A 72,089-nucleotide genomic window follows, 5' to 3' on the forward strand; every position below is an offset into this window, starting at 1 on the left:
GGTGCCACAAGGTCAGGGAACTTGTGCAATGAGAAACAAGCCTATTGGGGCTGCAGCTAATGGAGAGAATTCCCATGATCACCTTGAAGGCAGGACGCAGGTCAGCATGAGTGGTGAGAGGGTGCCCAGTCTACAGGCTCCATCCAATAGGAAGGTGCTGAGCAGGACAGACACTACTCTGAGGTGTGTGCAGTGGGAATCGTGCAGACAGTTGGGCACTGAGGAGGAAGAGCTGGACCTGAAGTGAAGGCTGAGGATGCCAGGAGAAGAGCAGGACACAGAGAAGTCGCATCTGGAGTTAGGTAGAATTGCTACCCTGACCACAATACCATACCTGACGCCCTGCACTGCTGTGACAGTCACAATAACACTCAAGCCTCCCTGTTCCCTCCCTGTCCTCCCCTGTTTTGTTTCCTCACACCTGAGATACAGCAGCTTAGGGGAGCATCAATTTCTCTTATGCTTTTGCACACAAATCCAGAATCTGTTTGTTCTCACAAAGCAGATCCATCTGCCATGCACTTGGAACATTTTGCCCAAGAACATGTCAACTCCTAGGCTCTTTGCTGTAATTTGGAAGACAGTATCCTTCATCAACTCACCCTCACTGGGGTGCCACACTGGACACCCTCATTGAAGAAAGACCCCCCCCCAGGAACAGAAAATAGAGGGCTGTGTTAGCAACATGTTTCCCGCAGGTGAGAAAGAAAGGGTATGAACCTGCAAGGAGCTACCTGTCAGAGATTCTGGGGCTACAGTGTTCTGAGCTGGAGCTTCCCCAGGGGATGCAGGTATGCTGAGGTCAGACATGCCTTAGCTCAGTGAGTGACATCAGCTCTGAGAAAGGAAATAAGACACTGACTTTGAGCAGACAAATGGACATGATTAAATAATGCAAAGGGAAATCGTTCAATTGAAAAGTACACAAAGTGAAATTAGTAATTCTATAGAAGGCATCAATGGTAGAATAGATCAGACAGAAGAAGCAATTAGTGAGCCTATTTGAAAACACATATTTGGGATTGAGCTTTCATATAAACTGCTAAGCTGCTGGTTGGGTGGTCCATCCCATACCAGAGTGCTTGGGTTCACTGTCATCTCCAGCTCCTACTTCCAGCTTCCTACTAATGCACACCCAGGGAGGCAGCAGTAATGTCTCACATAGTTCAGCCCTTGCCACCCATGTGGGGAATCAGGATAAGTGTCCTGATCCTGATTTCAGCTCAGCTCAGTCTTGGACATTGCAGGCCATTAGGAAGTAAACCAGCAGATGGAAGCTCTGTCTGCAGATGTGTGTCTATCTGTCTCTCTGTCTCTGATTCTGTCTCTCTACTTCTCCAAAAAAAAAAAAAGTACACCGAGGAGGCAAGATGGCGGAATAGGAAGGGAGCACACTGATAGTCCGGGGAGAGATAGTTTAATAAAAGTGGAGATACTGCAGGTTCAAGGAAGAGTAGGGGAGGAAACAGCAGAAGAAACTCTTCTGGAACGCGTGATTCACAGCGGACCTGCGTGGAGAGCGTGGGAGCCCACAGTTCGGGACACCAGCGGCAGACTCAACACACCAGCGCTGGAACGCGAGGTGAGCCGAACCTCAATAGCCCGAGACACCGGCAGGCAAGCGGAGTGAGGAGACTAGAGGGAACGACCCCCCGGGGGGGGGGTGGAAGTTCACCAGGCTAACTGGAAGAGAGAGAGAGAGAGAAAAAAAAAAGGTGACTGGTATGGACACGGGTTTCTCTCTCTCCGCTCACCTCTCAAGGGTGAGCAAGACAAAGAGCAGGCGCCATCTTGGACATACGTCATAAGCAGAGCGACCTCAGGTCTGCACCGGCCCTGAGCCTAGCAGAAAAACCTGACTCTGGGCGGGGCGAATTAACAGGAGATTAGGACCTAGTAAATTTGTGGTGCTACTGAACTGAGACTGTGAAAAAAGAGACGGTGGGGGAGAGAACCCACGGAATTCACGTGAGCACTCTCCAGAGACGCTACAATTCCGTAACTTTGGCAACCCAGTGGGAGACTGAAGGAGAATTTGAGCCCACTCTGAGGGCAGAACAGATTCCCTGTGTGGTCCTTGGGAAAGAGCTTCTGATCTCTGGCTCCTGTGGGTATATCATTTGCCTGCTAACTACCTCCAACTTCGCTCATCTGTGCAGAATTACTTCCCTTTTGAATCAAAAAAAAAGAAAGAGAGACAGATTTACCACGCCTAACCTGGGAGTGTCACCTTTGGCACACCAAACAGAGCTCTCAGGCCACACCCATCTCAAGCCCTAAGGCTCCATCAAAAACAGATAGTCGACTTAATCTAGAGTCATAGTATAACAAGAAAAAGCACCACAGTGAAGAAACCAAATATCTCCAATATGCCAAATAACAAACGCAAAAACCGAGGTAATAAAAACAAGGAAGTCAACATGACGCCCTCAAATGAAAAAGACACCCCAAGTATATTTCACTTTGTGTTTCTATGGGGGTGCAAACGATTGAAATCTTTACTTAATGTACACTAAACTGATCTTCTGTAAAAAAAAAAAAAAAAGAAATTATCAATTCCCAACTTGACTCTCACTGGGATTAAACATGACAATAGGTCTGATCTGATTTCATCATCATTTAAAAAAATCATCTATTATTTTTCACTTTATGTTTCTGTGTGGGAGCAAACTGTTGAAATACTTACTTAAGGTATACTAAGCTGATCTTCTGTATATTAAGATAATCAAAAATGAATCTTGATGTGAATGGAAGGGGAGAGGGAGTGGGAAAGGGGAGGGTTGTGGGTGGGAGGGACGGTATGGGGGGGGAAGCCATTGTAACACATGAGTCGTACTTTGGAAATTTATATTCATTAAATAAAAGATAAAAAAAAAGATTATGAAGATGATGACATAGAAGAAATGCAAGAAGCAGATCTCAAAAAATTGATAAGAACATTAAGAAGTTCTCAAAAACAAATTCTTGAACTACAGAAATCCTTAATGGACAAGATAGAAAATCTCTCTCGTGAAAATGAAATATTAAGGAGGAATCAAAATGAAACGAAACAACTAGTACAACAGGAAACTGGGATAGTGACTGAAGTGAAGAATTCAATAGATCAAATGAAAAACACAATAGAGAGCCTTACAAACAGAATGGGTGAAGCAGAAGAGAGAATATCGGACTTAGAAGACAGAGAACAGGAAAGGATACAGTCAGACCAAAGAAAAGAAGAGGAAATTAGAAATTTAAAAAATATTGTCGGGAATCTTCAGGATACTATTAAAAAACCCAACATTCGGGTTCTAGGAGTTCCTGAAGGCATGGAGAGGGAGAAAGGATTAGAAGGCCTTTTTAGTGAGATATTAGCAGAAAATTTCCCAGGTTTGGAGAAGGACAGAGAAATCCTAGTACAGGAAGCTCACAGAACCCCTAATAAACACGACCAAAAGAGATCCTCACCATGACACATTGTAATTAAACTCTCCACAGTGAAACATAAAGAAAAGATCCTAAAATGTGCAAGAGAGAAACGTCAGATTACTCTCAGAGGATCTCCAATCAGACTCACAGCTGACTTCTCATCAGAAACCCTACAAGCTAGGAGGGAATGGCGAGATATAGCCCAGGTACTAAGATAGAAAAACTGCCAGCCCAGAATATTATATCCTGCAAAGCTATCATTTGTGAATGAAGGTGAAATAAAGACTTTCCATAGCAAACAGAAATTGAAAGAATTTGTTGCCACTCGTCCAGCCCTGCAAAAGATGCTTAAAGATGTGTTACACACAGAAACACAGAAACACGGTCATCAATATGAAAGAAGGTAAAGGAAGGAAACCAAGGAAGGAAACCTCACAGCAAAAGATCACAGGGAATTCAAAGCATATATTAGAACTTATCTTTGGCAAATGGCAGGGCAAAGTTACCACTTTTCATTAGTCACATTGAACGTGAATGTCCTGAACTGTCCAGTTAAAAGACACCGATTGGCTGATTGGGTTTAGGAACAAAACCCATCTATTTGCTGCTTACAAGAAACACATCTTTCCAACAAAGATCCATACAGACTGAAAGTGAAAGGCTGGAAAAAGATATACCATGCCAACAGAAATGAAAAAAGAGCGGGTGTAGCCATCTTAATATCGGACAACATAAACTTTACCACAAAAACTGTTAAGAGAGACAAAGAGGGACACTATATAATGATTAAGGGATCAATTCAACAGGAAGATACTACGATTATCAATGTATATGCACCTAACTACAGGGCACCAGTTTATCTAAAAGATTTATTAACGGACTTAAAGGGAGACTTAGACCCCAATACAATAGTACTGGGGGACTTCAATACTCCACTCTCAGAAATAGACAGATCAATAGGACAGAAGATCAACAAGGATACAGTAGATTTAAACGACACTATAGCCCAAATGGATCTAACAGATATATACAGAACTTTCAATCCTACAGCTAAAGATTTTACATTCTTCTCAGCAGTACATGGAATCTTCTCTAGGATTGACCACATACTAGGCCATAAAGCAAGTCTCAGCAAATTCAAAAGAATTAGAATCATACCATGCAGCTTCTCAGACCATAAAGGAATGAAGTTGGAAATTAGCAACTCAGGAATCCCTAGAGCATACGCAAACACATGGAGATTGAACAACATGCTCCTGAATGAACAATGGGTCATAGAAGAAATCAAAAGAGAAATCAAAAACTTTCTGGAAGTAAATGAGGATAACAGCACAACATACCAAAACTTATGGGACACAGCAAAAGCAGTGTTAAGAGGAAAGTTTATATCAATAGGTGCCTACATCAAGAAATTGGAAAGGCACCAAATAGATGAGCTTTCAATTCACCTCAAGGATCTAGAAAACCTACAGCAAACCAGACCCAAATCTAGTAGGAGAAGAGAAATAATTAAAATCAGAGAAGAAATCAACAGGATTGAATCCAAAAAAACATTCCAAAAAATCAGCCAAACGAGGAGCTGGTTTTTTGAAAAAATAAACAAAATTGACACCCCATTGGCCCAACTAACTAAAAAAAGAAGAGAAAAGACCCAAATCAATAAAATCAGAGATGAAAAAGGAAACGTAACAACAGACACCACAGAAATAAAATGAATCATCAGAAATTACTACAAGGACTTGTATGCCAGCAAACAGGGAAATCTATCAGAAATGGATAGATTCCTGGACACATGCAACCTGCCTAAATTGAACCAGGAAGACATCGAAAACCTAAACAGACCCATAACTGAGACAGAAATTGAAACAGTAATAAAGGCCCTCCCAACAAAGAAAAGCCCAGGACCAGATGGATTCACTGCTGAATTCTACCAGACATTTAAAGAAGAACTGACTCCAATTCTTCTCAAACTATTCAGAACAATTGAAGAAGAGGGAATCCTCCCAAATTCTTTCTATGAAGCCAGCATCACCTTAATTCCTAAGCCGGAAAAAGATGCAGTACTGAAAGAGAATTACAGACCAATATCCCTGATGAACATAGATGCAAAAATCCTCAATAAAATTCTCGCCAATAGAATGCAACAACACATCAGAAAGATCATCCACCCAGACCAAGTGGGATTTATCCCTGGTATGCAGGGATGGTTTAATGTGCGCAAGACAATCAATGTGATACACCACATTAATAGACTGCAGAAGAAAAACCATGTGATTATCTCAATAGGTGCCGAGAAAGCATTTGATAAAATACAACACCCGTTCATGATGAAAACTCTAAGCAAACTGGGTTTGGAAGGAACATTCCTCAATACAATCAAAGCAATCTATGAAAAACCCACAGCCAACATCCTATTGAATGGGGAAAAGTTGGAAGCATTTCCACTGAGATCTGGTACCAGACAGGGATGTCCACTCTCACCACTGCTATTCAATATAGTTCTGGAGGTTCTAGCCAGAGCTATTAGGCAAGAAAAAGAAATTAAAGGGATACAAATTGGGAAGGAAGAACTCAAACTATCCCTCTTTGCAGATGACATGATTCTTTATTTAGGGGACCCAAAGAACTCTACTAAGAGACTATTGGAACTCATAGAAGAGTTTGGCAAAGTAGCAGGGTATAAAATCAATGCACAAAAATCAACAGCCTTTGTATACACAGACAATGCCATGGCTGAGGAAGAACTTCTAAGATCAATCCCATTCACAATAGCTACAAAAACAATCAAATACCTTGGAATAAACTTAACCAAGGACATTAAAGATCTCTACGATGAAAATTACAAAACCTTAAAGAAAGAAATAGAAGAGGATACCAAGAAATGGAAAAATCTTCCATGCTCATGGATTGGAAGAATCAATATCATCAAAATGTCCATTCTCCCAAAAGCAATTTATAGATTCAATGCAATACCAATCAAGATACCGAAGACCTTCTTCTCAGATCTGGAAAAAATGGTGCTGAAATTTATATGGAGACACAAGAGACCTCGAATAGCTAAAGCAATCTTGTACAACAAAAACAAAGCCGGAGGCATCACAATACCAGATTTCAGGACATACTACAGGGCAGTTGTAATCAAAACAGCATGGTACTGGTACAGAAACAGATGGATAGACCAATGGAACAGAATTGAAACACCAGAAATCAACCCAAACATCTACAGCCAACTTATATTTGATCAAGGATCTAAAACTAATTCCTGGAGCAAGGACAGTCTATTCAATAAATGGTGCTGGGAAAATTGGATTTCCACGTGCAGAATCATGAAGCAAGACCCCTACCTTACACCTTACACAAAAATCCACTCGACATGGATTAAAGACCTAAATCTACGACCTGACACCATCAAGTTACTAGAGAACATTGGAGAAACCCTTCAAGATATTGGCACAGGCAAAGAATTTCTGGAAAAGACCCGGGAGGCACAGACAGTCAAAGCCAAAATCAACTATTGGGATTGCATCAAATTGAGAAGTTTCTGTACTGCAAAAGAAACAGTCAGGAGAGTGAAGAGACAACCGACAGAATGGGAAAAAATATTTGCAAACTATGCAACAGATAAAGGGTTAATAACCAGAATCTACAAAGAGATCAAGAAACTCCACAAAAACAAAACCAACAACCCACTTAAGAGATGGGCCAAGGACCTCAATAGACATTTTTCAAAAGAGGAAATCCAAATGGCCAACAGGCACATGAAAAAATGTTCAAGGTCATTAGCAATCAGGGAAATGCAAATCAAAACCACAATGAGGTTTCACCTCACCCCGGTTAGAATGGCTCACATGCAGAAATCTACCAACAACAGATGCTGGCGAGGATGTGGGGAAAAAGGGACACTAACCCACTGTTGGTGGGAATGCAAACTGGTCAAGCCACTATGGAAGTCAGTCTGGAGATTCCTCAGAAACCTGAAGATAACCCTACCGTTCGACCCAGCCATCCCACTCCTTGGAATTTACCCAAAGGAATTTAAATTGGCAAACAAAAAAGCGGTCTGCACCCTAATGTTTATTGCAGCTCAGTTCACAATAGCTAAGACCTGGAACCAACCTAAATGCCCATCAACGGTAGACTGGATAAAGAAATTATGGGATATGTACTCTTTAGAATACTATACCTCAGTAAGAAACAACGAAATCCAGTCATTTGCAACAAAATGGAGGAATCTGGAACACATCATGCTGAGTGAAATAAGCCAGTCCCAAAGGGACAAATACCATATGTTCTCCCTGATCGGTGACGACTGACTGAACACCAAGAGGGAAACCTGTTGAAGTGAAATGGACACTATGGGAAACTGTGACTTGATCAGCATAGCCCTGACTGTTAATGAACAACTTAATACATTATCCCTCTTAGTAGTTTTTTTTTTATCTGTTCTACTTAATATGACTGGTTTAATTCTGTAATTATCACACAGTTATTCTTAAGTGTTGAAAATTAACTGAAATGTAATCCCTGTTAAACATAAGAGTGGGAATAAGAGAGGGAAGAGATGTATAATTTGGAACATGCTCAAGCTGACTTGCCCCAAATGGTAGAGTTGGAAACATACCAGGGGATTCCAATTCAATCCCATCAAGGTGGCATGTACCAATGCCATCTCACTATTCCAAGTGATCAATTTCAGTTCACAATTGATCATAATGAAAGGACTAAGAGTCAAAGGGAGCACATAAACAAGTCTAATACCTGCTAACACTAACCGATAGAATAAATAAAGGGGAGAGTGATCCAACATGGGAAGTGAGATACTCAGCAGACTCATAGAATGGCAGATGTCCTAAATAGCACTCTGGCCTCAGAATCAGCCCTAAAGGCATTCAGATCTGGCTGAAAAGCCCATGAGATTATTTCAGGCATGGAAAGCCAAGACACTCTGGCAAAAGATCTCTGTGAGTGAGATCCCAGTGGAAAGAACAGGTCTTCAAAGAAGGAGGTACCTTTCTCTGAAGGGAGGAGAGAACCTCCACTTTGACTATGACCTTGTCTAAACAAGATAAGAGTCGGAGAACTCAGGGGGATTCCATAGCCTTGGAAACTCATGACTGGAGCATAGGGAGATTACTGATGCCATAGACAGGAGTGTCAATTGGTAAAGTCAACAACAGGAGTCACTGTGCACTTACTCCTCATGTAGGATCTCTGTCCTTAATGTGCTGTGCATTGAGATTTAATGCTATAACGAGTACTCAAACAATATAATTCACTTTGTGTTTCTATGGGGGTGCAAACTGTTGAAATCTTTACTTAATGTATACTAAACTGATCCTCTGTAAAAAAAAAAAAAAAAAGAAATTATCAATTCCCAACTTGACTCTCACTGGGATTAAACATGACAATAGGTCTGCTCTGATTTCATCATCATTTAAAAAAATCATCTATTATTTTTCACTTTATGTTTCTGTGTGGGAGCAAACTGTTGAAATGCTTACTTAATGTATACTAAGCTGATCTTCTGTATATTAAGATAATCAAAAATGAATCTTGATGTGAATGGAAGGGGAGAGGGAGTGGGAAAGGGGAGGGTTGTGGGTGGGAGGGACGGTATGGGGGGGGAAGCCATTGTAATCCATAAGTCGTACTTTGGAAATTTATATTCATTAAATAAAAGTTTTTTTTTTTTTTAAAAAAAGTACACCGCACAGTGGGAGGCAAAAAAAAAAAAAAAAAAGACAAGGAATCAAGATTAAAGAACTTTGAGATGGTGTGAAAGGAGCAAACATTCGAGATATTGGGGATTGGATTGGACTAGCGAATACTAAGATAGTTACAGAAAACTTTAGTGATCTTGAGGAAGATGCAACTATCTAGGGAAAGGAAGGTCAAAGGTCATCAGTGAGAGTGAATTCAACCAACTCCACCCTGACACTTAGATTCCCCATGATTAAAGATAAATGAGAGCTCTCAAAGCTACAAGAGAAAAGAAAGAGATAACACGTAAACTGACTCCAGTGTGCTAGACTTACAGACCCCTCAGCAGAAACATCAACAGCCAGGAGGGTGTGGGATGAGATTTTTACAGTACTGAAGGGAAAAATTGCCAGCCAAGAATACTGTACCCAGCAGAGCTATCCTTCAGATATGAGGGTGAGTATGGTCTCTCTGATCTGTGGTAACTAATAGAGTTCTCAAAATCTAATCTACAGGAACAAAATTAACACTTTTAGATGCCCAATCATGTATTTACTGATAACAATATCTGCATTATTTGTAAGTAATTTAAATAATTTGTCTACCATTTAAAATAATGGAAACAATTTTTATAGAGCTGCTTTCTCATGTCAGCTTAACTTTAAATTTATTTTTTGGGAGATCACTGTATGCTTTTAGTAAGTAGGGAAATGTAAAATGAACTAAGCTCATAAAATGTTTGATATTATTGTGTACAATTATATAATGCAATATTAGGCTGTAGAGAATGCTGCATGAGCGTTTCTCAGACAGCACACTGTTCTACAATTAGGGGTATGGCTGCAGCCAAAACAGGCTGGGGATGGGCACACCTGCCCCCAAAAGAATGTGATAGCTGGAGCAGCAGGTGGCTAATGGAAATTAATTTGTACCTGGTGATATTTTCGGGAATTTGTAAATTTGCATGAGCATCTAAGTGGGCCTGTCTCTGAAGATTTATATCTCAGCTCTAGTCCCTATCTTAGACCACGAGACCGAATTCCTTTTCCCAAATCCTTAACTTAGTGTATAACCTTGCCTACGTGCCTGTTGGCTTATAAAATTGTTGGTACCTTCTAAATAAAAGTGGGAGTGCAAGGCTATCTAGTGACGCACTCTTAGAATGGATGCTCCCGTGTCCTGTTTCCTCATTTGAAAAACCCCAACATTAGGCTATCACTTTATCTTACCTGAAAATTTGACAAGTCTCTTAACAATTTAGTAGGAAGAGAAGTATTTGTGTAATTAAAGTATATAATATTGTACACACATACCATGCCATGGTCTATTTGAGGTTTTCCAGAGTCAGGAATCATTCACTATGAGGTAATACACACTTCTATATAACTGGGGCCTTGGAACACGGCACTTAAACAACCATGGCTATAACACCTTGAATTTGTAAATTCTGGTCCTGGTACTTGACCTTGACTAAGTTCAATCACCTTCTCTCCTTCTGGTGTCTTCAACAAAAGTGGGGAAATTGTATCTGATCTTTCTAGCCACTTCTGTAGTCAGGTGTGCCATATGACATATATCTAACCATTGTGTTCCCTAAGGTGGTTCTTGGTTTCTTGGAAACAGTTGATATGCTCTCCTTCCCTGTTATCCCTGCAGCTCCTTGCCATCAGGAGACAAGCTAACACACTCAAGACTGTGAAGTACAAGAAAGAGGGAGCCTGTGGCTTCAGTAACCCTGAATCACACTGTAGAAGCCCTGAGCAGCCCGGACTCATCATGCAAAAGAAAAATCAATCTCTTCTTTGTTGGTGTTGTTATTCATACTGTGTACATGGACACAATCCTAGTAGCTATAATAGTATGCACATAATAGATACAGTTACTATAATTATTAGAAATGCCCACATCTCTCTCATCTAAAGTGAGAACTACAAGTAGACCCTTGCAGAATGGTGAACTCATTTCTAATGTAAAAGCTTTCACTCTAGGAGATTTTTCAGCTTCCTTTGGTAGTGTTTAATGGCTTTTTTTTAAACAAGCTGAGACACATTTTAGAGTATTCTAGAAAGGAAATATAGTCGATTACAATCTCCTGGATATGTTCAGAGTTTAGAATTGACAAACCTATGGAATATTTTATAGCATTACAAAAATCTCCTTTTTTTAAAAAAAGTTTTTTATTTATTTATTTGGAAGTCAGAGTTACACAGAGAGAGGAGAGGCAGAGAGAGAAAGAGAGAGAGAGAAGTCTTCCATCCGATGGTTCACTCCCCAGTTGGCCACAACGACCGGAGCTATGCCAATTCGAAGCCAGGAGCTTCTTTCTGGTCTCCCACGTGGGTTCAGGGGCCCAAGGACTTGGGCCATCTTTTACTGCTTTCCCAGGCCATAGCAGAGAGCTGGATGGGAAGTGGAGCAGCCGGGTCTCGAAACGGCACCCATATGGGATGCCGGTGCTTCAAGCCAGGGTGTTAACCCACTGTGCCAAAGCGCCAGCCCCCAAAAATCTTCTTTTAAAACACATTGTTGGGGCCAGTGCTGTGGTGTAGCAAGTTTAAGCCACTACCTGCAGAGCCAGCATCCCATATGGGCACTGGTTAGAGTCCTGGCTACTCCACTTCTGATCCGTCTCCCTGTTAATGCATGTGGTAAAGTAGTTCAAGATAGGCCAAGTGCATGGGCCTCTACAAGTCACTTAGGATACCTGGATGAAGCTCCTGACTCCTTGCTTTGGCCTGGCCCAGCCCTGGCTTTGAGGCCATTTGTAGAGTGAGCCAGCAGATGGAAGATCTCTCTCTCTCTCTCTCTCTCTCTCTCTCTCCCTCTCTCTCTCTCTCTCTTTCCTTCCTTCTCTCTGTAACTCTGCCTTACAAATAAATGAATAAATCTTAAAACAGAAACCCATGTTGTTATGTTCCTCTGAACATAACTGATTTACTATTCAGGGTCATGCATGATGTTTTGGAATCTCCAAAATACTGAAATTAAAGTTGGAAAGTTCTTAAAAATCATATTCTTTACCACATTAATTTGAAGATGTAGAAATGGAGTCTTGAAGAGTTTAATACTTCAATACTTCTCAAAGTATTGAAAAAATTTCAGTTTCCAGATTTCATAAATTGTTATATTAAAATACTAGCTTTATACAACATGATTTCCTTAATGGAATAGAAAGAGTAAAATTTCTATTTAGTTTGGCTTATTCTAAAAAGAATTAAAATCCTAGCCTTTCATTTAGACTGTGTCACACACCATATACTCTTGTTTTTGGGCATTGTGCTGATATTGATCATCCATTATAGCCTTACTCTGGTATACCACTCTGCATCACAGAGTCTGGAAATATTAAGATATATTTCCCAGGTTTCTTTCTGCCTAGAGTGATGAATTTAATTGGGTCTTCCCTAGTTGGATCACTTGCATGAGTTTAAGAAGGTGAAGGCCGGCGCCGCGGCTCACTAGGCTAATCCTCCGCCTTGTGGCGCCAGCACACCAGGTTCTAGTCCCGGTTGGGGCACTGGATTCTGTCCCGGTTGCCCCTCTTCCAGGCCAGCTCTCTGCTGTGGCCCGGGAGTGCAGTGGAGGATGGCCCAAGTACTTGGGCCCTGCACCCCATGGGAGACCAGGATAAGCACCTGGCTCCTACCATCAGATCAGCGCGGTGCGCCGGCTGCAGCGCACCAGCCGCGGCGGCCATTGGAGGGTGAATCAACGGCAAAAAGGAAGACCTTTCTCTCTGTCTCTCTCTCACTGTCCACTCTGCCAGTCAAAAAAAAAAAAAAAAAAAAAAAAAAAAAAAAAAGAAGGTGAAAATGAGACATGGGTTGTTATTCTCTCACTGGCCAACAACTTTGATTTTCAAAATTTAATTAGCTTTTAACAGATTCAGTATGACTTGTAGATATAATTCTTTTTTAAAAATTTACTTGATAGACTGGATAAAGAAATTATGGGACATGTACTCTATAGAATACTATACAGCAGTCAAAAACAACGAAACCCAGTCATTTGCAACAAGATGCAGGAATTTGGAAAACATCATGCTGAGTGAATTAAGCCAGTCCCAAAGGGACAAATATCATATGTTCTCCCTGATTGGCGACAACTAACTGAGCACCAAAGGGGAAACTTGTTGAAATGAAATGGACACTATGAGAAACAGTAACTTGATCAGCTCTTGTCCTGACGGTTGATGTACAATGTAATACTTTATCCATTTTAGTATTTTTTTTGTTCTAGTACCATTGGTTGAACTCTGTAATTAACACACAATTATTCTTAGGTGTTTAAATTTTAACTGAAAAGTGATCCCTGTTAGGAATCTGGAAAACATTATGTTGAGTGAAATAAGCCAATCCCAAAGGGACAAATACCACTTGTTCTCCTTGATAGGTGACAACTAACTGAGCACCAAAAAGGAAACCTGTTAAAGTGAAATGAACACTATGAGAAACGGTGACTTGATCAGCCCTCACCCTGACTGTTCATGAGCAACTTGATATGTTATCCCTCTTAGCATTTTTTTTGTTTGTTCTACTTAATACTTTTGGTTGAATACTGTAATCAATACACAATTCTTCTTAAGTGCTGAAACTTAACTGAAAAGTGATCACTGTTAAATATAAGAGTGTGAATAAGAGAGGGAAGAGATGTGCAATTCAGGACATGCTCAAGCTGACTTACCTCAAATGGTAGAGTTAGAAACATACCAGGGGATTCGAATTCAATCCCATCGAGGTGGCATGTACAAATGCCATCTCACTAGTCCCAGTGATCAATTTCTGTTCACAATTGATTGTAATGATAGGACTAAGAACCAAAGGGATCACATAAACAAGAATAGTGTCTGCAAATACTAGCTGATAGAATCAAAAAGGGAGAGAATGATCCAACATGGGGAGTGAGATACACAGCAGACCCATAGAATGGCAGATGTCCTAAACAGCACTCTGGCCTCAGAATCAGCCCTTAAGGCATGCGGATCCGGCTGAAAAGCCCATGAGAGTATTTCAGGCATGGAAAGCCAAGACACTCTGGGGAAAAAAAACCTAAATGAAAGATCTCCACGAGTGAGATCCCAGTGGAAAGAATGGGTCATCAAAGAAGGAGGTACCTTTCTCTGAAGGGAGGAGAGAACTTCCACTTTGACCATGGCCTTGTCTAAATATGATCAGAGTCAGTGAACTCAGGGGGCTTCCATAGCCTTGGCAGCTCATGACAAGAGCCTCGGGTGATTACTGATGCCATAAACAAGAGTGTCAATTTGTTAAGTCAACAACAGGAGTCACTGTGCACTCACTCCTCATGTAGGATCTTTGTCCTTAGTGTGCTGTACATTGAGATTTAATGCTATAACTAGTACTCAAACAGTATTTTTCACTTTATGTTTCTGTGTGGGAGCAAACTGTTGAAATCTTTACTTAATGTATGCTAAACTGATCTTCTGTATATAAAGAGAATAGAAAATGAAAAAAAAATTACTTGAAAGGTAGAGTCACAGACAGAGGGAGAGAGAGAGGTCTTCCATCCACTGGTGCACTCCCCAAATGGCTGCAATGGCTAATGCTGCACCGATTCAAAGCCAGGAGCCAGGAGCTTCTCCAGGTCTTCTATGCAGGTGCGGGGGCCCAAGCACTTGGGCCATCTTCTACTGCTTTCACAGGTCATAGCACAGAGCTGTATCAGAAGAAGAGCAGCCGGGACTCGAACCAGCACCCATATGTGATTCCATTGCTCTAGGCGGAGGTTTAGCCCACTACGCCACAGCGCCAGCCCCACAATTTTGATCTTAAAGGGTGAAACTTTCTGCAAGATCATCATGGAATTTGTGGATATCGAAAGACAGATAAATCTTGCAAACCTGTTTTGTTTCTGAAGGCAAAATCAAAGATGTTGGAACACCTAGGTTCTCACCTCCCTGAGTGTAGCAACTTCCCTGATGAACAGGTTCAAGAATAAAAAGGAATTAATTACCTGTCACAATTTGAATGGATTGAAAAACCATTATGACAAATGAAAGGGAGACAAACGTGAAAGCCTGCATAATACATGATTCCACTTTATGCATTCATGCAAGGGAAAAAACTACAGACAGAAATCATATCAGTTTGTGCCTGAGATAGGGGTATGGGTAGTGTACTGACAGCAGGTAGGTATGAGTACAATTATTGGGATGCTTGAAATATTCAGTATGTTGATTATGACAGTGCTTTCATAACTGCATGCATTTGTAAAAAGTCATTATGCCCAAGAAGGGTACATTTTACTGAGGATATATCTCAATAAATTTGTACTTTAATATGTGTCCTGAGAAGACATACCCTGCCCTCCGCAGCCGCGTTTCAGTATCATGGTTCAGGTTTTGTTATTCCTGGCCTAAATAACCATACATTTATTTTCTTGTGGTTTCTGTGGTCTGCAGTCTGGCATGGCTTAAGTGGCCCCTTTGCTTAGTACCTCACAAGGCTGAACTTATGATGTGGCCAAAATTAAGGAAGAAAGATGTGCTTAGCTACAGGTTCACCTGCAGAAGAATCCAATCTAAGTCTGCACAGGTGATTTTCTCAAGATTTATTTATATATTTATTTGAACTGCAGGAAGGGAGAGAGGGAGGGAGGGAGAGAGAGAGAGACGAGAGACAGAGAGAGACAGAGCGATCTTCCATCAACTGGTTCACTCCCCAAATGCCCACCACAGGCAGGGCTGGGCCAGACAGAATTCAGGGGCACTGAACTCCATCAGGGACTTCTACATGGGTGTCAGGGACCCAATTATTTGAGCCATCATCCACTGCCTTGCTAAGCACATTAGCAGGAAACAGGATGGGAAGCGTGGCATATCCACGACTCACAGTGGTTCTCCATATGGTATGTGGGCATCCCACATAGTGGCTTAACCTGCTGTGCCACAATGCCCAGCTGTCACTCAGATTGTTCAAAGACTGTGAAGGCCTTGGCTTCTCATTGGCTGTTGGCCTGGAGATTGCTCTCTTAATGGCTTCTGAAGTTTACAGAGCCATCTCTGTTTTTAGCCACATGAACTTTCCCAACATGGCACCTGGGTCAGCAGTTAGGAGAGCCTCTACAGGCAGTTGGTCAGCTAGATGGAAGTCTCATATAAAAACTGAAATGATAGGTATGATATTGCATTGCATGTGCCATGGTTTATTAGTTAGAATGAAGTATAGGCCCCTTCCATACTCAGGGGAGTGGGGATTATATGAAGGAGTGAACACCAGGAGACAGGGTTGAAACGGGGCAACTTCTGATTTATCCTTCGCAACAGGGAGTGAATATAAGGAAGTGTGTGGGTTCTACCTACTGCTTGAGGTTGCCTAACCCACTTTGCCCCTGATGCAATGTCAGTTTCTTGACATCTTTCCCACCTCCATACAAATTGGCACTACTCACTATCACTTAAAATCTTTCTGGAGGAATTAGGTTTCAGGGGAAACTGGTTGCATGTAACCTGCCATCTGGGGAGGGTGACAGTTCACAAATTCACCAGCTATCTGAGTCTGTGGCCACCTGAACTCATGGGTTCCCATATTCAGAGCAGGGCTAAGGGAAGACACCTTACAAAGGTGAGAGGCCACTATATCAGGCACTGTAAACTTCATCAGCAGTGAACAAATATTGCACAGCCATCACAACCTTGACAAGGGCCAGCAGTGGCCAGCAATGGCTGAGCTAGTATGGGAATGAGGTTAATGATAATACTCCAAATGTGAATGGCAATTGTGGGCATCTGCTCACCTAACCCCTCAGCTCCTTACAACTTCCTGCCACCCAAAACAACATCTCAGAGGGTCCCTGAGCAGAGGGATACATACTGCAGGGAACACCCTTGCTGGTTCAGAGAACAGGCAAAAGTAGCTAGGTGGGAGTGACTCAGAGTCAAACAGAAGATTCATTCTGTAACAAAACAGAGAGTAATAAAAAGGATATAAATCAATTTCCAGCCCCTATAGAACAGTATTACCTCCCTTAGAAAAGGGCAGCATGACCATTTTTTCCTTACAGTGCTTTAAGTCAATTCCTACTCTCTTGAGGCACTGCAATAGCATTTTCTGCTTCACATGTGTATTTGCCTTTGGTTTGATGGAGATGGAATTTTTATAGACAACGATAAAAGTTTTAAATGATAGGGAGGAAGTCCTAGGACAGAATGAACTGGATCAACAAGCATAATGCAATAGGAAGAATGGAGCATACTCCAAGAGCAGTCAATGTGCCCTGTGGATGACGAGGCTGGGGGTGCCAGTCACCACAGCGTGGGATACAGTGAGTCCAACAACTGATTCCAGAGATAGAAGGTGACACCGTGATTTAGAACAGTTGAGTCTGAGTCAAGATAGACTGCACTGGGCACCTGGTTATGCGTTTAAGGAACTTTGAGCAGCATGCCTTGGGTAATGTAGAGTTGACATTCAGATCAAAAGTGGCAGCTGATATCCTACATGTGACCAGTTGAATAAAGTGAGTCTCAATGTTGAGAGAGTTTCACAACCACTTACAGAGCTGCTTTCAAGTTACAGGAAAGGGACTGAATACTTCTGACTCTATCAAAAAGATGAAGCGTAGAATCTTAATTATATTCTGTTGTTTCAATGGAAATGAAAATGGCCTAAATCAGATCGGTTTCATGGGCTGCAAATATGCTAAACATCAATAAATTGTACACTCTAGACATATGTGTACTGTATGTTGTGTCAACTGTGCTTCAATGAGAAGTTTACGACTGAACAGGCAGCAGGCCAGAATCAACCCCAGGGCTGTAATTTGGGAACCCTGCTCAGGATCAGTGCCTTATTTCCTTTCTCAGGACTAGTGTCCTTCCCCGAGTTGAGGACATCTGACCTCAGCATAGATGCATCCCTGGCATGCCTGGGATAAGCTCCATCTCAGAACACTCCAGCTCCAGCATCTCTGGTGGGCGGCTCATTGTACCTTCCAAGCCATTTCCTTCCCACCTATGGAAAACCAGTTACTATCCCAGCCCTCTGGTTCTTGCTCCTGGGGTTCTTCTGCCACTGAGCATGTCTAGCACGATGTCCCAGTGAGGGTTTGATGATCAAGGACACAGTCTTCCAAATTATGGTAAAGAACCATGGAGTTGACATATCTCTGGATGAAAAATGTTGAAAGTTCACCATGGTTCACCTGATCTGTGAGAATAAACAGATTCTGGATTAGCTGTGTAAAAGCAGAAAGGAAATTGATCTCCCCTAACCTGGCGCAGCCCATGTACTGAAGACTCACGGAATACATGGAGGTCGCTTATGGCACAGTGGCTGTGACTGAGTCCCACCTGACTGCACTTGGCACAATCCACTACTTCCTGTTCCCAGAGAAGCTCCTTCCGTATCAGCAATTTGGAGACTTCAGCAGGGAGAGGTAGAGTCTACTGCCAATGTATCTCTCATTTCTAAAGGTGGCTGTATCCAAAGGTATGTCAGGAATAAGGCTGCTTTGGAATGACAACATTCACAAGAGCCCAACTGACCACAGCTCCAATTAGCCCCTTTGTGTCCCAGGAGCTACTGCACCCTGAGGCAGAAAACCAAGGGGCCTAAACAGAAGACATTTCCATGAAGGCAGGCATTGTGTCTCTGTGCTCAAGCCTGCCATCTCCACAGTTGGCATTGGGAAGGCAATCACAAATTGTGGAGTTAACCCAGGAGGCAGTGTCCAGTCTAGAGATAAAGACTGCAGATACACACTTGAAGTGGGCAACTCACTACTGGGTGGCTGAGAGGGCCCACTGGACCACAGAGCACACTGAGAATAGCAAAATCTCCATCATGTATGTATAAAATAGGGGTCAAAAGAAGGAAAACACCATATAAAGTGCAAACACCTCTGATATAAACTGAGAGGCAGCAGAGAAAGTCATTAGCCAGGAATAAGCAGAAAATGTCTTTATTTAATGATGAAAAACGATGAACAATCTCAAGAACACACAGAAAATGTAGTCTAAAAACTCAGGACTTGAAAACTTGTCTAAGAAGTGGTTACTGACGTTTACTCATTTCTTTTTTTTTCAAAAAAACTTTGCAATAGGCCCTGTACTACCCATGGAAGAAAGGATGCACAGAGAATAAACGAGTTGTGCTTTTACTCTGTTTCCTCAGGGCTGATAGAAACTGCTCTCCAAATATAGCCTGCATGAACACTCTCCACTACCACAGCATTGACGACATCAAGGATTTGAGGCACGTATCCATCAGGAAGTATCAGAGAATCCAAGGTGAAGAAGATGGCATCATCTATCACCCCGTTTCTTCCATGTACACTAGTAATGAGCACCTGTGGAGGTAAATGATGGAAATGATTATGTAAAAGCAGCACATATGAAACCTGCTCTGCACCTCCCTCTGGCTCTCAGCTGCAGGTCACTCCATGCCCACCCGTGATTCCCAACCTGGTTGGCACATGGTGAACACCTGGGGTGCTTCGTAAACACACCCATGCCCAGATCCCACATCAGAATCTCTGGGGAGAAGGATTATGTCTCTGCTGAGAAATCTGTGATAAATATTACTCAGTGGCCATAATCTCTGCAAGTTAATGTTGAGAGAGTCAAAGAACTGGGTGAGGTAGAGATGTGGAGATAAGCAGACTACCATCTCTCCCTACTTCCCCTGTCACGTTCTACGATCACTATTTTGTCTGAAGAATCATTCAAACTGAATCCTTGTAATTTCAGGCCCCTCTGTATACCAAATCACACTCCACCCACTGCATTCATTCTTTTATTCCAGGTGGTACATAAAGGATTTGTTTTCTGCTTTTGTTCTCAGAACATTTTATTGCCTCTCAAGTAAACTATGTACTTCACATCTTAGCTTCATGAGTGATCCACATTATTCTCTATGGCACTTCATAAGTACAGCCTTTTCGACAAGGAAATACTATCCTTTTTGGCAACAAATGTTTTGTGTTAGGTTTCCCAGTCCACCCAAGAGAATCCTGAACAACAGGATTTATCACTAAAGAAAGAAAGAGCAAAGATCAACGTCAAATGCAGCATTCAAACCACCTACCTCACGAACGTGCCTGTGTCTATGAGGCCTCACTGACAGGATTGTCCTGCTCTGCATGGTTGGCTGGATGTAAAACCGAACTTGCATACAGTCATGTGGATAAGGATCGAATTCTAAAACAGCCACCGAGAGAAATTAAGTTTAAATGGTTGTTAGATTTGCTGATGCTGCATTTCACAAGTGTTCTCAGGTTGGAATACCCTAAAGCAGTTCCTATTGCATCTATGATATATTACATCATGCTATAGACATTGATTCTTCTCTATGGATTTAGCAAGGCCATATGGGGAAAAGTGTCAACAACTGCACATCAAGCATGGGCAATCTTTTTGGGAGCAGCCCAGGATGTATTAAACAATCAAAACTCTTCCATGAGAGGCAACCAAGCACAAAGGGAAGAGCACAAGCCTGAAGCAGGCTACCTGGGTTCAGCACTTACTCACTTTGCAACTATATGAAAGTGCTTATTCTCTGTGCTTTAGTTTGCCTCTAAAAACTGAGAGGCCTAACAACAGCACTTACCACGTTGACTTTCAAGGACAATTAATCAATCTCTATAAAACTCATACAATACTTCCAGGCACACAATCAGAACCAAGAAAACGTTTATTGCTATCAACAGTAGCATTGGCAGGAGGACATACTGCCACAGAAGAATTGAAATTAATTTTGAAGGTGTTTTGCACAGGGATGCACTCTATGTATGCTATATTTTACATTTCTAAATGAATATTTATAGATGATTTACAATAAGGTAAAAGTGAGTCACAAGATACTTAGAATGTAGAGCAAATGTAATTCTCAAACACTGCTATGGGAAGCTGTAAATCAGCACAACCACTTCAGGTGGTTAGCAACATCTACTAAAGCTCCACTTTTCTGTGCACTATGACCCAGCATTTCCTTGTCCTTTTATAGTCATTTCTTTGTCCTTTCCCTAATTCCATTACAATTAATTTTAGAATGACCCAAGACATGCACTGGACCTCTAGTATCTCACTCTCTATTTTTTCTATCCCTATTCCTTTTGTGGGGCTTTATATAATAGCTATAGGCTGAAAACTCCAAAATGTACAAACCTGCAGCTCCAATTAACTTCAGATTCATATATCCATATTCTTATCAAGTTATTATATACAAATTGAATTTCCACTGTTTCCATGCACCCAAGTCTGCATCTCAGTTCTTCGAAATCTCAGAAAATGAAAACCCTTCCCTTTCCACTGCTCAAATAACTTTAAACTAACCCTCAACCCTTCTTTCTGTCATACCAAATGTTTGATCCATCTGCTAATATATTCACCTCTATCTCCAAAGCATTTCCAGAATCGAACCAATCCATACAGAATCTATTTCTACTAACTTTGCCTAAGTTCCCATCATCACTTACCAGGAATATTGAATTAAACTCTTGTCTTCTCAAATCCAGTCTTGCCCTATACAGCCTATTCTCAATGCCACAGCCAGAGCAAACATCTTTTTAAGATGTACTTTATTTATATGTATCTTATAAATACACCATTAGGAACATAATAATTCTTCCCACTATACCCTCCATCCCTCTCCCCCTCCCCCCTCCTCCTCCCTCTCCAGTTTAGCTCAAGAAAGAAAAAGAAACAGAAAGAAAGGAAAAATAAAGAAAGAATGGAATATAAAAACTAAGAGAACTGTTCCTCAACAGTCTATCCCAGGGCTGTTCCATGTATTTGCTTCTTGAAGGTGATTTCACTTTTTTTCCCCTTCCTCTTTCCCCTCCCTTCCTCCCCCTTCTTTCCTTTTAGAAACTCAATTGTCTTTAATGAAGAACCCAAGGATGATGCATTTCTTGTGAGCTCTTAGACATAACTTGAACTTATGAGACATAGTATTATCCTCCTTTAAGTACACTAAATGGAAGTGATTCTTGAGAACAAGTTTTACTATTAAGTCTCACGATACAACCCTTTGGGGACAAAGGTACCACATGGGAAGTTAGTGCACTCTTGGTATTTATTTAAAAGATAACACTCTTATGTATGACATCAGTGATCACCCAAGGCTCTTGACATGAGCTACTTCAGCCATGGAAGCCTTTTGGATTGATTAGCTCAACAAGGCCATAACCAAAGTGGAAGTTCTCTCCTCCCTTCAGAGAAAAGTACGTCCTTCTTTGGTGGCCACTTTGGTGGGTCTCACCCACCGAGGTCCTTTATGTAGGACATTTTTTTTTTCCACAGTGTTTTGGCTTTCCATGCCTGAAATGCTCCCCCTGGCCTTTCCAGCCAGACTGGAATGCCTTTGAGGCTGTATCTGAATTCAGAGTGCTACTTAAAGCGATTTTCATTCTATAAGTCTGCTGTATGGCCTGCTTCCCATGTTGGAGCCTCTGTTCCTTTTTAATTCTATTATCGTTTCAAAACACTTAGTCCTATTTATACGATTACTTTAACACTTGATCCTAATGATATGGTCATTTTAGCACTTATTCCTATCTATTTGATCTTTATAACATTTAAGCTGCTATTTTTATCAGCCAGCTTAAGGGATTTGGGGGTTGTATGGCTAGTTGTTAAGCTGTACTCTTAGAAGTAAGTCCGTGGGAATGCATGTTGTATAGAGCAAACATCTTAAAGCACAATTCACCTCCTATCTTGGTGTTGAATTAAAGTTGACCTATAATGACCTCCATTTTTTGGTGAGTGCATTACAAAGCCCTTTCTATATGTAATGAAGTACAACCTAGCCATATGTGCAAGGAAGTTGTAACCTACCAAAGAGTATATTCTAGTAGGGAAGCCAGTAAGCCACAGCCACAGGATGAAGGCAGACAATTTACACCCAAATAAGGCAAAACCAGAACTGTGACAATCAGATAATCTCTATTATACCTGGTTTTTCTTTTCTAGTAATAAATACAACTTGCCACATAGCAGGTGCAAGCATTTTGAACTATCTTTCATTGGAAATGCTGCCGTTCTCAGACATTTTCCCTGTTCAAGTGCCTTTGATAAGTCTCATAGTTTTTTCTTTCAACAACTATATCATTTAAATCCCCCCAAAGCTAAATCCTTACAATGACTTCTAAACCTTTTCAGTAAAGCCTTCCCTGGATAATCTATTTGAAATTTTAACCCATGTGTTTTTTTTTTTTTTTTTGACAGGCAGAGTGGACAGTGAGAGAGAGAGACAGAGAGAAAGGTCTTCCTTTTGCCGTTGGTTCACCCTCCAATGGCCGCCATGGCTGGCGCGCTGCAGCCGGCGCACTGGGCTGATCCGATGGCAGGAGCCAGGTACTTATCCTGGTCTCCCATGGGGTACAGGGCCCAAGTACTTGGGCCATCCTCCACTGCACTCCCTGGCCACAGCAGAGCTGGCCTGGAAGAGGGGCAACCAGGACAGAATCTGGCGCCCTGACCAGGACTAGAACTCGGTGTGCCGGCACCGCTAGGTGGAGGATTAGCCTAGTGAGCCGTGGCGCCGGCCATAACCCATGTGTCCTTAACCTTATATTTTTTCATATGAGTGAGCACTTTTAGTCCTAGTGCTAGGCATACTAGCCAAGACAACGAATACTAAGGGACCATAAAAAACCTGCATACAAATGTTCTGGGGAGTTTAATTCATAATAGCGAAAAGCTGCTAATAGCTAATAAGACCATCAACGAGGCCATGAAGAAAGCATTATATATTTGATATATCTGGACTACTACTAGACAAGCAACCACACAAATGAGTCCAAAAGCATTCTTTTTTAGTAAAAAAAAAACCATGAAATATTACATAGTCTGATTCCATTGTATAAAATTCTCAAACAAAATTAAATGTGTAGTGGGAAAGGAAACAGCACTTGTTTGCCTGGAGGATGAGGACAAGGATTGCTTGAGTGAAGTCATGATTAGGTAATGTGCAGCTGGGAACACCCAAAGAAACCTGTGAAAATTCCATACCAATACAGTATCTGAGTTGCTGATACACATGTTGGAGTATTCAGGAAGTGCTGAATCAACATCTGCACTATACTTTCAAATACATGAGAAAATAAAAGACAGACTAGTGGGTAGATGGACAAATCCATGGATGGCTATGTGATAGAACAAGTATAAGAACATGTGAAAGACAGAATCCAGGTGCTGGTGATGTGGTTGATCACTGTAACACCATTTCAAATTTTCTATATATTTGAAAACTCTTAATAAAAGAAAGAAACATTAAGCTAGGATGTAAATTTCCACATAATTCTTGTTGCAGTTCACAGAGTGGCTACTAGCACAATGAAATATGAAATGCACCAAGCACTAATCTGCCTCTTTACAATGTTCTTTTTAGACACCAAATGACTAACATCCCTCTTCCCATGACTGTATAGATGGTGCTTGATCCTATAACCAATTGTCCTTGGAAATGGAACAGCTGCTCTGGTCTCAGGTGGTGATGGAAGAGGTATCCAATATTAATGGCCCAGCCAGCCACTTGGCAGACTGTTGTTACTGCTATAGTCTATGCAACAGCCTAAAAAGGCAAAATTCTGCTGGGCCATTGGGTAAGCAGGATCACTGGGAAATTTGGGATAATGTAGATTAGGTTTTTCATGAACCATTTAAGGGAAATAACACTTCAATAAAAAGGCAAAATGCTAAGCCAGGCTGCCCTATCATAAAGGGTAGAGATCACTACTAATGCTGTTGCTGTTGCTCTTGCTCTTGCTATGGGGTAAATACATAACTGCTAAGACATTTGATCATTCGGTATTTTTTTTTCATTACAATAAATTCTTTAACAGCAATAAGTATATATTTAGGGAAGATAAGTAATGAGTTGGTATTCCAAGAATGTTGTTGAATCTATGACTTGTACAATTCATCTGTGTAATGGAATGAATATGTGTGTCCTCCCTCCAAATTCTCACTTTAATTTTCAGAGAACCCAGTGTGGTTGTATATGGAGATGAGGCCTCTGAAGATATAACTCAGGTTAAATGTGATCATAGATGTGGTGCCCTAATCTAATGAGATCTTAAAAGAGGAGTCAATAGCTCACTTGCGCGCTCTCTCTCTCTCTGGCTTTCTCTTTCCCTGTGTGCACTGAAGAATGCACGTGATGACAGAGTGAGAAGGCAGCTGTCAGCAAATCAGGAAGAGAGCTCTCACCAGAAACTAAATCAGGGGAAATTTGGTCATGAAATTCTAGCTTCCACAACTTTAAGAAAATACATTCGTGTTGTTTAAACCTAGTCTATGGTATTCTGTTACTGCAGCCTAAGCAGTTTAAGGCAATCTGTCAACAGTTAGTCTTCACAAAGAGGGTTTCCACGATATCACTGAACCACAAGAAGACAAGAACCAAAATATACGGAAAGCATTAGTTTTATAACTTCATAGATATTCTAAGAAGACACAAAGACCACAAGTGCATATGAGAAGCTACAGAAAGTATATCTACATATACTTTCAGGATGCATGTATTTTCTGCTCTATAATATTTCCAACAATTTTTACTACAGTTTTTCTTAAGTACACTGGAAAAGCAAAAGAACCCCTGCTCATAGGTTAGCTACATTAGCAAAACTTCACATCTAGCTCAAAGACTCAAGAAGCTTTAAACAGGAAAAAGCATTAAATAAATTTCTGTAGGCATTTGATTCTTTCTGTCCAAACCATGAAATTGAAAGGAAAAAGGAAAATCACCTCAGATATCTAAAACTTCCCTGATGTTCACAGCTAGAATTCAATATTATGATAAGCTGCTCTGACACCCACAGTCAGATCCGTTTGTCCTCCTGTTGGACATAAACCATCTCCTGGGATGCAATCTCAGAAAAAGTTACTCTGAAACCATGTACAAAGGTAACAAAACAAAGATACCTCATAATTTTACTAAGCACAGACAAAACTAAGAATAAATGTGTATCAACGTTTCTGAGTAAACACAAGGTTCTCAGAAATTAATGAAATGATGGAGAAGAAAACCACTAGAAGTTGGTTGTGGTACAAACATTCATAACTATATCCAAATCAGCTGATAGTCCACCAAGTGAAATTGAAGGTGTAGTAAACCAATTGTATATAGTTAGTGTTTGGGGGGTTTGTGCTTATTCAAAGTACATGAACCATAAAACTTCAAAAACAAAATTAATACTGAATACAAGAAGATACTTGTCTTAGCATGGCTGTACTAGCTGTTTCTTTTTGCTGTTCCAGTCACCAGATTTTCGGTATGCTAGAGTCTCTGAAGGACTACTATGTAAATCAGTCCAATGTCCAACCCTAAGAGTGAATTTTTGGGAACGGAGTCCTTTCAATTTTGGTTACAGCTGGAAAATCAGTAAAATCATTAAGAAATATTTCACCAAAGAGCTGGCGCCTGTGGCGTAGTGGGCTAAACCTCTGCCTGCAGTGCTGGCAACCATATGGGATCCAGTTTGAGTCCCAGTTGCTCCACTTCCCATCCAGCTCTCTGCTATGGCCTGGGAAAACAGTAGAAGATGGCCCAACTACTTGAGCCCTGTACCCCTGTGGGAGATCTGGAAGAAGCTCCTGGCTCCTGGCTTCGGATTGGCTCAGCTCTGGCAGATGAGGCCATTTGGGGAGTGAATCAGCGGATGGAAGATCTTTCTCTCTCTCTCTCTCTCCTTCTGTCTGTAACTCTACTTCTTAAATAAATAAAATCTTTAAAAAAGAGAAATATTTCATCAAAAACTTCACAAATGTGGTACCAAAATTTGCTTTTCAAACTTTAAGAATATCAGAATTATTGACATGAAATTTGTAAACAGAAAGATGTTGAAATTTTCCCTTAAAAACTGGAAGCAGTAGACAAACTTAACTAACAGAGCTCACAGTGGTATTAAAAAGTAACATTGGCAGGGTCGGCGCTGTGGTGTAGCAGGTAAAACCACTGCCTTCACATGGGCACCAGTTCGAGTCCCAGCTGCTCCACTTCTGATCCAGCTCTCTGCTGTGGCCTGGGAAAGCGGTGGAGGATGGCCCAAGTCATGGGCTGTGGGCACCTGAACTGCTAGGATAAACGTTCTTCCTAATAACTTTGTTTTTGAAAAAATTGTGGATAATGCTATTTTTAAGGATTTGTTTATTTGAAAAACAGAGTTACAGAAAGGGAGAGAGGGAAAGACACAGAAACTGAGAATTTCTAACCAGTGATTTATTCCCCAAACAGCAATAATGGCTGGGGCTGGGCCAGGCCAAAGCACAGAGCCAGGAGTTTCATCTGGGTCTTCCACGAGGGTGCAGGGGCCCAAGTGCTTGCACTATCTTCCACTGCTTTTCGAGGCACATTAGCAGGGACCTGGATTGGAAGTGAAGCAGCCAGGACTTGAAACCATACCTATATGGGATGCCAGCCTTGCAATGGCAGATTAACCCACTGAGCCATGATGCCAGCTCCAATAATGCTATTTTAGAGGTACAATCATAAAACCAATCTATCAGTCAATGTATAAATGTTTCCAAATAAGATTTAATTTTAATCAATTATAACATCCTCTTTAGTTTCAAAAATGTCCCAGGTTGTACAATAGGAGGAAACTTCAAAAAGTTCATAGAAAACGGAATTCAAAGATAACATTTCTTTTTTTTTTTTAACCTATTTTTATTTGAAAGGCAGAGTTACAGAGAGAGAGAAGGGGGGAGAGAGAGAGAGAGAGAGAGAGATCTTTCATGTGCTGGTTCACTCCCCCAAATAGCCACAATGGCTGGAGCTGGCCCTATCTGAAGCCATGAGCCAGAAGCTTCATCCAGGTCTCCCATATGGGTGCAGGGGCCAAAGAACATGGGCCAACTTCCCCTGCTTTCCCAGGCACATTAGCAGGGAGCTGGATCAGAAGTAGAGCAGCCGGGATAGGAACCAGCACCCATATGGAATGTTGGTACTGCAGGTGGCAGCTTAACCCACTATGCCATAGCACCGGCCCAAATAATGTCTATTTTCTTATTTTTAAAAATTTTTTAAACTTTTATTTAATAAATATAAATTTCCAAAGTACAACTTTTGGACTATAGCAGCTTTTTCCCCCCATAACTCCCTCCCACTCACAACCATCCCATCTCCCACTCCTTCTCCCATCCCATTCACATCAAGATTCATTTTCAACTATCTTTATATACAGAATATTAATTTAGAATATACTAAGTAAATATTTCAACAGCTTGCACCCACACAGAAACACAAAGTATAGTCTGAATACTAGTTATATCATTTGATTCACATAGTATAACACATTAAGGACAGAGATCCTACATTGGGGAGTAGGTGCACAGTAACTCCTGTTGTTGATTTAACAATTGATAATGTCTATTTTCTACAAACTTTTTTTCAGACACCTCATGGAAGTTATGCACAACGCAGGAACAGCTTAAGCTGTAAGAGGGGTTGCCCAACAGAGCTGTGGCCATTGGAGGAGGCATAAAAGCACTGTCAATAGCCCAACAATGAGATAGCTAAAGGAATAATGATTCCAGGATCTCATTGCCCACTAGTCTCCTGTACGTGACCCATGGGCTAAAGCCAACTGCAAAAATGCCAACAGTGGAAATGAGGATACTTCAATGACTTCACCAGTCACTAAAGAAGCATATTGAAAAAGGGTTGGGGCTGGCGTTGTGGTGCAGTAGGTTAACACCCTGGCCTGAAGCGCTGGCATCTCATATGGGTGCCGGTTCGAGACCCGGCTGTCCCACTTCCCATCCAGCTTTCTGCTATGGCCTGGGAAAGCAGTAGAAGATGGCCCAAGTCCTTGGGCCCCTGAAGCCACATGGGAGACTCAGAGGAAGCTCCTGGCTCCTGGCTTCTGATTGGCGCAGCTCCGGCCATTGTGGCCAACTGGGGAGTGAACCATTGGATGGAAGACCTCTCTCTCTGCCTCTCCTCTCTGTGTAACTCTGACTTTCAAATAAATAAATAAATCTTTAAAAAAATAAAGTAAAACTATAAGAAGGGGCCGGTGCTGTGGTATAATGGGTAAAGCCACCGCCTGCAGTGCTGGCATCCCATGTGGGCACCAGTTAGAGTCCCAGCTCCTCCACTTCCGAGTGGAGTGAACAAAAAGAAAAAAAGAAAAGAAAAAGGGGAGCTGCATGGACCAAATCCTCCTTTCTTCCCAACTGGTTTCTGCTACTGCAGTTCTTGTTCTTGTTCTATTAAGGATGGCACAATCTGCCCGGTTCTCCAAGCTGGGAAGGTCTATCATCGCAGACTCTTCCTGCACCTCTCACATGTAATCCCTCAACAAATCCTAGAGATTCCATCAGGATAACATTTCTCCTATGTCTCAGCTCTCTTCTGTTCTGTTGCCAATGTCTAATTCTTACTGCCATAATCTCTTGCCAGGATTATTAGACATGATTTTTGTTGTCCTATAAATTTATATGACAATAATGTTCAAAAATTTATGCCTTGAGCACACAGTTGTCCCTTGGCATCCACACATGAGAATGGTTTCAGGATCCTCCACAAATACCCAAATCCACAGATTCTCAACTCCTGTACATAAATTGGCACAGTATTTACATTCAACCAAAGTGTATCATTCTATATATTTTAAATTGTTTCAAGATTTCTTTTAATACCAAATAAAATATAAATGTTTAAAAAAAGAAAAAGGGGAGCTATCCCTAGATTAACACATTGGCTAGCTAAAAAGACTTCTTTTTCTTTTTTTTTTTAATTTACATTTTAATTTGAAAGGCAGAATTACACACAGAGAAAGATCTTCCATCTGGTTTACTCCCCAGATAGCTGCAACTGCCAGGGCTGGGCCAGGCTGAATCAGGGAGCCATGATCTTTGTCCAGGTCTCCCACATGTGTGGCAAGGGCCCAAGCCATCTTTCACTGCTTTCCTATCCATTAAAAGAGAGCTGTATGGGAAGTGGAGCAGCCAGACTTGAACCGGCATCCATATGGGATGCTGGTGTTGCAGGCAGAGAGTTCACCCTCCACACAACACCGTCCCCCAACAGAAGAATCTTCTTGGGATTTAATCTGAGAATATCAGTTATGTAATTATGTTAGTATCGTCTCATTACATCAAGGAAATACCCGAGACATGCTACTTATAAAGTAAATTGAGGTTTATTTAGCTCACAGTTTTGGAGGGTCAAAGCTTACGCAAAGGTCCCATGGCAAAGGGTGGAGCATATGTGTAGGAAGAATAAAAAAATAAGCCAGGAAACAGAGAGAATGGTCAGGCCCAATCTCAGGCTTTACTAGACCTCCCTCCTCCAGGTTCCACCACCTCCAGTGCCATTCAAGGACCAAGCTTTAACACATGGGCCTTAGTGGGACAATTAACATTCAAACCATGACAGTATTTAACACAGAACCAAAGCTACACAATCTAGATCCTGATGGCATTAACAATTACCTTCTCATGCCACCCCTCATTCAAATAATACCACACATGCTTTTCACACGCCAGCCATCCTGTCCTCCCTTTAGATCCTACAACATGCCCCAATTTTTCCACCACAGGACTTTTACACATGCTCTTCATTTGGAATATTTCCTCCAGCTGGTGACTTACATTGAGAAGTCTCAAATCAAATGTCACCCCTTCAGAGAAGCCTTCTGTAATGTACTATCTACAGTAAACCAATCCCCTCAGTTTTACCATCACAGTACGTATTCCAACCCTCAAAAGCAGGCAGTCTATAATTTTTTTCTTAAGTTTATTTGTTTACTGTTTTATAGTGTTCCCCTTTAGAGTATGGAATCTGAAACACAGTGAGGCACTCAAATATGTATCTAATTAACAAGGAAATCACACATATTAACTCTTCATTATGTGAAACCAAAGAGGACCATTTCCCCTTCTTTTGGATTCCTACTATTTTTCAATCTTGAACCCTTTCATTGCTTTCACTGTATTTCATTGCTATATTCCCGGCAAGTATTCTGACAAGCCTGAGGATGACTGGTAAGAGGCCTTCTTCTTGGATCCACTTTCCCTGTCACCTCAGTGAGGTCTATTACTCTGATTCACTCCACTCATTTTGCAGCAGTAAATCTCTTCACCTGTACCTTCGGTCTTATCCTGTCCTTCTGCCTCAGAGACCTTGTTTCATCAGTCCTCTCCGCTCTCTTCTGCAACTTCAATAAATTCTCTTCACATTACAGCTGTGCTCAACTACTTCCAATCATGAAAAGAATTCTTCTAGTGAGGCTACCACTGGTGGTTACATGTTGTTGGCATGGTTACTGGGACAAAGAAATTGCACAAATTTGTACTCACAGGGGCCGTTTCTCTCATAATTGGAGACTTCTGACTGAATAGGTAACAAATTCTAGCTACCACCAGACAATGATCTTTGGAACATTAGTAGCTAGCAGCAAAGGTCAAGTTCAGACTTTACATCTAATGAAAGTGAAATAGAAACATGCCTGTTGTAGCTGAGCTGACTTGGCTCTTTGTGTCCAAGTAAAGTGGCAGTAGATTGCACTTAAAACATGTGCAAAATATTGCTTCTCTTCATCTTTCAAAATGCAACTTAGAAAAGGGATTGTGGGAATACTGAGTCCTGCTCAGACAGCACCCTGCCCAGTCTGCCTGCCCCATTTCATATCATTACAGATAGTCAATTCCCACTGCTTTCATCAGTAATGTTGTTCACATCACATCATTCTACTAGATTCACATGGCTGTCGTCTTCAATTCTACTGTGAGCTCTTTACAGGCATGGCCTAAATATTTTTTATCTTCACCTTGCCAATATCAATTCTTCTATCATAAAATGAACCAATTGTTGCCTTAGGCAAAATACAACACAATTTTATATCTGATAATGACAAATTGAAATATGATAATAGCTCTTCATCTATAACTTGAAATCAAAAGTATCAGACTTTTTATACTTTTATATTTTAAGGAAGTGAAGTTAAGGAACAGGAGGACATATAAATTGGCTTTTTAGGATGTAATGATTTAAATGTAATCAGTTGGGATTTTATAGCTAAAACTCTTTGTGTATATAACTTAACTAATCTGTAAATTGTAATAAATATTACTTCCAATTAAATGTTTGAAAAAATGAGCACACACACGTGCTCAGAAGGGTACAGGGTTATCTCAAACCCTTATTTTAAAGAATCTGGACAAAGTGTTTAAAATAGTACCTTGTAATTTTGCGAATTACATTAGAAACTCACATGCCCAAGGCTGTGGGATGAAGCACTGTCTTTTAATAAAATTTATGTATTAGTAAAATGTTTAGTTTAAAATTTATAAAATTTGCTTTCATGAAAGTTGTTTATTTTATACTAACTGTAGTCCTGTCAGTGTCATAACAAGCTGACAGCAGAAGAGAACTGGTTGCTGCTGCTAGGGATCTTTTAGCCAGATTTTGGCTTTAATTTTTGTACACAAAGAAAGCATTTTTGCAAAGTAAGTAAGTACTTATATTAATAAAAATTAGAATATTAGTAACTGAATCCAAAAAAAAATTTAGTAGTATAGCACGTGTTTTAAAAAGTATTATGAATCTGTTACTTGCTGCATAAAGTTTTCAACTCCAAAAGTACACATCAAAGGGCCATTGAGAGTGCAAACTACACTGGCAGAGTCACTAAAACCCTCTCGTCAAATAAGCATGCTCCAAATTTGACCCTGGAAATGATGCCTTTAACCATCCCCAAATCCAATTAATCAAATATTTTTTAAAAACAGGTCACATCTAATTTTCAATTTTAAAAAATATTAACTGTTCCTAAATTTGTATATATGAAACCCATGAAGTTTGTATACCTTAAGTAAAAGGTTTCTAGGTTAAAAACTGTTAACTGTACCTGTAGAAACAATGTCTACAGAGAAGCGACATATGTGTTTAGCGCAGTCAGCACCACCCATTTGAGAGCTAATACAGTGCATTGAAAAGATCCTGTAGTACTCTGCCGGACTACTGTGGTAGCAGTTATTGCAGAAAATGTTCACCTGAAAAAAAACAAAGAACTAGTTACTTCACACATAACTCAAGTTTAAAAGAAGCAATGCTGAAGTTATTGTTATTCAAGAAAAGCTTGAGACAACCATAATGAACACTGATGGGTGTATTTCAAATGACAAATGCATCACAGACACGAGTTCATAAAACAATGTTTGAGCTTCCGTATCTTTTTACTTCAATTATTAGAGGCATTTAGTAAAACTGAGGAGAGAGTAGAGAGTTCCCCTAGACTCTGTCCTACACCTCTAGTTTTCCCTATTATTAGCATCTTGTGTTGGTATGCTACACTGATTACAATTGATAAACCAATGTCAGTACATGATAAAGTTCACAGTTCACATTAGTTTCACTCTCTGTGCTGTAGAGTAACATACTTTTAAAATATGATTAAGAACATTATTTGCATACCTCCTAGATTGATATTGATACTGATAGCATTAGATTCAAAGATAAAAGGTATGCTCTTCCAGCTCTCCAGTAATTTACAAAGAAGAGTAAAAGACAAAAATAACTAGTTCAAAGCAAGTTGGGATAATTGAAAAAAAGTATTTCAAAAATTGACGTCTGGGTATTACCAAGAGAGAGTGAAGTTCACATGGAGAATATAGAATTTTCTTGTAGGAAGTATTTTGGCCTCAACTGTGAAAGAGAAAGATTTTGCCTAACAAACTGGGCTCCAGTTGGCATTGAGGTCAGGGTTGGGAACTACTAAGGGAAGAGAGAAAACACAAGGCAAGTTTGGGGAACAGAGAGGAAAACTCTAAGACTGCAGATTTAAGACACTGTGAGGACACAAGTAAGAGGTACACTTGGAAAACCACAAGGACATTGAGAGGCTTAAAAAAAAAGAGTCATGGTAGTGAATTAAGCCTGTGATTATAGAATGGACTAAAATTAAGTTTTTTCAAAACTTAAAGAAAAAAAAGAAAGAAAAGAAGGAGTGAGAATTGAGGGAGGGAGAGGTTGAGGGAAGGAAATATGGTTATCTCTTTAGATCTGTACCTATTAAATACATGAAATCTGTTCTATTTATATTAATGAATATCTTTAAAAGAGTCAGATTTGGGCTTCAACTTATCAACAAGAAGGAGTTCTCCAAAAATTTTATTTATCAGTAGTATAATGGTCTTCATTTTATATTTTGCTTGTCAAATTACATAAATAACATATGGTTATACAAAAAGTTTTTAAAAAGGCAGAGAAAGTGAAGAAGCAAAGCAAGTACCATTGTCCGTAAATCCAAAGTTTACCGAAAAAAATCATTCAGCACATACTGGTACTTACCCTGTTCCAGATGTTTTTCTCCCCATAAATATTCATTCATCATTTTAAAGGATAAAATAGGTTTGTATCCTAATAGAGTATCTACTTGCCCAATTTAATTCTGTAGAATGAACTCTTGGGAGTGGAATTTTTTGTTCTGAAGTTTAGAGTGGGAACTTGATCCATGGATGTGTATATTCATTTTCATGTTTCCTTGTAAATAGCCTAGTTCATGGTCTATTCACATTTCTCTGTGTCTTTCTAGCTATCATATGAATCTAGTGGAAATTTTCATCTTTCCTTCACATGGAAGGAGAAAGTACCCCAATCACCTCTTTCCATCTACCTCTACTACTCAGTAACCAAGTGGGAGATCCCTACCACATCTGACCTCTCTGTTCCCTGCCTCCACACAAATTCACACCCATCCTGAAGACTGAACCTGACCCCCAGTCTCCTGTCAAACTCCTATTCTGCCTCCTTGAGTTTGTCTCCCCTTGAAACTTCAACAATTCCTAAACTTCATTCACTTGGTCATTCTCAACTGGCAAAATCTCATGCCCAGGAAGGCCAATTATCCAACTGTTCTCCTCATTTACTTCAAAATGTAAATGGCTATAAAAACAAATTCAACTGTCTGGACTCACTTGCAATAAGGGATACAGATCTCACATGGACACTCAATGCTACCCAATAATCTTACTCTATACCACTAGGAAATATACATTCTCACCATCCGAAACTATCTGTACCTAAAAATTATTGCATCACTATTTTTAAATTACAAAATATTTTATGTTGATTAATCAAAAGTCAATGCACAACAGATAAGCAGGCCTTGTCTTTTAGTTTTCAGAAGAAATAAAGGCCATAGGATAGGAGCTCCTGTGTGAACATCCCGACCCCGGCCTTGATTCCTCTGCTTTCCCTCCTATAAAAATAGAAGGACATTCAGGCCCTTGCCCAAGACCACTCAACTCAGCACTCTGTCCTCCATGAAGACTAATCCTACAATGATGGCTTATTTTCAATTTTTCCCTTTCTCTTGCACTAATGTCCAAGCATATCTTAGTCTCTCCTAACTTAAAATAAAAATAAATAATTCTCTCAATCTTATTTTGCCTTCAGTGTCAGTTGTCAGTTCTTTCCTCATCCTCACAGCAAGATATTGAGAGGGTTGTCCATAAAATTAGCAAGCATAGAAATCACCCTATATTCTGTAGCATGCTGCAACCTGAGCAAAAACAGTTTCGATTTCATAGTGGGTATATGGATGAGGAAGTGAGAGTCTAGCAGGATAACATGGACAGGAAGGGAGGCAATGGAGACAGGAACTCTGTCAAGTTGTCACCTTGTAAAGGGAAAGGGGGAGCCAAAAGAAAAGGCAATGTTGAGGGCTGGGACTTGTATTTTGTGAGTAAAGATTTGGCCATGTTTAACAGCTATTGTATCTCATTCCTTAACAGAGGAAAAGCTTGAAAAGACAGGTAGATGAGAGCACTCTACAGTGCAGGAAATGGTGTGGAGAAGGCAAAGAGAATGACATCTAAAATACAGGTACAGAGAATTGGCCATGAGAGAAGACAGACTCTTTCCATTCTAATAAAACAGAAGGAGGAGGGGATAGGTGAAGATGCAGGGAGATTTACAGGTTTTGTCATTGAAACAAACACCAAAATCAGAGACTTCACAAACCTGTAGGTCTGGAAGAAATGAACATAAATAAATGAAAAGCTTGCTGAGTTACTAAACACTGCCACTCACGCAGTGGCTTGAGAGATGACTCCTTTCTGATCTTCATAGACTATTTAATTCTGATGAGAAATGGTGCAAACATGTAAATAATGAAGGAAAGCTCTCGAGTTCTTTGCAGGATTCCAATGTAAAAGAAATTCCAAAAGTTGATTAAATTATCATAAGGAGAGACAATGATAAATCAACTCCATTTATGGAAATGAAAAAAATCTAAATAAAAAGAAAGCAAGCAAATCTAGCAGCACATTACAAGAATTTCTCATCAAAAACAAAAGTGGATCACTCCTATAAAAGAATTGCCTGACCAAAGGAAAGTGAGCTGTATTTTCTCCGTATTAGTATCAGTAAAAATCAATTAAGGAAAACAACCGAAAATAACGGTATAGTAGCAGGACGTTCTGAGCAGCACAAGGCAAAATGGATAGTTAATAAGTAGAGGGGACACAAGCACATGGCGGAATCATAAATTCGCCCAGAGTGACCCAGTAGTCCACCAGAGACTGCTTAGGTCCACGCTGGGGGGAGCAGATAGGAAGGAGAAATGGCGGAGGTGTAGCGAAGGAGCAGCGCAGGGACAGAGCAAGGAGACAGGCGCTGCTCCACCAGCAAACCAGGTGAGAGGTTGCGAGCCCATGGAGCTGCAGACAGCGGCGGATAGGGAAACCTGGTGAACGGCACTTGAAGCTCTAAGTGGGAAGAAAGAGAAATTGTAGGGGAACAGGTGGAGAGGTTGGACACACCACGATCCATCTGTGTCTTCCTCCTACCCCCAACCGGACCTACAGCTGGCGGGGAGAAGCCATATTGATTGTTTACATTTTCAAGTATAAGCAGTGGGCTGCCATATTCACTTCTTGTGCACACACCAATCAATTGTGGGGGCCACCTCACAACACGCCCCACCAGGCACAAGGATCACAAAATTTTTTTTAAAATTTTTAATTGTTTATTTTTTTAACTTTTATTTAATAAATATAAATTTCCAAAGTGCAACTTTTGGATTATAGCGGCTTTTTCCCCCATAACCTCCCTCCCACCTGCAACCATCCCATCTCCCCCTCCCTCTCCCATCCCAATCACATCAAGATTAATTTTCAATTATCTTTATATACAGAAGATCAACTTAGTATATACTAAGTAAAGATTTCAACACTTTGCGCCACACAGAAACAAAGTGTAAAGTACTGTTTGAGTAATAGTTATACTGTTAAATCACATAGTACAATACATTAAGGACAGAGATCCTACATGGGGAGTAAGTGCACAGTGACTCCTGTTGTTGTTTTAACAACTGACACTCTTATTTATGACGTCAGTAATTACCTGAGGCTCTTGTCATGAGCTGCCAAGGCTATGGAAGCCTCTTGAGTTCACAAACTCCAATCTTATTTAGACAAGGTCATAGTAAAAAGTGGAAGTACACTCCTCCCTTCAGAGAAAGGTACCTCCTTCTTTGATGGCCCATTCTTTCAGCTGGGATCTCACTCACAGAGATCTTTCATTTAGGTCAATTTTTTTTTTTGCCACAGTGTCTTGGCTTTCCATGCCTGAAATACTCTCATGGGCTTCTTAGCCAGAACCGAATGCCTTAAGGGCTGATTCTGAGGCCACAGCGCTGTTTAGGACATCTGCCATTCTATGGGACTGCTGTGTATCCTGCTTCCCATGTTGGATTGTTCTCTCCTTTTTAATTCTATCAGTTAGTATTAGCAGACACTAGTCTTGTTTACGTGATCCCTTTGACTCTTAATCCTATCATTATGATCAATTATGAACTGAAACTGATCACTTTGACTAGTGAGATGGCATTGGTACATGCCACCTTGATGGGATTGAATTGGAATACCCTGGCATGTTTCTAACTCTACCATTTGGAGCAAGTCAGATTCAGCATGTGCAGAACTGTACATCTCCTCCCTCTCTTATTCCCACTTTTCAGTTAAATTTAAACACCTAAGAATAACTGTGTGTTAATTAAACAGTTCAACCAATGGTATTAAGTAGAACAAAAAAAATACTACCACCATGGAAGTCCGTTTGGAGATTCCTCAGAAATCTGAATATAACCCTACCATACAACCCAGCCATCCCATTCCTTGGAATTTACCCAAAGGAAATTATATTGGCAAATAAAAGAGCTGTCTGCACCTCAATGTTTATTGCAGCTCAATTCACAATAGCTAAGACCTGGGATCAACCTAAATGCCCATCAACAGTAGACTGGATAAAGAAATTAGGGGATATGTACTATATAGAATACTATACAGCAGTAAAAAAAAATGAAATCCGCTCATTTGTAACAAAATGGAGGAATCTGGAAAACATGCTGAGTGAATTGAGTGAATTAAGTCAGTCCCAAAGGGACAAATACCGTCTGTTCTCCCTGACTTGTGAGAATTAATAGTGCACCTAAAATGAAAGCTGTAGAAGAGAAATTGACACCTTCAGAAACAATGACTTGAATAGCCCTTGTCTTGACTATCGAGGAACAGTTTTTTATTGTTATTTTTTCTCTTATCTTTCTTTTCTCTTCTTCTTACTGTATGTCGAACTCTGCATAACATAGTTAACCATATGTGTATAAAGTCATTTGAAAATAGATCCCAGTAAAAAATAAGAGGAGAAATAAGAAAGGGAGGAGAATGTTTATAACTGTAAAGCTGTGTAGTTCTGCCTAGAGGCCTACGGACTTACTTCTAAGGGTATAGTTTAAAAACTTGTCATGGGACTCCAATCCAATTACAATTGGTGGCAAAAACACCATCTTCAATGTTAAAATTATCATATTAAGTGTTAAAGTGAACATACAGACAGGATTAAGTGTTAAAGAGATCATATAAATAACATCAAATGCCTAGTAGTCATAGACAAAATTAAAATGGAGGGAATGTCCAACATGGGAAGCAGTCCACACAGCAGACTCCTAAATGATAATCACTTTAAGTACACTCTGACATCAGAATAACCCTTAAGGCTTCCTGAAAGCCCTGTGAGAGCATTTCAGGCATAGAAAGCCAAGATACTGAGGGGGAAAGCGAGAGGGAGATGGACGTTGAGAGAACGAGGAGGAAGGAGAGAAAATGGCGTCCACGGATTACAGTACCTACAGCCAAGCTGCAGCCCAGCAGGGCTACAGTGCTTACACCGCCCAGCCGACTCAAGGATATGCACAGACCAGCCAGGCATATGGGCAACAAAGCTATGGAACCTATGGACAGCCCACTGATGTCAGCTATAGCCAGGCTCAGACCACTGCGACCTATGGGCAGACAGCCTATGCAACTTCCTACGGACAGCCTCCCACTGGTTATACTACTCCAACTGCCCCCCAGGCATACAGCCAGCCTGTCCAGGGGTATGGCACTGGTGCTTACGATACCACCACTGCTACAGTCACCACCACCCAGGCCTCCTATGCAGCTCAGTCTGCATATGGCACTCAGCCTGCTTACCCAGCCTATGGGCAGCAGCCCACAGCCACTGCACCTGCAAGACCACAGGATGGTAACAAGCCAGCAGAGACTAGTCAACCCCAGTCTAGCACTGGGGGTTACAACCAGCCCAGCCTAGGATATGGACAGAGTAACTACAGTTATCCCCAGGTACCTGGGAGCTACCCCATGCAGCCAGTCACCGCACCACCATCCTATCCTCCTACCAGCTACTCCTCTTCCCAGCCGACTAGTTACGATCAGAGCAGTTACTCTCAGCAGAACACCTACGGGCAGCCGAGCAGCTATGGACAGCAGAGTAGCTATGGTCAACAAAGCAGCTATGGGCAGCAGCCTCCCACTAGTTACCCCCCCCAAACTGGATCCTACAGCCAGGCTCCAAGTCAATATAGCCAACAGAGCAGCAGCTACGGGCAGCAGAGTTCATTCCGACAGGACCACCCCAGTAGCATGGGTGTTTATGGGCAGGAGTCTGGAGGATTTTCCGGACCAGGAGAGAACCGGAGCATGAGTGGCCCTGATAACCGGGGCAGGGGAAGAGGGGGATTTGATCGTGGAGGCATGAGCAGAGGTGGGCGGGGAGGAGGACGCGGTGGAATGGGCAGCGCTGGAGAGCGAGGTGGCTTCAATAAGCCTGGTGGACCCATGGATGAAGGACCAGATCTTGATCTAGGCCCACCTGTAGATCTGGATGAAGACTCTGACAACAGTGCGATTTATGTGCAAGGATTAAATGATAATGTGACTGTGGATGATCTGGCAGACTTCTTTAAGCAGTGTGGGGTTGTTAAGATGAACAAGAGAACTGGGCAACCCATGATCCATGTATACCTGGACAAGGAGACAGGAAAGCCCAAAGGTGATGCCACAGTGTCCTATGAAGACCCACCAACCGCCAAGGCTGCTGTGGAATGGTTTGATGGGAAAGATTTTCAAGGGAGCAAACTGAAAGTGTCTCTGGCCCGGAAGAAGCCTCCAATGAACAGCATGCGGGGTGGCATGCCGCCCCGGGAGGGCCGAGGGATGCCGCCGCCCCTCCGCGGAGGTCCAGGTGGCCCCGGAGGTCCTGGTGGGCCCATGGGTCGCATGGGAGGCCATGGAGGAGACCGAGGCGGCTTCCCCCCGAGAGGGCCCCGGGGTTCCCAAGGGAACCCTTCTGGAGGAGGGAACGCCCAGCACCGAGCTGGAGACTGGCAATGTCCCAACCCGGGCTGTGGAAACCAGAACTTTGCCTGGAGAACAGAATGCAACCAGTGTAAGGCCCCGAAGCCCGAGGGCTTCCTGCCACCACCCTTCCTGCCCCCGGGTGGCGATCGTGGCAGAGGCGGCCCTGGTGGCATGAGGGGTGGAAGAGGTGGCCTCATGGACCGCGGTGGGCCCGGTGGAATGTTCAGAGGGGGCCGTGGTGGAGACAGAGGTGGCTTCCGTGGTGGCCGGGGCATGGACCGAGGTGGCTTTGGAGGAGGAAGACGAGGTGGCCCAGGGGGTCCACCTGGACCTATGATGGAACAGATGGGAGGAAGAAGAGGTGGCCGTGGAGGACCTGGAAAAATGGATAAAGGGGAGCACCGCCAGGAGCGCAGAGACCGGCCCTACTAGACGCTGACGCCCGCAGAGCCGCATTGACTACCAGATTTATTTTTTAAACCAGAAAATGTTTTAAATTTATAATTCCATATTTATAATGTTGGCCACAACATTATGATTATTCCTTGTCTGTACTTTAGTATTTTTCACCATTTGTGAAGAAACATTAAACAAGTTAAATGGTAAAAAAAAAAAAAAAAAAAAGAAAGCCAAGATACTGTGGCAAAAAATATCCTACATGAAGGATCTCTGTAGGTGAGACCCCAGTGGAAAGAGAGACCCATCAAAGAAGGATGTACTTTTTTTCTGAAGGGAGGAGAGAATTTCCACTTTGCCTATGGTCTTGTCCAAATTTGATGCAGTCTGTGGTCATGGAGGGCTTCCATAGCCTTGGCAGGTCATGGCAAGAGTCTTGGGTGATGACTGACGTCATAAATAAGAATGCTAATTGCTAAATGAACAGCAGGAGTCACTGTGCACTTACTCCCCATGTAGGAGCTCTGTCCTTAATGAGTTGTACTATGGGGGTTGACTGCAAAACTTGTTCTCAAACTGTACTTTATATGTTGTGTGTGTGGGTGAGTGCAAACTGTTGAAATCTTTACCTAGCACCGAGTTGGTTCTTTGTATATGAAGTTAAACTAAAAATGAATCATAGTGAAGAATGGGGTGGGAGAGGGAGTGGGAAGTAGGATGGGAGTGGGGATGGGAGGGCGGGTATGGGGGAAAGAATCACTGTATTCCTAAAATTGTACTTATGAAATATGCATTCATTAAATAAAAGCTTAAATTTTTTTTAAAAATCAATTACAAAGGTCAACCAGGTTTGAATAGGCATACACAGTGTATTTTCTTTTTTTGAAGCCTTTTATTTACTGAGTATAAATTTCATAAGTACATCTTTAGGAATATAGTGTTTCTTCCCACCATACCTGCCTTTTTCACATCCTCCTCCCTCTCTCCTCTCAAAAAAGGATAAAAATATTATAGAATATTATGCACACACTCCAAGTGCTCCCAAGAAGAGGACTTCTATTATGAAAGCATAAACCACAGAAAAGTACCATGTTTGAGGAGTAATAGCTGCTCAGTGAGGTAGAAGGATGATTTTACTTTTCACTCTATATACTTCTGGACTTTGAATTATTTACCTATGATTTTCTGTGTATATAAAACTATTCACATTTAAAGAAAGCTGATATTAAACATTCAACTGGCAAGTGCTATTTTAATAATAATAATAATATATTATGCCCCAATCATTTAAAAATGTTTCAGTAATATCTACAAGATTAACTATATCGATAATTATTTTAACTTATCCTTTAAAAAGTTTATTTCAAAAGCCTAAAGGAATTGTAACAGTAAAATATATAATGATAAAGGAACACAAATATAAACAGTTTGGGAAATACACTTAGGAAACATGCAGACCCTGGTAGGAGAAATGTACCAAACAATTCAAAAGCATACAAGCGGGCCGGTGCTGTGGCTCACTTGACTAATACTCCACCTGCGGTGCCAGCACCCCGGGTTCTAGTCCCGGTTGGGGCACCGGATTCTGTCCCGGTTGCTCCTCTTCCAGTCCAGCTCTCTGCTGTGGGCCCGGGAACGCAGTGGAGGATGGCCCAGGTCCTTGGGCCCTGCACCCGCATGGGAGACCTGGAGGAAGCACCTGGCTCCTGGCTTCGGATTTGCGCAGCGTGCCGGCCGCAGCGGCCATTTGGATGGTGAACTAACGGAAAAGGAAGACCTTTCTCTCTGTCTCTCTCTCACTGTCTAACTCTGCCTGTCAAGTTATCATGGTGTTATTTCTCCCTAAGTTAAGTGTTTTAAAATCAAAGCCATTCCAATTTTAAAAAAGAAAATGGGTGTTGCCATTGATGGTGGGGGGGGGCTAAATACAGTTGTTTAAAAAATGACATCATGATGACAGCCAGTAGAAATGGACAAGGAATTTCCAAAGACGTTGCACCTGATTACCAGGATCACAAACACTGAATATATGTTATAATGTTTCAGTGATCCAAATCTTTGATTATAAGTTCAGGACAAGATAACACAACCCAATGAGTATGGCGTGATGTCCCAAGTGTTCCAAATAACTATGGGGACGTAGTGTATAATAAAAAGGGACACTTCAACTTAGTACAGGAGACATGGACTACTGCATTAAAAGGATAGGGCCAGCAAGACAAAAATGAACAAAACAAAAATCTGTATTCTCTCAGGGGCTACATCTAAATCAATTCCAGGCAGGTAGTATATTTAGATGTAAACAAATAAATAACTTTGAGAGGAAAACATAAGCAATACCTTTGTAAATTTTGAAGCACATGGGCCTTTGTAAGGATTCTTATTGAACCCAAAAGCCATATGGATAAGATGGACACATTTGTAGTACTGAAAACATTAAACTCCATGAAACACAATTGAAATACAGTCTTGGGGGACTAGCGCTGTGGCTTCAAGGGTAAAGCTACTGCCTGCAGTGCTGGCATCCCATATGGGAGCCTGTTCGAGTCCCGGTGGCTCCACTTCCCATCCAGCTCCTTGCTATGGCCTGGGAAAGCAGTAGAGGATGGCTCAAGTTCTTGGGCCCGTGCACTCGTGTGGGAGACCTGAAGAAGCTCCTGGCTCCTGGCTCTAGATCTGCACAGCTCCGGTCATTGTGGCCAATCAGGGAGTGAACCAGCAGATGGAAGACCTCTCTCTCTCTGCCTTTCCTTCTCTCTCTGTGTAACTCTGACTTTCAAATAAATAAATATCTGGAAGATATTATCTGGAAATATCTGGAAAATGTTCATTCCATAAATTTCCTAACAAACCTCTAATATCTCTAATATATAAATAGCTCTAATAGCCCTCTTAAATAAATAGCTCTAGAAATGAAAGCTATTCCATTCTCACTGACACATTGAAAAGTGCAAATATAATTATGAGACCCCTGTTTACTGTTCAGATTGCCAGAGAGTCCAAAGATTGACAACGCTTTTCATTTGTGCCAGGCAGTCTCACAGTCTGCTACTGAGAGTGCCAATTAGTATAATATAGCTGAACCATCATTTTATTATACCAATTAATGTGGCAAATATATAGACTTAAGTGATAGCTGTGAATCTCTGTAACTTCACTAAAAATACCATCAATTTATGCTTATTTTAAAACTGGAGAACCTCATAGAAGATTAATTATACCTCAATAATGATTTTTAAAAAATTATTAACAAATGCAGAAATCTATTACTTAGGTAAAAAAGAAAGCTGCAAGGTAGTACTGACTGAAATAATTGTAATTGTTACTCAAAATTTTAAATGCTAAAGAATTGATGTACACTTTTGAAAAGAAACTGCTACAAAAATAAGAACAAATGTCCCATACAATTCAGACTTCCAATTGCATTCAACAAATACTATACCAGGAAAGCTCAGAGAGAGTGAAAATAGAAGCTAGTTTGAAAGCATCTCCAGAAATAAAGATGATCTCTAAATTCATACCACTCTTATGTTGACGGCTTAATATACCTGAGCTGCCTCATCTTCTTCCAAAGAAGGAGCAACATTTTGGTCATTGCTCAGAGGCATACGGCCAGACACATCAGTGATGAAGAAGGCAGACTCATCAATGAAGCCAAAATCACCCCAGGAAATTCCTATTGCTCCATGTGCAGCTGGCAGATTGGTGTCATCTATGAGACAGGCAAACAAAAGCTTTCATCAATTACTCACAAAGCAAACACACATTACAAATAAGCCCCATAGAGGAAGCTGTGGGAAGCAATTATCTAAAAGTAGAAATAAAGTGGGTTAGATTTGAGATGCAGATGACAGTGCCAGTAGAGCACAGTGGGGAAGGGTACAGGTTTGTGCAGGCAGAGTGCTTACACTGAAGTGCTTGTACCACTATTTTTTTTTTTTTGTAGAGCACAGTGGCTCAAGGTTCAAGCCAGTGTAGCTGCAGGGTTAACGGCACTGGCTCTAGAGCCAGACTGCATGGCTTTGAATCACAGCTGTCATGTGCGTAACTGTGGGCACAGACTTGTTAGTCTCTCTGAATTTGTTTTCATCTGTAAAACCAGGATATTAACAACATTTACGCTATAGGGCTATTATAAATATTAACATATGTAAACTGCCTAGAACTATGAGTGTCTCCCACAGATTACAGGTAAATATTAGTTGTATCTACCTGAAGAGAGTCTTTCAGCATTGATTACCACTGTATGGTTTCATCATTATCAACATAGGCAGCAGTATAACGTGGAAATGCTTAAATATCTCAGCTGATAAACACCACAGAGATCTGGGGAGTTAAGTCACACACTCAAATGTGCATCAGACTCACTTGGATTTATTAAAGTGTTCAGAATAAGCAGAGACCGTAACCCACAGTTTGGGATCTGAACCCAGTGTGTCAGCTTGCAAAGCCTACACTGTGAAACACAGCGCCTTAGGTAACTCCATTAAAGACAGACAAACTGGTAGAACAAGTGAGAGAAATATGAACTCTCATAGATTTTTCATCGGAAACCATGAAATTCAGAAAAAAATGAGACAAAGATAAAATTATCAGCTGAAACCATAAATTACAAGAAGGTACAGGGGACAACTGCCACTCAGGTATATGAAAACATGTGAGACATCAATGATTCTTCCACGTGTCGCTGTAGACAAAAATATGTATAAGCTCTGCAGTGGGCTCTGCAGTGACAGATTTCAGATAACAGCTAAGGAACAGCCCTCTGTGGCAAACTTTGCTGACTCAGCCACCTCTCCTGGAGGTTTCAGCTCTGCTGGCAGAGAAGTAACAGGGACATGCCAGCACCAGAAAGACAAGGCCTTGCTGAGAAAATGCTGCTGACCAATGGAGACTCTCTTCGGCACTTCCTCCTGAAGGCACGAGAATTTCCTCTAGTGAATGCAAGTGCCTGCACAGGTGGGAGAGTATAGGCAGCAAAGGGCCGAGGTGTCAGAGTGTGGGTGTGAATCTGATGGACACATCCTCTTCCCTGGCTGTGTCTCTCTGACTCGGCTGTAAAACTGACAAGGTAATCCTAGGACTTCCATCTTTGGAGGTTTGTATTCATGACCTGCTTGCGTTGAGTGTCTTTGCCCAGTGCAGGGCCCATCCAAGGGCTCATCCCAAACAGAATTCATTACTTCAGAATTCAATTCAGAGCAGGGACGTGATCCACCCAGCAAACTGTTTCACATCTGATTGGACTTCCACCAACAATATTCAGCCCTTCTAAAGTACCCAAAGGGCATGCGTTCAATGCTAGACTCAGGGAGATGTTTAGGATGCAAAATGGGAACAAAATAAACTAGATGTAGTCCCTGTCCTCTTAAGAGCAACAGATATGTGGGTCCTTCAAAAAAGTTCATGGTTGGGGCTGGCACTGTGGTGTAATGGGTAAAGCCGCTGCCTGCATTGCCGAAGTTCCACATGGGTGCTGTTTCTTGTCCTGACTGCTCCACTTCCTATCCAGCTCTCTGCTATGTCCTGGGAAAGCAGTAGAAGATGGTGCAAGTCCTTGGGCCCCTGCACCCATGTGGGAGACCCTGCAGAAGCTCCTGGCTCCTGACTTCGGATCAGCACATCTCTGGCTGTTGTGGCCATTTGGGGAGTGACCAGCAGATAGAAGATTTCTCCCCCTCTGCCTCTGCCTCTTTGTAACTCTGCCTTTCAAATAAATGAATAAATCTTTTAAAGAAAGTTCATGATTAAACATGCTTATTTGGGTACAAACTATTTTGAAATCACATATACGAGTGTGTTACTCATCCACACAGTTTCAAACAAATGCCAAAGTGGGCAAAAATAATGAAATTTAAGGGGCTGGCATTTTACACCTATTGGGATGCCCTCATCCCATACTGGAGTGCCAATTCAGTCACAGCTATATCCTGCTTATGGGCCTATGATGCAGCAGAGAACAAGTCTAGCACTTGGGTCCCTGCCACCCACCCACATGAGAGACCCGGATAGAGTTCCTCCTTTTTGGCTTAAGGCTGGCCCTGCACCATCTGTGGCATCCAATTGAGGAGGCAACCAATGGATGGATGATCCATTTTTCCCTCTCTTGCTGTTACTATACTTTTCTTTCTTTTTTTAAAAGATTGATTTATTTATTTGAAAGGCAGAGTTACAGAGAGGCAGAGGCAGACGTGGGGGTGGGGAGAGACAAAGAGACAGAGAGAGAGAGAGACAGAGAGGTCTTCCATCCGCTGGTTCACTCCCCAGATGGCTGCAATGGCTGGTGCTGGGCCAATCCGAAGCCAGGAGCTTCTTCCGGATCTCCCATGTGGGTGCTGGCCCCTACTATAGTTTTCAAATAATGAAATAAAGAAATCACTAAAAAACAATGAAATCTGCCTTCAAAAGGGAAGATCCTCGACTAAGGACATATAAAGAGAAATGTGTCACACAATCACTGAGGATGTACGCAAGATAATTCCCACAATTTGTGGAGGAAATCAAGAGGGAAACGCACCCCCAGGACCGTCATTCGTCAGAAGAGCTCAGGACTGGGGCAGATAGTAGTCTGGGACACAGACGCTCAGGGTACTGAGGTCGCCCCACCCCCACCCCATACCAAGATGGCGACTGCCTGGGCCCGCCGAGCTCCTCAACGCCCCTGAAAACCCTGAGCCAACAGTATGGAGCGCCACTATGGACAAGGCCCTTGTTGGGAGGAAAAAGGAACTATACCTTCCGGGACTCTTATAGGGTGCATATTCTGTGCCTCTTCATCTTCGTTCGCCTCTAAGACAAGACTCTCTGCAATAAGCCGGAACATGGTCCCTCCGTCACACAGCCTAGGCACTGCTTTACAGCAGACACAAGACTGTTTCGATAAAGATTCTGCCTCCTGGGCGCTGTTGTCGGGGCTTTCTTGCGCGCTGAGTCCACCACGCAGCCAGCGGTGGCGTAGTACACGCTGGGCATGCACAGTTGGGCGGGACTTCCTGGCTCTTCCCGCCACAGGGGAGCACAGAAATGCGACTGCCAACCGGAAGTGGATTTCACTCGGATCCCTCTTGTACTTGGTAGGGTGGAGGTTATCCTGTGTGGTATTCTTCCGGGAGTGCCTGGGAGGTGAAGCGGCAACCAGCTGAGAATGGAAGCAGGCTCCTTTTACAGGAATTTGGAGTCGGTTGTTTGTCTCACGTAGATGAGGAATTGGGACTCAGACAGTGAGGATGTGCAAAAGTGAAAGTTTTATTGAGAGAGATTTTTGCTACCCACGAGGGGTACACATGAGAGGGGGCCATCAATGTTTGGGTTTTGGGAGCTCATATAGGGAATGCATATCAGTTGATCAATTCTTCAACACAGTTTCAATACCAGGAATCTCCTTTTTTTTTCCTGTTTCTCGGAGGTACTCATGGTTATGAAGGTACCTGGCGGACCTCTTGAGAAATGTAACAGTTGAGAACATGCTGTTTTGTGGCGTGCTCTGGTCTGGCAGCAGAACCTAGTTTCTTATAAGGATACAGAATCCTTTGTGTTCCCAAACTACCAATTTTTCATTTTCTTAGGGCAATGTTTTTTTGTGTGTGTAATCAGCCAATGGCAGCGTTCATACAAACACCCAGTTCCTTATTCCTGCAGGGGCTTTTTTCTTAAAAAAAAAAAAAAAAAAAAAAAAAAAAAAAAAAAAAAACCTTTTATTTAGTGAGTATAAATTTCATGAGTACATCTTTAGAAATACTTCTTTATTCTTCCCACCACATCAGCCCCCTCACCCCCAATCCCTCCTCACTTCCTCCTCCCTCTCCTATTCCCAGACCCACTTTTCCATTAAGATTCATCTTTAGGGGATGGTGCTGTGGTATAGCGGATAAAGCTGCTGCCTGCAGTGCCGGCATCCCATATGGGCACCGGTTTGAGTCCCAGCTGCTCCACTTCCCATCTAGCTCTATGCTACTGCCTGGGAAAGCAGTAGAATATGGCCCAAGTCCTTGGGCCCTTGCACCTGTATGGGAGACCCGGAGGAAAATCCTGGCTCCTGGCTTCAGATCAGTGCAGCTCCATTTTAAAATTAACTTTATACACAGAAGACCAACTCTATATTGAGTAAAGATTTCATCTAGTTGCACACACACACACATACTAAATATAAAAAACTATTTGAGAACAAGTTTTACAGTTGAATCTCATAGTACAACTCTTAGGACAGAGGTTCTGCATGGAGAGTAAGTTCACAGGGACTCCTGCTGTTAATTTAACAATTAACACTCTTAAGTATGACATCAGTGATCACCCAAGGCTCTTGCCATGAGATACTCAGGCTATGGAAGCCTTTTGATACCATACTCTCTGTCAGTATTTAGGCAAAGCCAAAGGCAAAGTGGAAATTCTATCCTCATTTCAGAGAAAGGTATGTCTTTCTTTGATGGAGGGGCCTTTTCTTACTGCCTGTTAGCCTTCTAACTCCTCAAACTCCCAGGTTAGAGATTCCACTCCTCATGGACTCAAGGTCATTTTCTCCTTCCTTGGCTCTGGGTACCCTACCCCTTCTTCCATTTCCATAGTCCTGTCTGCACTCTTAGTAACGGATTCCTGTTCAGAATGCACAGATACAGCAGAAAAACGGAACTTTCACACCCATTTGGGTCTCCTAATACAGCCTGGGCTCAGCTCTTCTTGGGAGGTGAGGCAGACTGTGGCTTTAGAGCAGAGCACCCATTGTGATCCAGGGACATAGTTTCCAGTGTAGGTCATCAAATTGACCTGGAGTGAGCGTGGCTAGATGAACAGCAGGGTGAGATGATGTAGTACCATGCAGGGCATTGGGATGGTATCACTGTTGTTTTCTACAAAGGCTTTGGTTATGGGGAAGCAGACACAAGGGAGTCCAGTGTGCCCCACGCCTGTGAATCACTTAAGAGTCAGGGCATCCACTTGTCAAAGCCCATCAATAGGTAATAATTTAGTGGCTATTAATAGTCCACTGTGACCTTGGCTGGTGGGCTCCCTGTGGCCTTGGGATCTGAGACCAAGCCCTGAAACCAGAATCCCTGCCCCCTTTTCTCCTCAGCACCTGCCTTCCATTGCAGACAGCTGCCTAGATCCTGGACTTTTCTACACCCAGATTCTCCACCCACAGTGCCCTGCTTTGCCCACACAAACCCACTTTCTGGCACAACCTAGGTTTCTCTTCAGGGTGCCCTGCTGGGCCAAGCATTCTGGGACACTAGGAGGTGACTTATAGTAAAGTGAGGGGACACATTTATCCATCCAGGGTCCCACTTTCTGAAGTGCAGCCTCTGCAGCCTCACTCTCCTGCCTCCAATACTCTTGTCATGGATGTCTTCCCAGTCTCAGGAGATTCCAACTTCTCAGTTCTTTTGGAAGACTGGGGGGCAGAGTCTGGTCTTCAGTACTACTCATTTGGACCACCCTCACCACGCACTGCCCATGACCCTGTCAGATCCATCACTCAGAAACTTCACTGTCCCTGGTTTCCAGGGAATGTGTGAGCCTCATCAGCCACCAGGTCCCTTAAAAACCACCAGATCCCTTAAAAGCTCCAAGTCTGATACAATTACATCAGCTATATTTGCCTCTATCTTTTGTTACATGTGTTTTTGGTATCATCTCTAAGAAATCACTGTGTACTCCAAAGTCACAGAAAGTTACTCCTGTGTATTACAAAGCAAAGACTTTTAAAATTTTCTTATTTTCATCCATTTTGACTTAGTTTTGTGGTTGGCATGAGACATAAGTCCACTTTATTCTTTTTTTTAATTATTTTTTCCCTACTGAGAAACTTTTTATTTAAGGAATACAGACTTCCTTCCTTTCCTTTTTTTCTTTTTAAAGGAATACAAATTTCATAAGTACAACTTTAGGAATATAGTGATTTTCCCCACCATTCCCGCCCTCCCACCCACACTCCCACCCCTCCTCCTCCCTCTCCCCTTCCCAGTCCCATTCTCAATTAAGATTCATTTTCAATTAACTTTGTACACAGGAGACTAACTCTATACAAAGTAAATATTTCAACAATTTGCACACACACACAAAACACACATACACACACATACACAAACCCTGTTTGAGAACTTGTTTTATAACTCTCAATAAAACTCATTGAGAACAGAGATCCTGCATGAGAGTTACTGCAGTGACTCCTGTTGTTAATTTAATAATTAACACTCTTACTTATGACGTCAGTGACCGCCCAAGGCTCTTGAAATGAACTGCCTAGGCTATGGAAGCCTTTTGAATCCACAATCTCCGTCATTATTTAGATAAGGCTATAAGCAAAGTGGAAGTTCTCTCCTCCCTTCAGAGAAAAGTGTCTCATTCTTTGATGGCCACTTCTTTTCACTGGGGTCTCACTCACAGAGATCCTTCATGTAGAACATCTTTTGTCACAATGTCCTGGCTTTTCATGTCTGAAATACTCTCACAGGCCTTTCAGCCAGAGCAGGAAGCCTTAAGGACTGATTGTGATGTCGGAGTGTTACTTAAAGCAATTGTCATTCTATGTGGACTCCCATGTTGGACATTCTCTTCCTTTTAAATATATTATTACTGCTAGGCACTTTATCCTGTTTGAATGATCACTTTAACACTTAATCCTATCTATATGTTCAATTTAACACTTAATCTGGTCACTTTAACATTAAGATGGCATTTGTACCACCAATTTTAATGGAATTTGGAGTCCAATGACAAGTTTTTAACCTGTACCCTTAGAAATAAGTCTGTAGGAATGTATGTAGAACTATGCAGTTTTACAATTACAAACTTCCTCCTCCTCTTATTCCCACTCTTATTTTTTACTGAGATCTATTTTCAATTGACTTTATACACATATGATTAACTCTATGTTAAATAAAGAATTCAACAAATAGTATGAAGAAAAAAAGACAGAAAAAAATACAAAGAAAACAAACTGTTCCTTGATAGTCAAGACAAGGGCAGCTCATGTAATCCTTTCTCAAAGTGTCAATTTCACTACTACAGATTTTGTTTTAGGTGCTCTATTATTTCTTTTTTTTTTTTTTTTTGACAGGGAGAGTGGACAGTGAGAGAGAGAGACAGAGAGAAAGGTCTTCCTTCCATTGGTTCACTCCCCAAATGGCCACTGCAGCCAGTGCACCACACTGATCCAAAGCCAGGAGCCAGGTGCTTCTCCTGGTCTCCCATGCGGGTGCAGGGCCCAAGCGCTTGGGCTATCCTCCACTGCACTCCTGGGCCACAGCAGAGAGCTGGACAGGAAGAGGAGCGACTGGGACAGAATCCGGCGCCCCGACCGGGACAAGAACCCAGGGTGCTGGCGCCGCAGGCAGAGCATGAGCCTATTGAGCCGTGGCGCTGGCCAACGCTCTATTATTCTTACAGATCAGGCAGAACATATGGTATTTGTCTCTTTGGGACTGGCCTATTTCACTAATTATGATGTTTTCCAGATTCATTGATTTTTGTTGCAAGTAATCAGATTTCATTTTTTTTACCACTGTGTAGTATTTCATAGTGTACATATCCCATAATTTCTTTATCCAGTCTTTGGTTGATGGGTGGTTAGGCTGATTCCAGCTATTGTGAATTGAGATGCAATAAACATGGTGGTAGAGATAACTCTTTCATATGCTGATTTCATTTCCCTTGTGTGAATTCCCAAGGGAGAAAAGCAGGAGTGGGATGGATGGGTCATATGGTAGGTCCATATACATATTTCTGAGATATTGCCAAACTGTCTTCCATTGGGCTTGATCAGTTTACATTACCACCAACAGTGGATTTGGGTAACTTTTTCCCCACATCCTCTTCAGCATTTGTTTATTGATTTCTGTATGAAAGCCATTCTAACTGGAGTGAGGTGAAATCTCACTGTGGTTTTGATTTGCATTTCCCTGAAGCTAATGTGTCTGTTGTCCATTTGGATTTCCTCTTTTGAAAAATGTCTGTTTAAGTCCTTGGCCCATCTCTTTTTTAAAATTTTTTTAAAATATTTTTATTTTTGGCCGGCGCCGCGGCTCACTAGGCTAATCCTCCGCCTTGCGGCGCCGGCACACCAGGTTCTAGTCCCAGTCAGAGCGCCAGATTCTGTCCCGGTTGCCCCTCTTCCAGGCCAGCTCTCTACTGTGGCCAGGGAGTGCAGTGGAGGATGGCCCAAGTGCTTGGGCCCTGCACCCCATGGGAGACCAGGATAAGTACCTGGCTCCTGCCATCGGATCAGCGCGGTGCGCCGGCCGCAGAGCGCTGGCCGCAGCGGCCATTGGAGGGTGAACCAAAGGCAAAGGAAGACCTTTCTCTCTGTCTCTCTCTCTCACTGTCCACTCTGCCTGTCAAAAAAATTTTATTTTTATTTATTTGACAGTTAGAGTTAGACAATGAGAGAGACAGGGAGAAAGGTCTTCCTTCCATTATTTCACCCCCAAAATGGCCGCAATGGCCGGAGCTGTGCCAATCTGAAGCCAGGAGCCAGGAGCCAGGAGCTTTCTTCCTGATCTCCCATTTGGGTGCAGGGGCCCAAGCACTTGGGCCATCCCCTACTGCTATCCCAGGGCATAGCAGAGAGCTGGACTGGAAGAGGAGCAACTGGGACTAGAACTAGAACCGGTGCCCATATGGGATGCTGACACTTGCAGGCAGAGGATTAAATCAGTGTGTCAGCGCCAGCTTGGCCCATCTCTTAACTGTTTTTATTTTGTTTTTATTTTGTGGAGTTTCTTGATCTCTTTGTATATTCTGGTTATTAATCCTTTATCAGTTGCATAGTTTACAAATAATTTTTCCCATTCTGTTGGTTGCCTCTTCACTTTTATGACTGTTTTTTTGCTGTACAGAAACTTCTCAATTTGAGAAGCTGAATGGGTAGTGACAAATTCTTTCAGTTTTTACTTGTTATGGAATGTATTTCACTTTCATTCATGAATGAGAGCTCCACAAGATATAATATTCTGAGTTGACAGTTCTTTTGTCTTAAGACTTGGACTATATCTTGCCATTCTGTCCTAGCCTGTAGGGTTTCTTATGAGAAGTCTGCTCTGAGTCTAATTGGAGATCCTCTGAAAGTAATCTGGTGTTTCTCTTGTGCAAATTTTAGAATCTTTTCTTTATGTTTTACTGTGGAGAGTTTGATTACAACGTTTCATCTTTTCTGGTCATGTCTATTAGGAGTTCCATGTGCTTCCTGTACTTGAATGTTCTTTTCTTTCCCCAAATTAGGGAAGTTTCCTGTTATTATTTCACTGAAAGAGTCCTCCTAATACTTTCTCTTTTTCCATGCCTTCAGGAACTCCTAGAACCCATTTTTTGAGTCGTTTGATAGTATCCTCTATCGAAAGCTGGTTGCGGAGTCTTGGCTGCTGGGAACCTTACTTGTGGGTATCCAAACCCTCCATGTAGTTCTGCTGTGTCTCTCTAATTTGCGTGGAGTTTCCTCTGCCATTTTCTTCCTAAGTCTTCCATGAGACTGTACTCTCTTCACTTTTTAAAAAATTATCTTCTAGACTAGAATGGTAAGCTCCCTCCCTATTCCATCATCTTGAAGGAGCACTTTATTCTTATGCTTGTGGATATCCAGGGATGTTGGCAGCATGTTTTGTAAAGACTCTTCTTTCCCCACTTGTAGTAAATCAGTGAAACATAGACAGGGTTTTGTTTCTGGCTTTTCAAATCTAATGTAATAATCCATGTGTCTACATTTTTGCTAGTACCAAATTTTCCAGTTTACATTGCTTTGCATTAAAAGTTACATAGTGTGAGTCTTAAAGTTTAAACTTTTTCAAGATTCTATACTGGATGTCTTGCATTTCCATATTAACTTCAGTATCAACACATCAATTTCTACAAAAAGAAACCTGGAATTTTAATGACATAGTATTGAATCTTAACATCAATTAGAGAAAGATTGTCATCTTAATATTAAGTCTTCCAATCTATAATCAGGAGATATATGTTTATTTATTTAAGTCATATTAATTTCTGCCAGCTGTTTTAGTTTTCAGAGTATAGATTTTGCACTTTTTTGTTAAATTTGTTCCTAAGTGCTTTATCCAATGAATGCTATTGCAAACTGAATTGTCTTTTAATTTCCCATTCATATTATTCATTTCTTTTTTAAAAGATTTATTTATTTACTTGAAAGTCAACATAACAGTGAGAGAGAAGGAGAGGCAGAGAGAAAGGTCTTTCATCTGCTGGTTACACCTCAGTTGGCTGCAACAGCCAGAGCTGTGCTGATCCGCAGCCAGGAGCCAGGAAATTTTCCAGATCTCCCACATGGGTACAGGGGCCCAAGGACTTGGGTCATCCTCTACTGCTTTCCCAGGACATAGCAGAGAGCTGGATTGGAAGCAGAGCAGCTGGGACTTGAACTGGTGCCCATATGGGATGCTGGCATTGCAGATGGTGGCTTTACGCACTACGCCACAGTGCCAGCCCCCCCCATATTATTCATTTCTAATTGACTTTTATTTGGTGGTCTAGAATCCTGCAATATTGCTGCACTCATGTGTTAGTTCTAATAATTTGTGACATATTCCTGATTATTTTCTATATACTAGATGTTGTCATGTGAAAATATTGTCTTACTTCATCCTTCCTAATGCTGATACATTTTGTTTCCTTTTCTTGCCTAAATTCCCTGGCCAGAATCTCTGCTACTATGATGAACAGGTGTGGCAAGACCGAATACCTATGTCTGTGCCTGATCTTCAGGGATATACATTCTATTTTTCACCATTAATGCGATGTTAACTCTGTTTTCCTCAGTACTCTTTATTAAATTGAGAAAGTTCTCTTCTAATCTCAGTTTACTTCATTATTTTCTTATGAATTGGTGTTGGGTTATGTCAACTGATTTTTCCTCCTGAGACTACTGTGTAATTTTGGCCTTTATCAGAATAATACTTATCTGATAATGACTGATTTTCATATATTTAACTAACTTGTGTTCTTAGGATGAATTCACATTTTGTTGTTATGAACTGAATTTTGCTTCACCAAAACTCTGATGTTGAAGTGCTAACACCCCATATCTCAGAATGTGCCTTGGGGGAAGCACCCTGAAATCTCAGTGCAAACTGGATTTCCAAGTTCACAAGTTCCTGAGAGTCAGTTCTGCAGAGGTAAGAGTAATGTAATAGTGACTAACAGTTGCAAGTTCAAACTATGCACCTGCCAGCAGTGAGACTGGAATGCGCATGCTGCTTTCACTTCAGTCCTGCAAGGGACCCAAGAAAGGCATTTTACTCATAGGGAAGATGAAATCCAGAGAGCCATAGTACTTTGCCCAGCTTCACAGCTAGTACACAGCAGAGCCCAGATTTGAAAACCCTTCATCTAACTGCACAGCTGACACTAAATGTTGGAGGGACACTGCCTCCCTGTGGATGACAAAAGCAATGCCACACTGTCCACTGCACTGGGGAAAGCTGGCTTTGTTACCCAGGAAACATTGATAAAGCTAACATTTGCCACTCCAGGAAGCTATAGCCAACCTCCTGTGAATCCTTTTCCTGGAAGGTCTCAAACTTGAAGTATAAATCTACCGACTCTCCACACAAATGATTTGGACCACTGATTATAAGAGTTCAAGGCTGTAGTCATAGAATGACTCTAAACTCCCATGCAGTGTGCACCTGAGAAATCTTAAGGCTGCCAAACACTGCACGGTATGTTCCTGCCCACACCAGAGGCCAGGCCCTGACCTGCCTTCCTCAGGGCACTGACTAAAAGGGCTTCCTGTACCGAGGACTCCATGTTCCTCGGAGAGCATAAGCAGCCCCACAACTCAGGGCCATCTTTCACCAGGACCTGGAAGCCAGTCCCTGCAGACGCAGCCATCAGGAAGCAGGGGCCTCTCCTCAGTCTCCAGAGGCTTCCAGAATCCTGACTCTGTAACTGCCCACCAGCAGATACTGCCCCTCCCACATGCACTGAGCACCCTGGGGACTTCCCCCCTTCTCTGCCCCTACTGAGCTCCCTCTCTGCCCCCTCTAATTCCTTCACCTCTCACAGCCCAGGCCCTCTAGGAATGCAGGGGAGTTCACTGCACACTGGGCCAGGTCCCAATGGCAGCAGGATATGGGGACCTCCTCCCTGACCACTGCTCAAGGCCTGTACCCTCAGCACTAGCGTCTGATGTTAAACCAGCTGCAGATTATCAGGGATGTGTCCCCTGCCATTGCCTGTGGCCCTCTTGTCACACACAGCTTTACTGAAGGACCTGTGAGGGAAGATCACCCAGGAGGGTTTAGGGAGAAACCTTCAGTCATGTGGTAAAATTTAATTGGAAAGAAGACAAGAGGGCCCTTTCCTAGTAGCCAACATGGAAGGCTTTGGATCATTTAGGAGAGGCCTGGCCACTGAGAGTCTGGATGGAATGAACAGCTGGGTGTGCAGCCACAAACAGCAGGTCCTGGATGGTCTGCAGAGCTGGTGAGGAGCCTGGGCTAAGGACAATGGAAGCTTCCTTCAAAGGAGTCCTGAGCAGAATGAATGTACTGGAGCACTTTCTGTGTGCAGGGGTGAGGCTCTTTGCTTTCCAGTCAGTGGCATCTGTATAGGACGCTTTAGGAAGTAGCTGCCGTAATTTTCCTCATGTTGCAGGCAGAGGCCCTGCATGTCAGGGTACACAACTGATAGGTTATCACACTTCAACTCATCAGCCTCTTGTCGGGCTCCCTTTGAGGCAAAGGGACAGAGTGTGTGCTTGATGTGAATGGAATGGGAGAGGGAGTGGGAGATGGGAGGGTTTCAGGTGGGAGGGAAGTTATGGGGGGGGGGAAGCCACTGTAATCCAAAAGCTGTACTTTGGAAATTTATGTTTATTAAATAAAAGTTAAAAAAACAAAAAAATATGAAATTTACAAGCTCATGAAAGAGACATGAGAATTTCTTTGTCTTGATTCACTTCAAGGAAGAGTCCAGAAAACCAAGCTACTTCAGCCAGTGCAGAGAGGTCCCAATGCACAGTGGCAGGTGCAGGTGTGCAGGCCTGTGCAGACATGGGCCTGATGACATCTGTGACCTCAGAGGTTGCACTCAGAGTTCTCTTCTGTGTTTAGCCATTTGGAAAGCAGGAGACTGCCCAGTCTCCCCTAATCATCACTTCCCCATGGCATGGACCATGTGACCTTGCACCACTTACTCAATCCCCCTAAGCCTCAAACCTTACTCTTTGTATATTCTGCGGATGACACCAGTACCTAACTAGTTACCATGGGTAAGGGTTAACTGGACTAAGATATTCAGGATGCGTAGAACAGTATCTGGCTCATTGCAAGGACTCTACAATAAACTTCATATTGATGCACTGCAATTTCCTTATGACTGGCCCCTTGGGCTGAACTGTATCACAAGAGAGCCACACAACATTGTGTGGTAGGAGGGACACAGGCACATGAGGATAGAGCGGGATTCCACATGGTGCTCAGGGAGAAAGAAGGGGGATTGATGATATGCAAAGCATGGCTTTAGTTGAGACCCCCATGGTGAGAGGATGACTCAAAGCTCTGTGCACTTTCAGGGTTATTCAACAATACTGTAAGGATTCCTCCTCTATTTGTTTTGTGTCCTCCCTATATTCGGAACCACAAGACCACACACTTGTTCGGCTGGAAACGTGGTCATAGGCCAGCACACCTGCTTCTATCTGGGCACAAATTCCTCCAGTATGAATGTTATGGCCAGATATGTTGATCAGTAAAGGGAAAAAGAAAATGTTCTTCAAGATAACAGCCAGCAGTTGCATGTAGTTCCATACCACTGAAGATGTGGCGGGGCTGCCTAAGGACCCACCTTGCAATGCAACTAAACTTTAAGAAATATATTCTGACTTAATTTTTGCTGAGTTATATTTAAATGGCTACACGTGCCTAGTGGATATAATATTGCACTGCACACAGCTAGAGGAAAGGGTGAAAGAGTAGGACCCACTTTTGATCCTCTCATTCTGGCAGCAAGAGGGGTCCAGGGCTCCCCAGGGAGAGAGTAGTGTGTCCACTACTTCAAATCCTTCTCAAGCAACAGACAAGAAGGACAGGGAATTCCACACATTTTTTTCATGGAGGGGAGCTTGGGCAAGGATGGAGGAATGTACAAGGGTTTACATAGTTTAAACTTGTAGTCCCTGGACATCACCTTGAGGTTCTCTTGCAAAGGGTCATTCGCTTGAGCTGTATCTGCACCAAATAGTGCCTGCCATTGGGACTCTGCATGTGAAATGGGAATTAGGCAGACAAGGTTCCATGTTTCACACCTGGTTCCCTGTTCTTCCTCTGCTATGTGTGGCGTATTCAGTGGATTTGTGCACAAAGACACCCAGTGGGGAGTACTGAAGCAGGTGATGGAGTACAAGGAAGTATAGATAGTTGTCCAATAAACAAGACAGCCACATCAGGGTCTCAAAGAAAAAATGTCACCTACCTTGAGATACTTTTTGGAGTACAGCATGTCTAGATCTACTGTGCTATTATGAAATGAATTTGAAGTTGAAAAAATGTGACAAATCGCACTTAGCAATCTCCCTGGATGATTTCATATCAGCACACAATATGACAGAAAGAAAGAGGATAATGTTAAATCAAGGTGGTGCTTGGGTTTCTATCTTACCTATGCCACAGAACTTCACAGTTGAACAAAGAGAGTTCCAGGTTGGAATTTTGTCATATAAGGCAACAGAAGAGAGAATCATGAACTGATGTCGAAGAGCTATCCTTTTTATTCAACTTTTATTTAATAAATATAAATTTCCAAAGTACAACTTTTGAATTATTGTGGTTTTTCCCTCCATAAACTTCCTCCCACCCATAACCATCCCATCTCTCACTCCCTCTCCCATCCCATTCTTCATCACGATTCATTTTCTTTTTTTTGACAGGCAGAGTGGACAGTGAGAGAGAGAGACAGAGAGAAAGGTCTTCCTTTTGCCGTTGGTTCACCCTCCAATGGCAGCCACGGCCAGCGCGCTGCGGCCGGTGCACTGCGCTGATCCGATGGCAGGAGCCAGGTACTTATCCTGGCCTCCCATGGGGTGCAGGGCCCAAGGACTTGGGCCATCCTCCACTGCACTCCCTGGCCACAGCAGAGAGCTGGCCTGGAAGAGGGGCAACCGGGACAGAATCCAGCGCCCCGACTGGGACTAGAACCCGGTGTGCTGGCGCTGCAAGGTGGAGGATTAGCCTAGTGAGCCGCGACGCCGGCCACAATTCATTTTCAATTATCTTTATATACAAAAGATCTTATACTAAGTAAAGATTTCAACAGATTGCACCCACAAAGACACACAAAGTATAGAGTACTGTTTGAGTAGTAGTTTTACTGTTAATTCACATAGTACAACACATTAAGCACAGAGGTCCTACATGGGGAGTAAGTGCACAGTGATTCCTGTTGTTGATTTAACAATTGACACTCTTATTTATGACGTCAGTAATCACTCGAGGCAAAAAGCCATCCTTGATGTTTCTTGCACTTTGATGCAAGGCACAAAGGGACAGGAGGAATCAGGAAGCATTCATACTTAGAAATCACTAAGTCTGCACAAATGGACATTGTGCAAAAGGGGAAAGTATTGAGAGGATGGAAGGGAAGGCAAAGTCATAGAAAAGGAGAGGTGGATGGTCCAGAACTCCAGATTAGCATGTCGCAGGCCCCTTATTCAAGCTAGGGTCTGGGTGTGAGACCTACCCTCTGGGCCCTGCACCAACAAGAGGAAGCAAGAGAGGTCAGAAATGAGCATGTGGCATTTCAGAAAGAGTTCCTGAATTGGTACCCTCCTGTTTCCTGTGGCTTATTGGAAGCATGGATGTGTTCTGGCTGCAAGCCTCAGAAGACACTGCATGGAGGGCCTGAGAGGACAAGGCAATAAGAGAGGGGCTGGGAAAGCGAAGAAGAAGGCAGATTGTACAGCTGTCTTGACTGCAGACAACTGGTGCTGCACACACCTGTGATTATTGGAAATGCCTGTGACAAACCTGTGATTGTCCTTTTCTCCATGAAGATGTCAAAATTGGGTTTTAGCAGATTTCCTTAATAATTAAATGCCACCAGGAGTCAGGAATACATTGTGAATGTTGAATTTCATATTTTTGTGAAAACAGAAGTGGCATTTACTTCTGGCATAAAGCTTTTTCTTCAATGTTCAGAATTAAATGACTTCATCAGATATGACTGATAGCTTTCATTTATGTTTACAAATCTCCCTCCAAAGACTTTAACCATCCTTCACTCCCTATGAATGCTATTTAATTGGGTACTTTCCTGAATCTCCCATTATTTTTGCAGTTTTCACTAGATTTCCAGGGCAATATTATTTTTATGTCTTTCATCTGCATACATGGCAATCAAGTTTGAGTGAAGGTAATATTCCTGTTTACAGATCATCCTAAATCCTCTCTGTAAGTTACCTGATCAGGACGTTGCCCCATCTGTCAGTGGTCAGAAATGAGGTTGTGCCTGGGAAGTGTGACATTGTGGCTACAGTGTGAAATTGCGATGGCCTTTGGTGGGACTGTGCCCATACCTGTTAGGTGTGGCCTCCTGGATAGGGTCAGAATTGTACCATATTCTTCATGCCCACGTGAGGAGAGGACCATACTGCTCACCACAGCATAATTTAGGGCATACCAAGGGCTCAGGGTCTCTCTTCTGGGAGCTGGGACTAGCATTGATGAGTTATCTGCACCTGCAACACCAACAATGGCTGCCCAGGAAATAGCACAACCATGTGTTTGAATCACTGGAGGAAACAGGACCCCTCAGGAGGATCCATATTCCTGTGTTTCCCATGGACATCTCTGGCTGGACATCAGGCCCTATTCCTACCTGGTGAGATCCTATGGTCATGAGAAACACAGAGATGGACAGAAGATGCATAGATGCTACAGATGTATAGAGATACAGATAGGAAGATAGGAGATAGGAGAGAGGAAGTCAGGGAGGACTTGTTCTGCTGAACAAGACCAACTGTTCCCACTCTTTGTACTCTGAGTATTCGTCATCCCTGGGGACATCCTGGTTACTCTCTGCCTTCCTCTTGCCTGAGTCTGCCCTCACTGTGAACTTAAGTCTGACCAAAACCCCTTATACAGTGCCTCAAAGACCAAAAGAAGGAAGAGAGGAAGGAGAAGGAGAAATTGAAAAAGAGAAAATTGGAAAAATTGAAAATAGAGTTCAAGATTTATAGGATACTATCAAATGACCAAACATATGTATCTTAGGAGTTCCTGAAGGTGTGGAGGAAAGACTGGATTAAAACACCTATTCATTGAAATAATAGCAGAAAACTTCCCTAATGTGCAGAGGAATAGGAACATCCAAGTGCATAAGCACATAGAACTACTAATAGACATATCAAAAACAAAACAGGAAGTCATCAAATAAATGATCTAACAATGCATCTCAAAGATCTAGAAAAAAAAATAACAAACCAGATTCTAAAGTAAGAGGAAAGATATAATTAAAAGTAGAGAAGAAATAACAAAGCTGAAACAAAAAATCAACATAAAAGACAGGTGAAATGTTTTTTTAAGAAAATAAAAACTGACACACCATTAGCCCAACTAAATGAAAAAATGGAGAGGATCAAAATTAATAAAATCAGAGATGAAAAAGCAGATGTTACAACACCACAGAGATAAAAAGAATAATTGGGAATTAGTACAAACAGCTAAATACCTACAAATTGGAAAACCTGAAAGAAATGGAGAGATTTTTTTACACATATAATCTGTCAAAATTGAATCCTGAAGACATAGAAAACTTAAGTAGATGAATAACCAATACAGAAATTCAAACAGTAATAAAGTCCCTCTCAACAAAGATAAGTCTAGGAATGGATGGTATTACTGCTTAATTCTACCAAACTTCTAAAGAAGAACTAATTCTAATACCTCTGAAGCTATTCAAAACAATTGAAAGGAAATGAATTCTTCCAAACTCATTCTATGAGGCCAGTATCACCTTAATTCCAAAACCATAAAATGATACAACAATGAAAGAAAACTATAGACCAATTTCCCTGATGCACATAGATGCACAAATCATCAGTAAAACACTAGCTAATGGAACCTAACAACATGTCAGAAAGATCATGCACCTGGACCAAGTGATATTTATTCCTGGCACGTAGGGATGGTTCAACATACACAAATCAATAAATGTGACACATTACTTTAACAAACTGAAAAACAAAAACCACAAGATTATCTCAACAGATGCAGAGAAAGCATTTGATAAAATACAATGTCCTTTTATGACAAAAATAACCTTAGGAAAATTGGATATAGAAGAAACATTCCTCAATGCAATCAAGGCAATATAGGACAAACCCACAGCCAGCATCATATTGAATCTGGAAAAGCTGAAAGCATTTCTACTAAGATTCAGAACCTACCAAGGATGTCCACTGTCAGCATTGCTATTCATTATAGTCCTGGAAGTTTTAACCAGAACCATTAGGCAAGAAAAAGAAATTGAAGGGATACAAATTGGGAAAGAAGAAGTCAAAATATCCTTATTTGCAGATGACATGATTCTCTATAGAGAGGATTCAAAATACTCCACTAAGAGACTATTGGAACTCACAAGAGAGTTTGGTAAAGTTGCAGGATATAAAATGAACAGGCAAAAATCAGTAGCCTGGGGCCAATGCTGTGGTGTAGTGGGTAAAGTCGCTGCCTGCAGTGCTGGCATCCCATATGGGCACTGGTTTAAGTCCCGGCTGCACCACTTCCTATCTAGCTCTCTGCTATGGTCTGGGAAATTAGTAGAAGATGGCCCATGTCCTTGGGCCCCTGCACCCACTTGAGAGACCCAGAAGAAGCTCCTGGCTCCTGGCTTGGATCGGTGCAGCTTCAGCCATTGTGGCCAACTGGGGAGTGAACTAGCGGATGGAAGACCTCTCTCTCTTCCTTTCCTTCTTTCTCTGTGTAACTCTTTCAAAAAATAAATAGGGTTGGCGCCGTGGCTCACTTGGTTAATCCTCCGCGTGCAGTGCTGGCACCCCATATGCGCACTGGATTCTAGTCCCGGTTGCTCCTCTTCCAGTCCAGCTCTCTGCTGTGACCTGGGAAGGCAGTGGAGGATGGCACAAATGCTTAGGCTCCTTGCACCCAATGGGAGACCAGGAAGAAGCACCTAGCTCCTTTCTTTGGATCGGCGCAGCATTGGCCGTAGCGGCCATGTGCGGAGTGAACCAACAGAAGGAAGACCTTTCTCTCTGTCTCTCTCTCTATATATAACTCTACCTGTCAAATAAATTAAAAAATAATAAATAAATCTTTACAAAAATCAGTAGCCTTTGTATACACAAATAATTCCTGGCTGAAAAAGAACTTGTAATATCAGTTCCATTCACAGCAGTTACAAAAAAATTAAATACTTTGGAATAAATTTAACCAAGGATTTGAAAGGTCTCTTAAATGATAATTACAAAATACTAAAGAAATAGAAAAACACACAATAGAAGAATAGTCCATTTTTGCAAATTGGAAGAATTGAATATCATCAAAATGTCCATACTACCCAAAACAATTTACAGATTCTCTGCAATCGCAATCAAAATATCAAATATATTCTCCTCAGATCTAGAAAAAATGCTAAAATTAATATAGACCCATAAGAGACCCCAAATAACTAAAGTAATTTAAACAACAAAAACAAAGCCAGAGGCATCACAATAACAGATTTCAAGACATATCCCAGGGCAATTAAAATCAAAACAGCCTGATTCTGGCATAAAAATAGATATATAGACCAATGGAACTGTATAGAAACCCCAAAAATTAATCCATGCAGCTACAACCAGTTAATCTTTGACAAATTAGATAAAGTCATTCCTTGGAGAAATGACATTCTCTTAACAAATGGTGCTGGAAAAATTGAATCTACATGTGTGGAAGTATGAAACAAATTCCCTACCTTACATTTATAAACACCAACTCACAATAGGTCAAAGATTTAAATCTATGACCTGATACCATCAAATTACTAGAGGAAAACTTGGGGCAAATTCTGCAAGACTTTGGCACAGGCAAAGACTTCTTAGAAAAGACACCAGAAGCACAGGCAAAGTATACATTGACAAATGGGAATTACATAAAGCTAAGAAGCCTCTGCACTGCAAAAGAAATACTCAACAAAGCGAAGAGGCAAACAACAGAATGTTAGATAATATTTGCAAACTGTGCAATTGACAAAGGATTAATATGCTGGATCTATAAAGAATTTAAGAAACTCAACAGCAACAAAACAAAGTATCCAGTGAGTCTCAATGTAGACAGGGCTTTACAACCACTTGCAGAACTAAATTTCAAGTTGCAGGAAAGGGACTAAATGCTTCTGACTCTATAAAAAAATGAGATGAAATCTTGTTTATATTCCAGTGTTAATGGAAATGAAAATTACCTAAAATCAGATTGGGTGTACGGAATAGTGAACATACTAAAAATCAATATCTGTGCAATCTAGATGGGTGAACTGCATGTTGTATGAACTGTGGCTCAATTAGAAGTTTATAATCAAACAGGCAGTAGGCCAGACTGTGGCCCTGGGCTATAAATTGCAAGCCTTACTAAGGATCAGTATCTTATTTCCTTTCTCAGGCCTGCTGTCCACCCTCTGCTGAGGAGCTTATAATGTAAGTACATGTGTATCTCCTATACTGCGTGCCTGAGGGAAGCTCCAGCTCAGAATCCTGTAGGCCCAGAATCTCTAGCAGGCAGATCCCTTCATGTTTGTTCCTTCCTACCTGTGTAAAACAAATTTCTAACCCAGCCATCTACTTCCTTCTCCTGGGGTTCTTCTGCCACTGAGGGTGTCCAGAGTGGTGCTCCAGGGAGGGTAAGATGATCAAGGATCTTGTCTTCCAGATTATGGCAAAGAGCCTTAAAGTTGACATATCCTCAGAGACAAAATGTTCAAAGTGCACCATGGTTAACTTGCCTTGTGATCACATACAGGAGCTGGATTTGCCATGTAAAAGCACAAAGAGAATTTTTTGCTATTTATTTATTTGAAAGTCAGAATTATATAGAGACAGGGAGAGACAGCGTCAGAGAGATGTTCCATCTATGATTCATTCCCCAAAGAGCTACAACAACCAGGGCTGGGCTATGCTGAATCCAGGAGCTTCCTCTGAGTCTCCCAAATGGGGTAGCAATCTTCTGCTGCTTTTCCAGGCCATCAACAGGGACCTGGATAGTAAGTGGAGCAACTGGGACCTGAACTGCTCCCACATAGGATGCCAGCACTGTGGTATAGCAGATTAAACCACCCTCTTCACCTCTGTGTCACAGTACTGGACCCTAATAAAGGGAAGTGATTCTCCACTAACCTGATACAGCCCATGTTCTGAAATAGCTCACTCATTGTTGGGGAGAGAGCTGGGAAGCTTGTGGTACAGGGACCATGACTGTGTCCCACCTGAGGACACTTGGCACAATCCTCTTCCTGCTCCCAGACAAATTGGAGAACTCAGCAAGTAAGGGTAGAATTCACTGCCCACACATCTCTCATTTCCAACAGTAGCCTTCTCTGAAGGTATCGCAAGTGTGGGTCTGCTTTGAAATGATGACATTCACAAGGGCCCGACTCACCACAGTTCCAATTAGCCCATTTGTGTCTCTGGAGCTACTGCACCCTGAGGCAGGAAACCAAGGGGCCTTAACAGAAGGTAGATCCATGAGGCTCAACATTGTGTCCTTGTGCTCAAGGCTGCCATTCACAAAGCTGGCACAGGAAAGTCAACCAAAATTTATGGGGTAACCAAGAGTGAAAGCTCTGGTCTAGAGGTAAAGACTTCAGCTCCACACTTGGCATGGGGAACTCACCACTGGGTGGCTGGGAAAGCCAACTGGACCACAGAGTGAACAGAATAGTAATGTCTGGATATGTATGCATAAAATAGGGGTCAAAAGAAGGAAAGCACCACATAAAGTAACTAAAGTACAACCGCCTCTAATACAAACTGAGAAGCAGCAGACAAAGTCATTATCCAGGAATAAGCAGAAAATGTCTTTATTTAATGATGAAAAACGATGAACAATCTCAAGAACATACAGTTAATGTATCCAAAACACTCAGAATTTTTTTTTGGACAGGCAGAGTTAGACAGTGAGAGAGAGAGAGAAAGGTCTTCTTTCCATTGGTTCACCCCCCAAATGGCCGCTAGGGCAGGCATGCTGTGCCAATCCGAAGCCAGGAGCCAGGTGCTTCTTCCTGGTCTCCCATGGGGTGCAGGGCCCAAGCACTTGGGCCATCCTCCACTGCCTTCCCGGGCCATAGCAGAGAGCTGGACTGGAAGAGGAGCAACCGGGACAGAACCGGTGCCCCAACTGCGACTAGAACCCGGGGTGCTTGCGCTGCAGGTGGAGGATTAGCCTAGTGAGCCGCGGTGCTGGCCAAAACACTCAGGATTTGAAAACCTGGTTAAGAAGTAGTTTCTAAGGTTTATTCATTTACTTTTTTCAAAACACATCTGCACTGGCCCCTATACTACCCATGGAAGAAAGGATGCACAGAAAATAAAAGGGTTGTGCTTTTACACTGTTACAACAGGGGTGATAGAGACTGCTCTCCAAATATAACCTAAACGAATGGTCTCCACTATTACAGCATTGACAACATCATGAATTTGAGGCACATATCCATCAGGAACTGTCAGAGAATCCAAAGTGAAGAAGGTAGCATTACCTATCACCCCATTTCTTCCATGTACACTAGTAATGCGCACCTGTGGAGGTAAATGATGGAAATGATTATGCAAAAGCAGCACATATGAAACCTGCTCTGCACCTCCCTCTGGCTCTCAGCCGCAGGTCACTCCATGCCCACCATGATTCCCAACCTGGTTGGCACATGGTGAACACCTGGGGTTCTTCGTAAACACACCCGTGCCCAGATCCCACCTCATATCAATTACATCAGAATCTCTGGGGAGAAGGATTATGTCTCTGCTGAGAAACTCTGTGATAAATATTACTCAGTGGCCATAATCTCTGCAAGTTAATGTTGAGAGAGTCAAAGAACTGGGTGAGGTAGAGATGTGGAGATAAGTAGACCACCATCTCTCCCTACTTCCCTTGTCACATTCTAAGATTACTATTTAATCTGTACTCATTGTTCAATTTCCTTGTATTTTCAGTTTCCACTGACAACCAAATCACACCTTAGTCTTAGAGGTGAATTCAGATACCACCACCCACTCCATACATTCTTTTTCTCCAAGTGGTACCTAAAGGAGGATTTGTTTTATGCTTTGGTTCTGTGAACATTTTATTACCTCCTGAGTAAACTACATACTTCACATCTTAATTACATGAGTGATCTACATTATTCTCTATGTCATTTCATAAGTACAGCCATTTTGATAAGGAAATAGATCCTCTTTGGAAACAAAGAGATTTTTGTTAGGCTTCTCAAGCACCCAACAGAATCCTGAGTAGCAGAAATTACTGCAAAAGAAAGGATAATGAGAATCCAACGACAAGTACAGTTTTCAAACCACCTACCTCATACACATGCTTGTTTCTCCGAGGCCTCACTGAGAGGACCTTTCTGTTTTGTGTGCCTGGCTGGCTGTAAAATTGAACTTCTATACGGTCACATGGATAAGGATCAAAATCTAAAACAGCTGTGGTGAGAAATTAAGTGGAAACTGCAGTTAGATTTGCTGATATTGCATTTCACAAATACTCTCAGGTTGGAATACCCTAAAATATTTCTTATTGCATCTAAGAAATATTACTGACATTTTAAAGCAGTTGGTTATCCAATAAAGAGATTTATCATGATATATACATTCCTCTATGAATTTAGCAAAGTCAGATGGGGACAAGTGTCAACAACTGCACATAATACATGGGCAATCTTTTTGGGAGCAGCACAGGATTATTAAACAATCACAACTCTTCCATAAGAGGCAACCAAGTACAAAGGGAAGAGCATAAGCCTGAAGCAGGCTACCTGAATCCAGCACTTATTCACTTTGAAACCTTCATAAAGGTGCTCATTCTTTGTGTTTTAGTTCCCCTCGAAAAACTGTGAAGTCCAATGGTAGCACTTACTACATATAGCTTCAAGGACAATTACCGGATACCAATAAAACTCATACAGTACTGCCAGGCACACAGACAGCACCATAAAAACGTTTATAGCTATAAGCATTGGCATTAACAGGAGTAAACACTGTCATGGAAAAATTAAAATTAATTTCTCAGGTGTTTTGGACAGGGGATGGATTCCATGTATGCTATATTTTACACTTGTAAGTGAATATTTACAGATGGTTTACAATAAAGGTAAAAGTGAGTCACAAGATATTAGGTATCAGGGAGAATGTAGAGCAAAAGTAATTCTCAAACACTGCTATTAGAAGTGTTATTGTGTTATTGAAGATATAACAATGGATACAACAGAAATAAAATGAGTCAAAATGAATTACTAAAAACAGCTACATATGAACAATTTGGAAAATCTTGAAGAAATGGATAGATTTCTGGACACATACAATCTACCAAAATTGAGTCATGAAGACAAACAAAACCTAAATAGACTAATAACCAAGATGGAAATTGAATCAGTAATAAAGACCCACCCAACAAAGAAAAGCCCAGGACCAGATGGCTTCACTACTGAATTCTACCAAACTTTTAAAGAAGAACTAATTCCAATTCTTCACAAGCTATTTAAAACAATTGAAAGGGAGGAAATCCTCCCAGGATACTGTGAGGCCAGCATCACCTTGATTCCAAAATCAGAACAAGATACAACATTGAAAGAGAAATAAAGACCAATATCCCTAATGAACATAGATGTGAAAATATTATACAAAATACTAGCTAATGGAATCACAAAATACATCAGAATGATTACTCATCCAGATCAAGTGGGATTTATCCCTGGCATGGTGGGATGGATGGTTCAACATACAAAAATCAATGAAAGTGATATATCACATTAACACATTGAAGAATAAAAACCATATGACACTCTCAATACATGCAGAGAAAGAATTTAATAAAATACAAAATCCCTTTATGTATAAACTTTAAGCAAACTGAGTATAAATGGAACATTCTTCATCACAATCAAGGTAATTTATGACAAACCCACAACATGCATAGTATTGAATGGGGAAAAGTTGGAAGAATTTCCACTAAGATCTGGAACCTGACAAGGATGCACACTTTCACCACTGCTATTCAATATAGTTCTGGAAGCTTTCACCAGAGGCATTAGGCAAGAAAAACTTCGACGGGATACAAATTGGAAAGGAGGAAGTCAAATTATCACTGTGTCCAGATGACAAGTTTCTGTATGCAAGGGAATGAAAAGATTTCACTTAAGAGACTATTTAAACTCATAATAAAGTTTGGCAATGTTGCAGGATATAAAATCAATACAAAGGGCCTACTGTTGTGGCAAAGGGGATTAAACTGCCACCTGTGATGCCAGCACCCCATATGTATGCCGGTTCAAGTCCCAGCTGCTCCATTTCCCATTAGCTCCCTGCTAATGTGTCTTGGAAAAGCATGGAAGATGGGCCAAGTGCTTGGGCTCCTGCACCCTCATACAGACAACTGGAAGAAGCTCCTGGCTCTTGGCCTCAGTCTGGCCCAGACCTGGCCATGTAAACCATTTGGGGCGTGAACTAGTGGATGGAATATCTTTCTCTGTGTGTGTCTCTCCCTCTCTGTCTTGGTAACTCTGCATTTCAATTACATAATTAAGTCTTAAAAAAGAAAGAAAACCACAAAAAAATCAATAGCCTTTGTATACACAGACAATGCCAAGGCTGAGAAAGAACTTGTAAGACCAGTCTCATTCACAATAATTACTAAAAAACTTAAATACCTTTGAATAAAATTTGCCAAGGATGTGGAAGTCTCTAAAATCAAAACTACAAAACATTAAAGAAAGAAATAGAAGAAGACATAAAATCCATGTTCGTGGATTGGAAGAATTAATATCAAAATGTTCATGTTATCTAAAGCTATTTACAGATTCAGTGTGATCCCAATAAAAATGTCAACAACATTCTTCTCAGATCTAGAAAAAACTGTGGTAAAATTCATACAGTATCACAAAAGACCCTGAATAGCTCAAGCAATCTTAAACAACAAAAACAAAGTCAGAGGCATCACAGCGGCACAATCAAGACATATTATAAATCAGTTATAATCAAAACAATCTGATATTGGCACAAACATAGACATGTGAGGCAAATGGAACAGAATAGAATCTCCAGAAATCAATCCACGCATCTATAACCAACTAAACTTTGACAAAAGCTAAATCAATCCCTGGACAAAGGAAAGTCTCTTCAACACATGGTGATGGAAAAATTGTATCTCTACATGAAGAAGTATGAAACAAGACCCTACCTTACACCTTATACAAAAATCAACTCTAAACTCTAAATTGATCAAGGTTCTGAATCTACAACCTGATACCATCAAATTACTAGAGGAAAACATTGGGAAAACTTTTCAAGATGTTGGCATAATTAAGGACCTCTTTGAAAAGATTCCAGAAGCATAGGCAGTAGCAGCAAAAATAGACAAATGGTATTATACCAAGCTAAGAAGCTTCTGCACTGCAAAGCAAATACTCAGCAAAGAGAAGAAGTAACCAACCAAATTGGAGAAAATATTTGCAAACTATGCAACTTATAAAGGATTAATAGCCAGAATCTATAAAGAACTCAATAAGCTCAACAACAACAAAACAATCCAGTTAAGAAGTGGCAAAGGACTTCAATATGCATTTTTCAAAGGATGAAACTCAAATGTCTAACAAACACATGAAAAAATGCTCAGGATCATTAGCCATCGGGGAAATGCACATCAAAACTTGAATGAGGTTTTACTTCAGCTAGTTCGAATGGCTATCATCTAAAAATCAAAAATAAATAAATGTTGGCAAGCATGTGGGGAAAAAGGTACCCTAATCCACTGTTAGATTAGGTAATGTTGGGAAT

The 72,089-nt window shown here is 41.7% G+C and overlaps 1 protein-coding gene and 1 pseudogene across 1 annotated transcript; one reads left to right on the forward strand and one right to left on the reverse strand.

Annotated features, from left to right (window-relative positions):
• Positions 1 to 19,033: 19,033 nt before the first annotated feature.
• On the reverse strand, positions 19,034 to 48,078 carry LOC103351977 (cancer/testis antigen 55). Its single transcript, XM_017349945.3, has 5 exons — positions 47,852 to 48,078; positions 44,665 to 44,828; positions 32,926 to 33,070; positions 20,154 to 20,266; positions 19,034 to 19,416 (listed from the first exon to the last, which is right to left on the reverse strand). Exons 1-5 carry the CDS (start codon positions 47,937 to 47,939, stop codon positions 19,225 to 19,227), a joined length of 702 nt encoding a protein of 233 aa, XP_017205434.2. The 5' UTR covers positions 47,940 to 48,078; the 3' UTR covers positions 19,034 to 19,224.
• On the forward strand, positions 39,130 to 41,348 carry LOC100355330 (RNA-binding protein EWS pseudogene; annotated as a pseudogene).
• Positions 48,079 to 72,089: the final 24,011 nt, after the last annotated feature.

The sequence above is a fragment of the Oryctolagus cuniculus genome, chromosome X, assembly GCF_964237555.1.
Source record: "Oryctolagus cuniculus chromosome X, mOryCun1.1, whole genome shotgun sequence".
NCBI lineage: Eukaryota > Metazoa > Chordata > Mammalia > Lagomorpha > Leporidae > Oryctolagus > Oryctolagus cuniculus.

Excerpts from the sequence above, each read along its gene's own strand:
- LOC103351977 (XM_017349945.3), bottom strand. The coding sequence starts at position 47,939 with ATGTTCCGGCTTATTGCAGAGAGTCTTGTCTTAGAGGCGAACGAAGAT. Across the intron at positions 20,267-32,925 it reads TGTAGACATTGTTTCTACAG|AATTCGATCCTTATCCACAT; the intron begins GTACAGTTAACA and ends TGGCTGTTTTAG. Across the intron at positions 19,417-20,153 it reads GACACAGGCACGTTCGTGAG|GTGCTCATTACTAGTGTACA; the intron begins GTAGGTGGTTTG and ends TTACCTCCACAG.